General features: G+C 37.4%; 1 protein-coding gene across 3 annotated transcripts; it reads left to right on the forward strand.

Annotated features, from left to right (window-relative positions):
- Nucleotides 1–5,870: 5,870 nt before the first annotated feature.
- Nucleotides 5,871–53,298, forward strand: LOC105750187 (NACHT, LRR and PYD domains-containing protein 12). Of its 3 annotated transcripts, none has more exons than XM_031962044.1 (9): nucleotides 5,871–6,189; nucleotides 8,795–8,860; nucleotides 11,935–13,567; nucleotides 17,154–17,324; nucleotides 23,914–24,069; nucleotides 26,441–26,599; nucleotides 40,861–41,031; nucleotides 49,415–49,585; nucleotides 52,137–53,298. In XM_031962044.1, exons 1-9 carry the CDS (start codon nucleotides 5,922–5,924, stop codon nucleotides 52,300–52,302), a joined length of 2,961 nt encoding a protein of 986 aa, XP_031817904.1. In that variant the 5' UTR covers nucleotides 5,871–5,921; the 3' UTR covers nucleotides 52,303–53,298. The 3 variants fall into 3 exon arrangements, with proteins under 3 accessions (XP_031817904.1, XP_031817905.1, XP_031817906.1); XM_031962046.1 differs by lacking the exon at nucleotides 5,871–6,189 and adding an exon at nucleotides 6,249–7,196; XM_031962045.1 differs by lacking the exon at nucleotides 26,441–26,599.
- The last annotated feature ends 18,791 nt before the right edge of the window (nucleotides 53,299–72,089 follow it).

Raw genomic sequence — 72,089 nt, forward strand, 5'->3', positions numbered from 1 at the left:
CTGAAAAGGTGTACTTGAAGCTGAGACCACTGAGCACTTAAGGCTAATTATCTATTCCATGTGAGACAATGGCTCTATAAGCACATATTTAGATGATGGCTCTCCTCATGATTGGTGCTTGCTGAATGCTTGGTGGTGAGATAATTGTGGGCCAGAATTGGAGGGCAGAGGGAGAAAAGTCAGGCTCACTTGGCGGCTGAATGAGGAGGAGAGAGGCTGGAAACTCCGGACTTCAGCATCCAGGATACATCTTTGGCAAGCCATGTGGCAGCTTTCCTGCCTCCTTCACTTTTCCACTTAAAGACCAAGAACTTTGATTTATTCTGACTCTGACTGATCCTAAGGCCCTCCAGGGAGCTTGTCCGGACATTACATTTGGCACCCAACATGGACTAAGGGCCATAATTTTAGTGAAGAAGTCCCTGTGACCAGGAAATAGGATGAGTATTAAAATAGACAAACAGGGAACTTACTTTGTTAAGGGCTAAACTAGTAACTTTCTTTTTCTAGCTCAAATGGGGCAGATACTAGGAAAAGATCCTCCCCCACCCTCACCTCAAGGGAGATCTACAGAAAGCATACTCAGACTGATAAAGAGACAGGGTTTGATTATTACTGGGGAGCAGATTGATGGACTCCTGGATACATTAGAATGCATGTGCCCTTGGTTCTTCAAGAAAGAAGGAATAGAGCCAGAAATTTGGAAACTGTAGGAGATCAACTATGTGACTATTACATTGATAAAGGTCCTGATTCAATTTCTAAGGAAATATCCTATATATACAACATAATACAATTGGCCTTAAAGTATCTCTCAAGTTTTAGAAAAAAGAAAAGTTTTAAGAACAGACAGATAAGGAAGTGTGAGGAGAAAGAGGAAGAGACTGGGGAGGGTAATGAAATTATGGCTGAAAGGCATGGGGAGTTAAGTGGTGCTTCTCACTCTCACAGCCCAGCATCACCTCAGCCTACACCTGAGCAGGCTCTAGACCTCCCCCATCAACTTCACCTTCCTGGGTAGAGGGAGGAGTGGGAGGGGCAGCATCAGCCCCCTCGGAACTCCGCCCCCCATGACTCCATTGCAAAAGGCACTACTTAAAGCCCAGGAAGAAGGGCAAAATACAGCTGATCTGAGAATAGAAATGTATCCTGTGATTGAATAGCTTGACTCTTCAGGTCAAGAAAGGAGAAGATACACTTCTTTTAATCTAGAAATTATCAAAGATCCGAAAAAGGCTTGCATTCTTTACAGGTCTACATCATCTTATGTTAAAATGTTATTACAGAATTTGACTTATGAAGTCTTAACCCCTAATGACTGAAAATCTGTAGCAAGGACATGCTTAGAACCTGGACAAAACTTGTTGTGGCTTTCTGAATATACTGAGCTCTGTAGGACACAAGCCCAACAAAATAGTCCAAGTGGAGCTAATACTCCAATCACCTGTGACCAACTAATAGCTGTAGGTTCTTATGCAGACACAGATTAATTACCCCATAGCAGCATATGAGCAAATTGCTCCTCTCAAACCAAGGGGCTCCCTCCCAGGAAGTCAAGATAGAGGGGAAGCTGTCACAAAAAGAACACAAGATCCAAATGAATCTTTTGCTGATTTTGTGGGAAATCTGCAGACAGCTATCACACAAACTATTGGTGAAAATGCAGCAAAAGAGATTATGATAAGAGAATTTGCTAAAGAAAATGCTAATGAGGTTTGCAGAAAAATTATACTAGGACTACACAAAGATGCTCCTTTAGAGGAGATCAGCGCATCTTTGTCAAAAATCAAGAAGTTGATTGTATAAAAAGCTAAATTTAGAAGTTCTCTAAGGTTACCTGTGGCTCCCCCTTTCTTTTGTTTTTGGAGGAGCTTCTTACTGTCTCTGTTTCTCCTCTCTACTATTGCCTGTCCTTGAGGATTAAAAGGTATGCCAGTGCTATGTAAAATCTTATACTGTGCATGAAAGTGTGCAAAATGTTTAGAAGTATATGCAGATCCATTATCTGTTTACGGCACATGTTTATCCATTTATCTGCTTATGGCACACCCATAATTGCAAATGCTTGTACAAGGAATTCAGTGACCACTTGGGCTGTCTCTTTTGCTGCTGGTATTGCAAAAGTGAATCCTGAAAAGGTGTCTACTACAACATGGATAAAAGACAGGCGACCAAAAGATTTATAATGGGTCACATCCATTTGCCAAATTTCTTTGAGTCTGAAGAACACTTGGGGTTTTCCCTGGAGGGAGCGTAGGAGCGTGGAAAGGAAGGCAAGCTGTACAGGCTATTGCTCCTAGTTTCCTCTCTTGTTATCCCAAATTGCAAACGTAAAGCACGAGCAGTCTGATGATATTTAGAATGAGATTCTTGGGCTGCCTGAAATAAATGAATATTGGCAGGCATGGTTAGAAGGCTATCTGCCTTTGAATTACCATCAAAAATAGGACCTGGGTAGTGGACATGCAAGATATAAATCTTACCTGAATGCTTTCTTACCTGCTCTTGAAGTTCCTTAAAGAGCTGATATATCTTAGAAGCTACAAATTTTATTTGGGCTGTGAGATGCATAGGGCTGAAACTGAAAAGGTGCACTTGAATCAGACGGCAGAGCACTTAAGGCTAATTACCGATTTGATGTTAGATAATGATTCTATATACATATATTTAGATGAGATGGTGATGTGTTGGCTCTCCTCACCCTTGGTGCTTGCTGAATGTGTGGTAGTAAGGTAATCATAGGCAAGGATTGGAGGGCTGAGGGAGAGAGGTCAGAGTCACTCTGTTCCTGGACAAGGAGGAGAGAGACTTAAGGCTCTAAACTCCAGAGTCCAGGGATCATCTTTGGCAAGCCTCGGACAGCTTGCCTGCCTCCTTTGCTTCTCCCCCAAAAGATCAAGGATTTTGATTGATCCTTACTCTGACTGAACCTGAGGCCCTCCAGGAAGCTAGCCTAGATATTATAATTTGCTTTACTGGTTTTGCTTGTTTCACTCCTCATGAGTTCCTGTAAATCTTTCTAGGATTTCCTAAAATCAGTCTGTTTATCATATTTTTCAGAAAAATAATATTTCATTACTTTCAAATATCATAATAGAGGGATGCTCAGGGCAGGAGCTGATGGGAATGTTCTGAGCATAAACTATGGGCTAAAAAGAATCAGGTAGTTAAATTAATTGTAAGGGCAGGGAAAATGACTTTGATCTTTTCTTTTTTTCCTGTCTAAGAAATTAAATTGTCATATGTATTATGTATGCTCTTTTATGACCTATTTCCATTTGGCTCTTTTAGAATGATATAGAATTCAATTTTTTCCCCACATCTTTCATTTTTGTTTTGGTTGTTAAGTTATGATAAAGCTAATGATCACTAAATGACAGACTGTTTAATATTGTATAGCTTGTATTGTATAGCACCATTGTCAGCTACTTTCTTTGCCTGTCCTCTCACTAAAAAATCAAAGGAAAAAAAATAAGATACTTATTTTTGATGAGTATATTCAGAATTGAAATTTCAAATTGCCGTTTCCAAAATGTTTGTCATATGACTTTACTTCATTATTTCTTTGCATGCTTGACCTTCAAAAGCATAAATGAGAAGATGAAGTGAACATACAATGCAAGTACAGTAGACTAGTTGGAAAACATCAGCTACACACACTACCATAATGATATTACACGCAGAATAATGACTTTTCTGGTTCTGAACTCACCTCTAGTGATTAGAATAATTTCTCCAGGTATGAATTACAATCTAAAAACAAAAAAACAACAAAAACCTCTGGGGTTGACTGCCTCCTAGTGGGGATAGGACACAATATGCCATCCACACTCTCAGATGATAGGACTCGGTAAAGAGACTCTCAAAATCCTAGATAGGTGAATACCAAATCTAATAATCTCAGCTTCATCAGCAATAGTAAATTCTGTTTTTTAAAGCTAAAATTAAAATCTTGTCTATCATTAAGCTTAATGTACCTTCAATCTACAATTCTCTAAACATAGAGTTACTGATGACTTGTCAGGACTCTGGTAGAGGAAATTTTTTGTAATTACAATTTGGTTCCTTCCAACTTCAATCTGGTTAAACTTGTCTGTCAAAATGTCTTATTGGCGTGTGGCTGTTAAGAGTTGAGTAAATCAAGTGGACAAAGGATCCAAAGTGGATACCTGCTCTGGAAAGGCCTTGGCAATCCTCACAACTAATCAGAACTGGGATCAAGCCAGTGGAGTAGTAACTATGTTTCTAGCATAGACTGACAAACAAATTCAAAAAATAAACATTAATATGGGAGTTATTTTAGTATCAAAGGATCTTAGATTTAGAACTGGAAGGAACATCAAAATTCATAACTAATGATTTAACTGTAGTAAAATAATCCCATGTTAAACAGACAAGAGTTAAATTAATATCTACAAACAACACTGAGTGATTCATAACACTTATCTTCTGTGCAAAAGTCTGGCACCATTTCTTTGGAAGTAGAAAGGAGCTCTATAAGACTGTCATTTTATATTTTTATCTGTTTCATGTTTCATGTACCACAATGTCCAAAGCATTGGTCACATAGTGACCAACCTTCTGATATGATGGTTCTAAATGCGTAACTTTGGTCCTTGGCAACAGACTTCTTTCAATGTAGCTTAAAATAGATAATTCTTGTCCTTTGGACTTCAAAAAAGAGAACCAAGTTCCTGCCTTTCAGTTTGCTAGATTCACTTAAGTCAAAGTCCCCAGGGAGCTTATAACTAGGTCTTCACCGCCCCCCCCCCCCCCCACGTTGGTTTACTAGCAATTCTTGTTACATTAAATACTGAAGATTCCTTCCTTCAAAGGTCAATTCGAAGGCTAATCTCCCTCATTCTAGAAATATTATTTACAGCAGTTAGAGAAGTAGAATTAGAAGCATATCCATCATCAAAGAGAAAACAGGTTGATCTATATTTCAAGGAAGGAACTAACTGATCGTTGACACACAGATGCAGAGCTGAAAGGAAAGTGGGGGAGGGAGCAAGCATTTAGGAAGCGTCTCGTAATTTAATCCAATAAACATTTATTATAAGCCCGCTGAGTGACAGGTTTTGTGCAAAGTGCTTCACAAATATCATATGGAAAAAGGCAGGGACTGCGGAGGTCATTGAGTCTAACTCCTTTCCAGTATTTTACAAATGAGGAAACTGATGCTGAGGTCAAGTGAGTTACCGAAAGGAAACAGACAGTAATTGTCATAGGTGAAATGTGAATCCAGACCCTCTGATTACAAGGCAGTAAGTCAGCATAGATCGGAGGCTCTGTTGCAGAAAGGGAAGACGGGATATATACCTGGGCTGGCGCCGTGGCACGGGCTCCCCTCTCCAGTCCCCTTCTCACGGACCCGGACTCCTGAATCCCGCGGCTGAGAACGTCCGCGCCATTAGGAGATGGATAAAAAAAATAAAAAAAAAAAAAAAAAAAAAAAGCCCGGGTCCTGCGTCCAATCTGGCTGCTCTTTAAAGTTTGTTGGGTCTGAGCGTGAGGAAAAACCCCAGGCCCGCGGGCGGGACCCAGTCTTGCGGCTTCACTCCGTGCTCCGGCGGGCGGGGCTTCCTGAGTGCCAAAAGCACTGACCCCAGGATCGCAGCTCCTCCGCTTCCTCTTTACTCTAGACCCAAGTGCTCTGAGACTGGGTCGGACTTGGAGAGCTGCCCAAAAAGCCCGGGACGGGGAAAGGTGGGAAAAAGGATGGATGGTGTTTGAGGCAGCGGGCGCCGGGAGGACTAAAGGGGAAACCCGAAGTGAGCCCCGAGGCCATTCCTGCCACCGAAGAAGAAACAAATTGTAGGAGGTCGAATGATGTGACCTAGGTTCCCCACGGACACACATAACGTCCCCAAAGAGGGTCAGGCTGGAGCCGAGGCACAGAAAAGGGGCGAGGGGGCGGGATGGCCGAGGGTATCCGCTGCCGATTGGTTCGGTACTTGGAGCACCTGACGCAGGAGGAGCTGAAGAAATTCAAGCTGTATCTAAAGGATGAGCCCTCCGAGCGGTGCATCCCGCGGGGCAGAGTGGAGGGGGCGGATAGAACGGAACTGGCCGAGCTCCTGGTCAGTACTTTTGGGGAGCCGGACGCCTGGGAGCTGGCTCTGAGTATCTTGGAGAAGATGGGCCTGCGGGAGCTGTGGGAGCGAGCCAGGCAGGAAGGACTGCTGGGTAAGGACACGCCTGCGGACTCACCGCGACCAATGAGCTCTCCCAGGTCCCTGCACACTTGGACCCTTCCTTCCTTCTCTTTCCTTCCTTTGTCCCTCCCTCCCTTCTTGCTTCCTTTCCCGGGGATCTCTTCTAGGGCTTCTCCTACGCTAAAATTACCTTGCCTTCCTTCTGTATAGATTTTGTCTTTATAGGTAGTTTCCCTCTAAAGGATGTAATTTCTTCATTGCAGACACTAAGTATTTCATTTGATTTTTGTGTCTCCAGCACTTAGCTCAAAGCGTGGGATGTGATAGATACTTAGACTCATTGATTGCTGATGTTTGATTTCAGGATTAGAGGATCCTATTGGGAGACTTGACATAAGGCTGAGAAAGGGAAGAAGGGTCATCTCAATGTTTTTTTCCCCAACAATCAAGATGGAAGAAGTGGAATTCAGTTAACTGTTCCCTGTCAATATAGAGGATGAGCGTCTGGGCCAAGGGGAGAGAGTGCTGGCGGCATGAGAATGATCAGGAGGGGAGGGAAGAAATTAAAGAGAGGAAGAAGGTGGAAAATAGGAGAATAGAAGTAATGGAGATTTCAGGTGTGATTGAAGAAAGAAGAAAAGGGAGGTGTGGAGAAAGGAGAAGATGAAATTAAGTGGGTCAGGCTTTGACTAGATATTTTATCAGCAGAAGGAAAACATCCCATGTAGAGGATGATTTGATTGCTGTGTTTTATCAAAATCACCAGAGTCTTTGCTGAGTAGAGAGCAGGGATGGAAGTTCCTTTTTTTTTTTTTTTTTTTATGAATGATAATCTGCAAGAAGCAGATCTGGTGACATGCACCGCAGAAGGGATGAGAATTTTGTTTCATCAAATAACCCGAATGGGCCATGATCAAAAGATCACCCCATAGTCATTCAGAGAGTTTGAGGCTGACCCATGCCCTCTACATATGGATGCCCACTCCCTCTGGGACCTGATATTCAGGTACCCTGGATCAGGGAAGAAAGAAGAAATAGGTAAGAATAAGAATGGTCCAGTGAAGTTCTGAAATGGAGAAAATGAAGTAAGTAGGGTTTTTGAAACAGCAGAGTTTCGTCTCTCACTGGGTGTGTCGGACTAGTTTCAGCCTGTGTGGCATTGTAGCGCCCACAAAAGCAGAAACATTCAGAGTAAAAAAAAAAGCAAAAAGTAGTTTACTAAGATCACTCAAGACAGGGCATCTCTCAGCTGACAAAGTATTTGTCAGTAAAGAAGTGCAAAATATAACCTACAGAACACAAGATTAAATAGGTCCCTAAAAGCAGGAGTCCCACCCTTTGACTTTTTCTCCCATTGTTTGGGGGAGTCCAGGTTTATACTCCAAACTCAGAAATCTATCCCAGAAACACAAGAATAAGTTGCCTTTAAAAGATGTACTTAAATGCTAATTAAGAATTGAGGGAAATCAGAGGGAATATTCATTCTAGACAACTTAAAACCCAACAGCTTTTTAGCTATTGCTCTACTTGTTTTTGTAAAGTTTCAAGTCATAATTAGGGCATAAGTCCATATCCCTAGAAGAGGGTCTTCACTCAGTTTATCCCATACAGCCTTATCAGAAAACACTGAGGTCTAAACCACAAACTCTGTGTGCACTTAACTTCCTCTAAGGACTCTGGTGTGTGTGGATTTGTTTTGCCCACTTTTTATTAATCTTCAGGTAAAAAAAATGTTAAAATTCCCCATTTATTTACTTGGAATTCAGACAAGAACCAAGAAACAAGATCCTTTAGTTGCCTAACCTGAATAATAATACAAAAGATGCTCCCATTCCCTTGAGATTAGGTCCTACTTTCTTCATGAACTCTTCTATAACTCTCAGCCTGCAGGGATCTCTCTGTCCTCTAAACTCTACATGCCTTTAGTATGCCTAGCACACTGTCAGTGCTTAACAAATACTTGGTGATTACTTGGTTTACTGTTCTTTTCATGGGTGCATTTCTGATTTTTCAGGTTAAATCGTATCTTCTAAAGGGTACAGAATATGTTCCTCATTTGTGGTTGCCCATATTGGCCAATTCAATAAGCCCAAATGTCTGTTTTAAGGAAAAAACAAAAAATAAAGTAAAACGAGTGCTAGTGGCACAGCATAAGTTGAAGCTGAGGGATGTGATTATAAGCAGCAGTTTGCTTTTTTGTAGTATTATATAAAGGAAACATCTGAATTTTTTAAAATAAAATTTTAATGTTATTGTTAACATTTTGTAAACATGGAAATATCCCTGCTCTGGCATCTGATATTAAGATGCCTAGGGCCTAAGAAAGGTTAGGAGACAAGAAAAACCCTCCCTACAGGTAAATGTATGACCATGGGCAAAGAACCTTGGAGATAGGATCACCAACACCTGTCAGGTTGTTTTTGGTACCCAGCATTGATTGTCTCTAAGACAACTACAATAACCTTTGTCTATTCTATTTTCTTTTGTCCTAAATAGCCATCTCTGCAGAAGTATGTAAGTTATTAAACAGAAGAGGAAAGATATTTCCTTTAGAAACAAATTCATCAATTACTATTGTTTTTAAACTCTTGGTTTATTTCCTCTTGGGTTCATTGCCATATCCATTTCTATTATAGATCCTACAGAAGGGCCAAGACAACAAATAAATGCAAGAAACAGGAAAAAGCTCCAAGAAGGGAAAGGTATGTATATGATAGGACTGCCTGTGAGTAAAATTAGTCTCAGTTCCTTTTTGCCACGTTAATCTGGATCTTAAATTGTCCATTAATGGAGCCCCATCTGTAAAATGTAAAGGGATATATCAAAGGAACCTGGAATTCTTTCCTAACGTTTAATTAATTGAAGTCTTTTTGTGTTATGAGCCAGAACTTGAAACAAGGTACTAAGTGGAATTGAGGAGACAATGGTTATTTAGTTTAGTATGGTTCAGTATGTTTGATTTAACCTTATAACAAATAATGGTTTCATAGTGATATAATGATTGCTTTATACTCAGTGTAGAGCATATAAACTGGGACTCAGAAAGTCCTCAGCGGCAGAGGCAGAGAAGACAAAGGACTGGCAGCAGGAGCTTAAGCTCTCAGAACCAAGGGGAGAAATTCAATTCCATCTTTGATCTTCGGTGGCTGGCCTGGCCTCCTGCACTTCCCCCACTAAGACCAAGGCCAGACTAGAAGGCTCTCCAGAAAGCTGCCCAGCATCAGGCAAGGATTTGGTATTTAACACCTGGCTGCTCTTGTGGTGATTACTGAACTGAAAGGAAGGCTGCTTCCAGAGACCCCAAGAAAATCGAACCAGAGAACTTTACATTTTTGGACAAAACAGATAATATGTCTTTCAGGAGAACAAGATGGCAATATTCTGTTTAGTAAAAGAATTAAAGGGTCAGACTCATAATGTATAGTATCTAGAACCAATAAGAAGTGCTGGAGTTTATTGATGAGAAGAATGACATGATCAGTCATTAGTAAGGTCACTTATGTAGTAATATGATAGATGGAGAAGAAGAAGATTTGAGATGCTTATTTAATCAGGAGATTAATGTACAGGAGAGAGAAAGAATGTTGGACTAATTTAGATTCTTTCATTCTAGAAACTGGAAGGAAGGCTCCCAGAGTTCAAGGAATTTAAAATTGAGAATATTTGATCAGTTTCTCTTAAGTTCACTCTAGTTGTTAATAAATGCCTCTCCAAATGAGTGATTATATGGCAGCCCTGAAGTGTGAAATAAAGAAGAAAAAGGGAAACACACCTATTAAATTTCACTGTTGAAAGGAAATTTGCTAATGGAGATTTCATACACTTATGTAGAGAAAACATGGGAAACTGTAGATCTTCTAATCTGTGTCCGTATTGGGGTGATGGTTTGGCACATCCCCACATTACATTGTTGTGAAAGCGCCAAAGATGGCTTATTGACTTTACTTTTTTTTTTTTTTTTTTTTTTTTTTTAACAGGAAAATCCTCATATTCAATGTGTTTTGGAAATGTTTCTTTCTTTTGCAGGATTTTAATATAGGGATTGCTGGCAAAGAAAGGGTTATATGCACTGATGCTTTCTGATTTGTGCTTGGCTTTTTTTGGAGGAGATGAAAGAATGAAAATTTATTGCTCCATGACTTAATCAAAGTTGGCTAATAAAGAAAATATGAACAGTCATAGCTTTGCTGTCTGGGCACAAATAGACACTTTATCTAAGGGATTTGTCTTAAAGAAGGGGAAACTTTACTCATTTTCGAAGGAAAAGGAAAAGGAAAAGGAAAACTCAAGACACAATTAATATTTCCTGGATATGTAATACCTATCTGATAAATGCCAGAAGAATACCTGAGGGTTGTTTTCTCTAATATGGGGCCAAAAACCTCACACTTATTTGTCTTATTTGGATTTTGTTGGGGTTGTTTTTTTTTTCTCTTGGGATTCTGCATATCAAGACTAATTTAGATTTTGGAGGCAGGGAATATAATATAAACATAAAGGCCTGAGTTATTAATATTAGGGGGACCTGTGTATAGACATGTGTATATATTCTACAGTAAATAATTTTGCTTTATTTATATACCTTAGGGTAAGGAAGGATAGCTTTGTGGTTACACAGTTCCACCAAGCAAAATTTGATCCTTCACATATAAGAAAATAGAACTTTAGAAACCAGAAAAATGGAGAGGGCCCCAGCCATGTGAAAATTTAAAAGCAGGTAAATGTAAGAGATCATAAAGCAGTAGAACTGAAAATACTTGGCAATTTTTTAGATATGTAGGGTGAGGGACAGTGTATAGTGCAAGTGACACCAACGTAGCAAAACTACATGGCAAAAAGATTGAGTGATGTCCCCAAGAGGTGAGTTTTAGGAAAAAGTAATTAGTTCACTTTTGAATGTATTGGGTTTTAGATTCTGACGAAAATTCAAAAAATTCAATGTGAAGTGTACAATAGGCAATTGGTTATATGGTACTGGAGCTCAAAAAAAGACTAGAGTTAGATCTGGATATCATTTGTGTAAGCAGAATATTTGAACACTTTGGGAAAGGACTCATGCTTATCATGTCTCAAGTCAGTCAACAGGCATTTACTGAGTACTTACTGTATGCTTACTGTGCTTAAGGCTTAGAAGAATGAATAAAAGTAGAAAGATAGTCTCTGTCTTGTAACAATTGGAGTTCTCGTAGGGAAAGATGAAAAATGAAAAAAAAAAATCCAAAACTTAGGAGGAGATACCTACCATCAGGCATGGCAGAGAAAGTTCTGAATACAACCTAGAAGTTAATAAAAAAAAAATGGTTTTGGATATTTTTTTTGTCATTGTTCATATCCCTGACTCTTGAGAAACTACCTGTCATATAGAAGGCAATAAATTTTTGTGAAGTTGACTTGTGGATTTCAATGGCATAACATGGACTATGCAGTGGAGGGTAGGAAGCTCCTGAAGGGGAAGCTGGGAGAAAATAAGGATGGATAAATAAGGCCTTGAAATATGGTGTAAGCTTAGACATTGTCCTGTGAACAAGACAAAGACATTGAGGCTTCTGATGTGGTCTGTGTTTGTTTCAGAAAGATCACTTAAACTGAAGTGCAGGAGAGTTTTGGGGGCTTCCCTTGGACACCAGATTGAGGAAAGGGCAAACCCAGGGGGTACAACTTCACCTTTATGTGGATTCTGGGAACAGTAATGCCCTAGTCATGATCTCAGGGACATTTCCCAAAGACCCAGCAAATATAACCCTGAATATCTCTGTTTTCTTTGTTATGACTTTAGATGAAAGAAATAAGTACCGAGAACGAATGAAAGAGAAATTCCAGCTCATGAAGGAGAGGAACTCTCGTCCTGGGGAGCATGAGCTCTTTCACCACCGATTCACAGAGCTGCTGCTTCTTCGAGGTTATCGTTACAAGGAACAGAAACATCATGAGCTCCTTGTCCATGGAGGGAAACATGCTAAGGTCATGCAGGAGCGAGGGCAGCTTATAGAGACAGTATCTTTATTTGATCCTTTTAAGGAGACAGGTATCCAACCACGCACTGTTGTGCTGCAGGGGGCTGCTGGTATTGGGAAGACCACCCTGGCCAGCAAGGTGATATTGGACTGGGCAGAAGGAAACCTCTTCCAGGAGAGGTTCGACTATGTTTTCTATCTCACCTGCAGAGAACTGAACCCACTAGGAGAGAGAGAAATCAGTTTTGCTGATTTAATTGCCAATGACTGGCCTGGCCCCCAGGCTCCCATGGCAGAGATCATGTCCCAGCCAGAGAGACTTCTGTTCATCATTGATGGTTTAGATGAACTGAAATTCCCTTGTAACGAGCACAGATATGATCTATGCAAAGACTGGAAGCAGCAGAGGCCAGTGCCCATCCTACTCAGCAGCTTACTGAGGAAAACCTTGCTCCCTGAAGCCTGCTTGCTGCTCACAACAAGACTCACTGCTCTGGGGAAATTTAGTCCTTTGTTAGAGAGTCCACGTCATGTGGAGATCCTGGGCTTCTCGGTGCAGCAGAGGAAGGAATATTTCTGCAAATTTTTCAGAGATAAACATTTGGGTGGAAAAGCCTTTTATGTAGTAAAAGGCAATGACACACTATTCACTATGTGCTGTGTTCCCCTGATGAACTGGATTGTCTGCACTTGCCTGAAACAGCAGATGGAGAAAGGACAAGATCCTGTCCAGGCTTTGAAAACCACCACTGCCCTCTACATGTGTTATCTTTCCAATTTAATCATCCCTGATGACAAGAACTTCATCCCTCAGCACTTGAGGGGTCTGTGTCGCTTGGCTGCTGAGGGGATCTGGGACAGGAAACTGCTGTTTGAGGAAGAGGACCTCAGGAGGAATAACTTGGAGGTGGCTGATGTCTCTGCTTTCTTAGACATGAACATTTTCCAGAAAGACAGTGACTGTGAACACTGCTACAGCTTCATTCACTTGAGTTTCCAAGAGTTTTTTGCTGCCATGTTCTATGTGATGAGCACAGAGAAAGAAGGGATGAAGAGTTCTGATGCCTCCATCACAGGTGTCAGAGAACTTCTGGAGGAGTGTAGCGGGCTTAATGCCAGCTTTGTGGTTCTGGTGGTCCGCTTCCTGTTTGGCTTCCTAAATGTAGAGACAGCAAGGGAGCTGGAGAGAAAATTCAGATGCAGAATGTCACCGGAAATCAAGTCACAGTTACTGCAGTGGGCTCAGGGAGAATCCAAAATAAATGAACAAAACGATTTTTCTATGATTTATCTCCAAGAATTTTATTCTCACTTATGTGAGACTCAAAATGCTGAGTTTGTAACACAGGTGCTAGATAACATCCAGGAAATTAAAGTACATGTTTACAACCAGTATGAGGCCCTGAATGTAACTTTCTGCATTAAGCACTGTTATAGGGCAAGAAAAATATACTTGTGAGTATCTTCATTTCTTTCTTTCTTTTTTTTAACTTTACTATTTAAATTTTATTAGAGAAATTTTTACATGATTATCACATTTCTCAGAATGTCCTCTAAGTGTGTGTATTTATAGAAATATGCTAAAACTAATATCTGTAATGACACCATGTTACCATAAGTTGTCATACTTGTTTAAATCAAAAGTCTTGTGCACTCATGTATGTTTAATGGTGATCTGAGTCCCTGCAGCTGTTAATTTTAGCATAAGTACTTCATTTATCTCTTTTTCAAATTTTAGTAATACTGAACAATGATTCTATGGCATATCTACTCCCAAGAGATATTAGTCTATATAAAACACACATGGTGCCATATTTAGTGTGTTAATTTCTCAAAAAGAATGTTCTTGGAAATAAGTATAAGGAAAATAAGAGGTTTACAAAGTACAAATATCTTATCAAGTTATATTTTTATAAAATGACAACTAGGTATCTGCTACAAATCAAGGTTTTATAAATTGCTAGTTTACAAAGTAGACAGTTGTGAGTTTTGTCTAAATGTCATTTAACTTATGAAATTGGTGTAAATGATTCTATAAAATTTTCAACATAAGTTGCATATCATCAACCCTTGCATCCCAGTAAGGGTCCCCAAAGCCCCACATCATGAATTACAATCAAATACATTTTTCAGGAGACCTTATTTAGACAGTTAAAGCAAAGTAACTATAACCGAATACATTCTTTCAAGTACATTAAATTTAATTTTTCAGTTTTATTATTAGCAGTTAACTTTAATAGAATTTCTCATGTTGTAATATACTTTGCAGTCCAATTCTCCCCTTTGTTTTAAATATGTAGGTGCAATATACTTTGTTTATAGAATATTTCACTTCCTATAAAAACTGTTAATACATCCTGAAGGTGAATACCATATTTAAATTCAATCCTAACAACTAAAATTTCAAATAAAAAGACTTGAAAGCACTTTAATTATTGTTTAAATACTTGAGTATGATCCCTCCCTCATATAGAAATCTATTAAAGTAATTGGAAATAACTGATTCTATCACTGACTCCCCAAAAAGGAGCCCTGCCTTACAAAATATTAATAGGTTATGTTGTAAGTGGGTCCTTTTGGCTCCCTTTCAAAAAGAATATTTATTCTTCACTATCATATTCTAAATATGCACACTTTGAAAACATAACATCAAGTCTAAAATAAATTTTGATACAATATTGTTAAATTTTTCGATATGACAAGAATGTAGTATTTTTCTTCTGAATGTAATAGAATATACTTCACAGTAATTCTACTATATTATTGTACTTCATATGTTATTATTGAACATAAGTAAAACACCATCTAGAGAAGAAATAAGTAAGTTTGCCTTTGCATGTCATCTATCATCATTATGCAAATTCTAGAATTGTGTAGGTGTAATACTGTTTTACAATATGAATTCAAAATATTCCCAGCTATGTTTTAGTAGCCATATTAACTATGAATACATGTTTTATATATATTTAAAAGGGATTTACAAAAAATTCTTATCTTCTAAGTATCAAAGTGAACTTGGTTTCTAAAAATAATCATTTTAGAAATTGTCACTCTGGTTTTTCTTTCTTTGGGGACAGAGAATTTTGGGACCAAAGAGCCAGATGCTACTGGCTGTTTAAATTGCAATTGTAAAAGGGATCCCCAATAGATGATTTTTTTGTCTCTGCCAGGAAAAGATAAAACCTGGGCACTAATTCAAACCAGCATGTCATCAGTGGGTTTGTCACATAAATGGTGAAAAGGACACGACTGTTGTTTGCTGCACAGGCACAAAGAAGAACAAAGTGCAACAGACCCGGAATTTGTTTCTTTGTTCCCAAAATTCTCTGCCCCCAAAGAAAGAAAAGCCAGGGAGACATTCTGGGGTGAGATGAATTAAAGGGCACTGGGCCTCTGAAATACTGCAGAGTGAGGAGGAGGAGGAGAAGAAACTGGACAGGGAAGTAGTGCAGGGGGGTCATACAAATTTCCAGGTCTGTGTCCAGCAGTTTTCCCTTTTTGTCCAGGGTCAATCCCATCTCTGGTGTGTGTTACAGGTGGTCCCTTTTTTGGGAGCCTTCAGCTAGGGGAGTAAGTGATATTGTGGCATCACTTCTCTGCTTTGGAAGCTTTAAAAATGTTCCTGGTTGAGGGGGCCCGAGCAGGAAGAAGAGAAGGGAGGGAGAGTAGGACTCATTGTGTGGCTGTTAGTGCTAAGAGCTTGCTCTCCAGGTCCTTGGCTGGATTCTAAATAAGATATTCTCCCTTGCACTAGTGACTGTGGGAAGGATAAAGATGCTCCAGGAATGTGAGGATAAAATGAGGTCATATTTGTAAAGTGCTTTGTGAACCTTAAAGCCTTATATAAATGCTTTCTATCTATTTATTTATTTTAACAGCAAAGAGGAAAGAAGTAATTATCGTTGAAAAGCTTTTGGTGCAGGGATGCAGTTGCTGAGGATTCTGGGAGCTGGTTTGTAGGAGCTCCAGAGCTGGGAATAGAAGAGGAGCTTTTGTATAAAGCTAGAGAAGCTCTTGTCCTTCCTGAGCTTTCAAGTGGATAGGAAAGTTAGGGCCACTGGCTAAGAAAGAGCTGAATAGTCTCCTCATTCCTGTCTGTGAGTTTAAATGACTTAATGCTGGACACAGTATTTTGTCCCACAAATTTCTGAGGTAGGAGAAGTATGGAAGCATAATCACAGTTTGCAGTTGATTACTGAGGTATGGTATCAGGCTCTATGGACCAAAGAAGACCAAGTTATGAAAAGAATCTAAGGCAGAAATGGAGCAAGAATATAACTGAGTATATTGGTGTAATCAGGGAGAAGAGTGAGTATTATAAAGGCTTTGATAAATAACAGAACAAATCAGATTGGACCTAGGATAGCATCTCAGTTTTGTCTTTTACTATGTGAACTTGTGTGAATTAATCTTTTATCCCACTTTTCTTTCTTAGAGGATTGTTCCGGTGCTTCCATTACTGAAAAACTTGGTATACTTTTCATTGGTGATTAGGTTTTGATCTGCAGACTAAATCACCTTGTGTTGAATCTCAAGCTCTTTTTGCTCTTTACATCACATTATTCCATTCCTTTCTGCATTTTTTGAGTTGTGAATTGTATATTGCTATTCAAACTTAATTTTTTAAAAAATATTTCAATGTACTTGTCTTAGTCATTTGCAGAATTTGTTTGTTTGTTTGTTTGTTTGCAGTGGTTAAATTTAACATTTTCTTCATGGGGAGGATATTGGTTTTAGCATTGCCACCGAGCATTGGAGGGTTCCAGTAACAAAACTAGGAAGAAAAGGTGTTGAGGAGGAGGCAGGAGTTTGAGTGAAGGCCAAATGGAACTGCAGTGAGCCACTATTTGGGTTTGTCTAAGACATATCAGCCTTAGGAGTCCCAAGCTAATGTCACTTCTATTCTCCTTGAAAACTGCTACAATTTACAAGGAAGGGCCTTTTCACTTTTTCCCTTCAGAAAAACAGGAACACATATTAATATTGGGAGGTAACTTGATTGCCACTGATACCAATAGAAAATTTTCTCATTTTTCTCTAGTTTTTCTGAGTTTGGTTTACCTGCTGGCATTTGGCAAGAGCTTTTTTCCATGGTCAACAAGAATCCAAACCTGAAGGAGTTAATGCTGGGCAGCAAAGAATTTGATGATTCATGTATGGAAAACCTTTGTAAGGAACTAAACCATCCAAACTGTAAACTGGAAAAACTGACGTAAGTCTAAATTGGGCCATGTCTGGGGTAACCATGAGTGTGTGAGTAGGAAACATGAGGTAAAGAACTGAGGTGTGAAAAAGAAAGATCTTTGTAGGCAAAGAAAGGATAGAACTGAATCTAAATGAGTGGAAAAATAGGACAATGAAAAGTAGAGAAAAAAAAGAGGGAAAACGGATATACCCTTACTACTATTAATTGATATTAGAAATAGTAATTATAGCAACAACAACAACAAAAAGATAATGAAATTAAAGGTACAGTAATAGCAAAAAGAAAAAAAGACACTTGAAATTATCTCATTTATTAATGACATGACGATATCCTATGAAAACCTCAGAGTCATTGAAGAAACTAATAATAGAATCATACATTTGTAATTGGAAAGGAGAACAAGATGTTCTTCCTTTGATTTTACAGATCTATCCCTCTGATTTTACAGATGAAAGACTCAAGATTCACTGACATTAATTGACTAAAATCAATTGACTAAAATACAGTCAGAATTTAAACCAAGATTGGCTGACTCCAAATCCAGTGTTCTTACTGTAGCATTGGTAAGACACCAAGGCACAAACTTTATTCCTCTGCAAATTATTAGCAAATCATGTATTTTTGTAAAATATGAATACATATATACTTACATGTATGATTATGGGTATAAATATATATAGGAATGTATTATACATATGTATATACATATGATGTGTGTATATACATAGGATAAAATTATAAAGTATTCCGATTAAAATTTATTTATATATCAAAATACTGTAGATTTTTTTTAAAATCAAATCTACAAGTAACATCTCCTTTGTACCAAGCATTGTACATGGCATAGGAGAAGAAATGATCCATGCCTTTAAAGACTTTATGTTTTATCTGTATAAAATTTTCTTCTTTATACATAGAATAGAAGGATTTTGAGGGAACATATTGTTTCATTTTTGTGTTTGTATCCTTAGTATTTAACAATGTGCCTGGTATTTCCTGATTGATCAAAGTCCTTTGAGAATTAAAAAAAAAAACAGAAAACATGTGGTAATGAACTTATGCATATACAAATAAGATTTATATAGATATAATTTTTTATAGAAATAGAGATATAAATAATTAGAAGTTGAAAATGACAATGATCCCTTAATTTTTAAAGCTTAATATTATATCAGTGAAGTTATCATGGCAATATTTTATAGAATCAGAAAAAAGTAACAACAAAATTCATTTTATTAATCAAAATTTTCAGTTTCAGGAAATAATAGGAAAAATACAAATAAAGGCATTATAAGACATCAAATTCTATTGTAAATTATCAGATCGGCTTGGTAGTTGTTAAAATAGAGAAATAATTAAGGCCAGGGGATGAGATAAGAATAAACAGAAATCTTTGAAAATAACATTCCTCTTGTCAATGCTGAAAAATCACCTAGCATTTATCTTATAAATAAAAAGCTATAATCATAATAATAAGAAAATAACACTCCTCATTTGTGACTAAAGAAGGAACTAGAGATCATTATTGATCACAAAATAGAAAATTTTGATTATATCAAGTTAAAAGGCTTTTGTACAAACAAAACTAATGCACACAAGATTAGAAGGCAAGCAATAAACTGGGAAAACATTTTTATAGATGAAGGTTCTGTTAAAGGCCTCATTTCTAAAATATATAGAGAATTGACTCAAATGTATAAGAAATCAAGCCATTCTCCAATTGATAAAGGCTCAAAGGATATGAACAGACAATTTTCAGGTAAAGAAATTGAAATGATTTCTAGTCATATAAAGGTGTTCCAAACCATTATTGATCTAAAAATGTATATGAAGACAACTCTGAGATACCACTACACACCTATGAGATTGGCTAAGATGACAGGAAAAGTACTCATGAGTGTTGGAGGGGATGTGGGAAAAGTGGGACACTGATGCATTGTTGGAGTTGTGAACGAATCCAACCATTCTGGAGGGCAATTTGGAACTATGCTCAAAAGTTATCAAACTCTGCAAACACTTTGATCCAGCAGTTTTACTACTGGGCTTATATCCCAAAGAGATAATAAAGAAGGGAAAGGGACCCATATGTGCAAAACTGTTTGCGGCAGCCCTTTTTGTAATGGGTAGAAATTGGAATGGATGCCCATCAGTTGGAGAATGGTTGGGTAAATTGTGGTATATGAATGTTATGGAATATTATTGTTCTGTAAGAAATGACCAGCAGGATGAATACAGAGAGCCTTGGAGAGACTTACATGAACTGATGCAAAGTGAAATGAACAGAACTAGGAGATACACTTCAACAACGATATTATATGAGCATCAATTCTGACGGAAGTGGCTATCTTCAACAATGAGAGGATCCAAATCAGTTCCAATTGATCAGTAATGAACAGAACCAGCTATACCCAGTGAAAGAACACTGGGAAATGAGTATGCACCACAACATAGCATTTCCACTGTTTCTGTTACACTTTGCTTGCATTTTTGTTTTTCTTCTCAGGTTACTTTTATTTTCTTTCTGAATCCGATTTTCCTTTTTTCTTTCTTTTTTTTTTTAATTTTTAAAATAGCCTTTTATTTACAGGTTATATGTATGGGTAACTTTACAGCATTGACAGCTGCCAAACCTCTTGTTCCAATTTTTCCCCTCCTTCTCCCCACCCCCTCCCCCAGATGGCAGGATGACCAGTAGATGTTAAATATATTAAAATATAAATTAGATACACAATAAGTATACATGACCAAACCGTCACCTTACCGTACAAAAAGAAGCAGACTCTGAAATATTGCACAAATTAGCCTGTGAAGGAAATCCAAAATGCAGGTGGGCAAAAATATAGGGATTGGGAATTCAATGTAATGGTTTTCAGTCATCTCCCAGAATTCTTTCACTGGGCGTAGCTGGTTCAGTTCGTTACTGCTTCATTGGAACTGATTTGGTTCATCTCATTGCTGAGGATGGCCAGGTCCATCAGAATTGATCATCATATAGTATTGTTGTTGAGGTATATAATGATCTCTTGCCCCTGCTCATTTCACTCCGCATCAGTTCACGTAAGTCTCTCCAGGCCTTTCTGAAATCATCCTGTTGGTCATTTCTTACAGAACAATAATTGAATCTGATTTTTTTTTTGTGCAGCAAAATAACTGTATAAATATATGTAGATATATTGTATTTAACATATACTTTAACATATTTTACATGTATGGAACTACCTGCCATCTAGGGGAGGGGATTGAAGGAAGGAGGGGAAAAGTTGGAACAAAAGTTTTTGCAAGGGTCAATGTTGAAAAATTACCCATGCATATATTTTGTATATAAAAAGCTATTAAAAAAAGAAAAGAACATTCCTCTGTTGGATTAAGCTAAGAATATAACGTAATAATAAAAATTTCTCTTTTTGATCAGTCTAGACTTGAATAGTAGGGAAAAGAAACACCTAAAATTATCTCTATTTATTGATTATATGATGGTATCATATGAAAACCTCAGAGTCAATGAAGAAACTAATTAATAATAGAACCATACATTTGGAGTTGGAAAGGAGAATAAAACGTTCTTCCTCTCATTTTATAGATGAAAAACTCAAGACTCACTGATATTAATTGACTAAAATGCAGTCAGAATTTAAATCAAGGTTGGCTGACTCAAAATCCAATGTTCTTACTCTAGCATTGGTAAGACAGCAAGGCAGAAAATTTATGCCTCTGCAAATTGTCAGCAAATCATGTATTTTTGTAAAATAGAAATATGCACATGCTTATATGTATGATTACATATATAAACATATAGCACATATTACACTTATGTATATACATAGGATAAAACTATGAACTATTCTATTTAAAATATTTTTTAATTTATTTATATATGAAAATTTATTAAAAACACATAATTTAGATTTTTTTCTGTTTTTTTTTTTTTAAATGAAATCCACAAGCAACATCTCCTTTGTACCAAGTTCTATACATAGTGCAGGAGAAAAAACAATCCATGTCTTTAAAGACCTTATATTTTGTCTGTATAAAATTTTCTTCTTTATAGGTAGAATAGAAGGATTTTGAGGGAACAGACTGTTTCACTTTTGTTTTTGTATTCCTAGCATTTAACACAGTGCCTGGTACTTAATGAATGCTTATTGATTGATCAAAGTCCATTGACAATAAAAAAAAAAAGCAGAAAACAACTGGTAGTTAACTTACCCATATACAAATAAGATTCATATAAATATAATTTTTTTTTAAAGAAATAAGAGAGATATAAGTAATTACAAGTTGAAAATGACAATGATCCCTTAATTAATTTTTAAGGCTTAATATCATACCAATTAAGTTATCATGGAAATATTTTATAGAATCAGAAAAAAGTGACAACACAATTCATTTTGTTAATGAAAATTTTCAAGCTCAGGGGAAATGATAGGAAAAAAATACAAATAAAGGGCCTTATAAGACCTCAAATTTTATATATTTTTTTCAAATTCTATTATAAAGCATAAGATCTGCTTGGTGGTTGTTAAAACAGGAATAATTATGGACAGGGGATGAGATAAAGAATAAACAGAAATATGAAAATAACATTCCTCTGTTGCATTAAGCTAAGAATATAATGTAGTAAGGGAAAATTCTCTTTTTGATCAGTCTAGCCTGAATACTAGAAGGCAATTTGATAGGAATTCAGTTTAAATCTCGTACTACATACCATAGTAAGCTAAAAATGGATTGGTTTTCAGTCATTTCAGTCACGTCTGATTCTTTGAGAACCCTTTTGTGAACTTTGGGGTTTTTTTGATAAGGATACTGAAGTGCTTTGCCACTTCCTTTTCCAGCTTGTTTTATACATGAGTAAACTGAGGAAAACAGGGTTAAGTACTTCCCTAAAGTAACCCCGTTATTAAGTGTCTGTGACATGATTTAAACACAAAAAAGTCTTCTTGACTCTTGGTCCAGCATTCTATCCACCAAACTACCTAGCTATTTTCAAAATGGATTATATGATCTAAACATGATAATTTTAGCCATAACAATGATTAAATGAGAACAAGATCAATCACCTTCCTGAAATTTCTTAAATAAGAGAGAGAAAATAGACATAAGGAAAATCTAGTTCTCTTCTACTCTCTCCATCCTGCAGCCTCTGAAAAATTGGAGGACAACTTTGATTACATTTTATTAAAAAGTTTTTGCACAAACAAAACCAACAAAAACAAGATTAAAAGGGAAATACAAAGTTTGGAAAATTTTTTTACATTCAGTGATTCTGATAAATGTCTCATTTCTGAATTATATAAAGAACTGTTTCAAATTTGTAAGAATACAAATTATTCCCCAATTGATAAATGGTCGAAAGATATGAACAGATGATTTTCAGATAATGAAATTAAAATCTTCTATAGTCATATGAAAAGATGCTCCAAATCCCTATTGATTAGAGAAATGCAAATTAAACATCTCTGAGGTACCATCTCACATCTCTAAGGTTGATTAAGATGACAGGAAAAGATAATGATAAATATTGGAGGGGATGTGGGAAAACTGGGATACTAATGCATTGTTAGTGGAATTGTAAAATGATCTAACCATTTTGGAGAGCAATTTGGAACTGTGCCCAAAGGGCTATAAAATTGTGCATACCTTTGACCAAGCAGTGCCATTTCTGGGTCTGAATCCCAAGGAAATTATAAAGGAGGACAAAGAACCCACATGCAAAAATGTAGCAGCTCTTTTTGTGGTAGCAAAGAATTGGCAAGTGAGTAGATGCCTATTAATTAGGAAATGGCTCCACAAGTGGTATATGAAGATAATGGAATATTATTGTCTATAAAAAATGAGGAACAAGCTGATTTTAGAAAGGCCTGGAAAGAATTACATGAATGGATGCTGCATGCTATGCTCTCTATGGCACATAGGTAATTTTATGATCAAATATTATCCCAAATAAGAGATATCAGTATACTTTCTTCTCTTCATTTTGGAAGAGAGAGGACTTTGGATGTCTAATGTTGTGTATGCTGACAAACTTGTATCCCATGTTGGTTAGTTTTGTGGAAATATTTTCCCTGCTCTTTTATTCTTTGTAATGGCTGTAGAAGCAGGTGATGGGGAGATTTATTTAGAAATGAAAGTATTGTAAAAGCAAGGCTCACCAATAGACATTTTTCAAAATAAGAAGAATTATGTGTGTACATACAGCCTGTGTGTGCTACAGTGAGGAAATGCCAAAGACACTGATTATTCTTGTCAAGAAATAGGTATCCAAATGAATTCCTCTCTTCTTTCCCACATTATTATTCCTAATTATTCCCAGTCAGATTCAAGTGTTTCTCATTTTCTTGCCTTCTTTATGTCATGTAGTTGATCCGATATAGCACAGGCATGAGGTTCAGAATGGGAAGAATAGGCTCAGAGATTAAGATATTAGGAAGGGGAACTTTTTAAGGAAATTAAAGTGTTTAGGATTCAATGGGGATGTCAGAGGAGAGTGTCTATAAAGAACTGGTGGCTCTGACTCCTTCCCAGAAAAAGAAGAAAGAAGTAAATCCTGGAGGAAAAAAAAGATTCCTTTTTGATTGTGATCATATGTCTCCTACAGGTTGGCACACTTCAAGGTAACTTACTCCTCTTGTCAGCATCTCTTCTCTGCTCCCAGTCTGAAAAGCCTCGAGTTGAAAGGTGAAATTGTTAAGGATGATATGAAACTTCCACGTGAGACCTTGAGAAAAAAGAACTCTCAGCTGCAGGTACTAAGGTGAGTCTTCATAGACTTCCTCTCTTCAGAGCCTCCCAGGGATTAGGGACAGAAAGTGACAGTAAACAGTAAGAGCCACACGGACTTGGGGAGGGTGATTGCAGATTGCCTTTCTGAGGTCTGGGCAAGGCTTTAGCCATTATGGCTTCTCTAGGGATTTGGTGCAGTAGGCCCTTCTCTTCACCAGGCTCTAGGGCCAATTTGTTGAGTTGTGGTGTTTTTCTTCTTTAAAATATAATGGTTCTCTCTGGGAGCAGGTTTCTCGGGGAGGTTTTCTGGAGGCAGCCTTAGTTTCAGTTAAAGTAATAATCACTCCAAAATGCAGCCAGCTGATCAAATGCAAACATTTATTTTCTCCTTTCAAAATAGCCCGGTTAGTTTTTCTTAGAGGCCTATCTTTCTGCTTGGTTCCAAGAGCTCTTACAATTGTCTTTTGCCTCTGCTTTCTTCAGCCTCCAGCCAGCACAAAGGTGGAAGATGGAATGAATCTCTCTTGCCTCTGAGAGAGGGTTTCTGGCTCTCAATTTCCCAGAGTGCTCCTTCTGAGTCTTGTCTCCTTGCCTGGGGCTGGGCAGCTTTCTGGAGAGCCTTTCAGACCAGCCTTGGTCTCAGTGGGGGAAGTGCAGGAGGCCAACCACGACAGTGGGATGAATGAATCTGGTTGCATCTCCGAGAGAGGGCTTCTCTTGAACTGACTTGACTAGCTCACTGAAGCTTTATTTATGCTCCTTCTCCGAGAGTGGGATTATGGGTTTCCTCCCAGAGTGCTCTCTGGCCCTAAGAGCTTCTTGCTTATATGAGCTCTCTAAAAGTGTGAACACAAGCATTGTTTCTATCAGTTCTACTTAGTACCTTGTTTCAAGTTCTGGCCCATAACGTCTCCTTGTATGATCAGATCAATCATACTGAGCTAAATTAGATAACTATTGTCTCTATCAACTCTAATGACTTAACACTTTGTAAGTATTCGAACATCCAGTGAGTGCCAGCTTCCCTCCAATGTCCCACTTTGACTTCTCTGACCTTCCCTCAATCAGGCCCCAGGTATGGATAAAAGTTCCCCCTAATGTTGCTTTCACTCTATGTTTCTTGTGCTAGAGGAAATTCGTTCTGCTTTGAGAAGGATGAGTTGCACTGATAGGTAATAATGGAGGGAAATAACCACTGTTTTAGTGAATAAATATTACTTGTGAGCGTTACTTTGTGTGGAGGAAAGGTCTCCTTCCTGTTCTTTCCCTGCAGCTTCCTACCTTTACAACCTGCAAAATCAGGGCCTACTCAGCCCGTCATCTTCTGACCCGGATTGGGGGGAGCAGGGGCAGAGCTGTCATCACCATTGCTACTGGGGCTCCTGTCTCAGGGGAAGAGTTAGGAGAGGTCGGGGAGGTATTGAAGCCTCCTGGCCCTGGACTCAGTCTGTGAAGTGGCAGGGATGGCAAGGTCAGAGAGGTGTTAGTCATCTCCTTTGGCTGGAACAGAGAGAGTGAGTGAGCCAGGGTAAAACAGAGAAAGATTGTTCCCTCTACTATTGTGGATTCTGTCTCTCTCAGTGCTTGTTTGGCAAGGTGTGGTGTGTATTAGGAAAAGGGTGCAAAGCATTCAGACTGAAAGGACTAGGTACTGAAAGTATTTGAACTGTTTGCTGAGGCAATGGAAGTTAAGTGACTTGCCCAGGGTCACACAGCCAGGAAGTGTTAAGTGTCTGAGGTCAGATTTGAACTCAGGTCCTCCTGACTTCAGGGCTTGTGCTCTATCCACTGCACCACCTGACTGCCCTTATCCCTCAATATTTTCTTGGCTTCTTTGTCACAAAGTGATTTATATTGAATTTATTATACATACACACGTATAAAATCCAAATCATGTTAAACAAACTGCCAAGCCATCCTGTACTCAGTTGATTTTTTGAACCCTTTTAAATACATTTAAGTAAGTTTTCTTTGGAATCCAAGTGAAGCTCCCTGGTCTCTTACTTGAAGAACAGAATTTCTCTCCCTTTTAAATATTGGGCATTTGTCCCTCTCCAGTCCTATGACAATTCTTCTGTTTTTCTCCATTTTTCTAAATTTACCAGCAAGATGATGCACCTATTAATTTTTATTTTGAGGCTCTCCCCACCATAAAGTTATCTACATCAGTGAAACCAAAGGTCCGACTTCATCTCTGTCCCAATCCACTAGCCCTAGTACAGTTGTAGGGACTTATGGAAATCTGAGTGGAAAATGATGTGTACTTTATTAGGAAAGGAGGATTTTCAAAGAAACTGAATGTGTTCTATGCAACAGGATCTTTCCTACTGACAAATGGGGAGTGAATCAGTCTTGGAGAATGTAATTTGATCATGCCCTCTCTGGTTTTCTGTTTCCTTCAGAATATCTGATCTTACAGGTTTTGCTGTTAATGTTCTGGATTTTTTCTTTGCTGAGAACCTGAAAAGCTTATACCTGTTTGATACTGACATTCACGAGGATGCAGTAGAGCTTCTGCATAATGTCTTGGCAAAGCAGGATTGCAAGCTACAAACAATCAGGTGAGCCCCTGTGAGTTTTCTTTGGGGTAAGCATCTTAAGTTTGGTGGTCAGAGGAGGAAGTAGGGAGAGAAAGAGGAACACAAGTTTGAGGAAGGAGATTGGAAGATTCCTTCTTGAGGTGGGTTTAGGAACCAGTCTCACACATTGCCATTGCTGTAGGGATTGGTTCTTCTGAGTAATGACCAGAAAGTCTTTGCTTAGGGGTTTCTCACATTGTCTCTGAAGGACTCCATTGAAGAATCCCTTAGTTCTAGTCCTAGCAGATGGTAAACATTTCTCTTTCTATACCTTGCCCCTGCTTTGTTTCTGTTGTTTGTTTTCTTGTTTATTCATTTATCTTTGTCTATGTTAAAGGGCTCAGCTCTAGAGTCAGGAAGATGAACAAAACTTGGGGAGAGACAAGACAAAGCTTTGATGAAGAAAGACTGTCATAATCAATAAATAAATTCATAAAGGTGGCCCCTGCTTTATTCACTGAATCCACAGACTGGAAATGCAGAGGCCATGCTTGTTTCTCGGAGGCCTTAGGGACTGACCATGTTGACCATCCCTGAATAGGAATATTCTTACTATATCCCTGAAATGTAGGCATCTGCCTCCCCAGTAAAAGACCTACTGGGATGGGGAAGTCACTGCCTTATGAAGCATCTCATTTCTTGATTGAAAATTTGTCCTGATATTAGAACTAAAATCTGGCTCTCTTAAACATACTCAAACACCACTGGCTCATTTCTGAAGAGGTACATTTCCATATACAGAGCAGAGCATAAATGAGAATTCTGTATAGAGCAAGAGATTTCCATTTTATGAAAGCATATGTAATTAATACTAGGCATTGTTTTCAAAGCAACCTGGGTTGGTTCTTCTTTTAAAGTTTTCTTTTATTTTCTGCTCCATATTTACTTTTTTCTCTTCCTACCTCTTCTACCTTCCCTAGAGAAGGCTACTATTAAACATGAATATGTTTATATATACATATACACATGTATATATACACACACAAAGACATAACATATTCACAAATATATATATATATATATATATATATATATATATATACACACATATGCATATATGTAAGACCATATGATGGATGTTTCTGTTTGTCACTCATTTCTCTAGAGGTAGATAACATCTTCCTTTATAAGTCCAATTCTTTCCATGTTTTTCTAAATAAACTAGCTTATCGTTTCTTATTACCACAGTATTACATCACAATAATACCCTGTCTGAGAGATTATCTATGAAAATTTCTCCCCAAGTTTTGGCTTCCCTTCTTATCTTGGCTACATTGTTTTTATTTATACAAAGAATTTTAATGTAAAGTAATTGAAAATTTCCACCATTGCTCTTAGAGCCTTATAATAATGGTTTACAGTCTACTACCGCTGAATCTCCTATCTTTACATTTTTCCCCTTTAGTTTCTTTGAAATTTTTGATCTTTTGTTCTACCAAAAGAATATTGTTATTATTTTTTCTAACTTAGTAAAATAACTTTAGTAATTTAATTGGGATGGTATTGAATAAATATAACAGTTAGGTAAAGTTATCATTAAAAAAATTTTTTATTGGTTGTACCTACCCATGAACAATGACTGTTTCTCTAATATTTAAAAATGACTTGAATTATATACAAAGTGTTTTTATGTTTCTGCTCATGCAGTTTGTGTTTGGGATTATTTTATCAATAATATGTACATCTATATCAATAAAACATCAATTGTTTTCAATAGTCTAAAGCAATATTGAAAAAAATTGCTGATAATGTAATTTTTTAAAATTAATTATATTTTTGCGTTACCTTTATATTACACCATGATTACTACCCCTCCTTTTGTTTTTAATATAATATATTTTGCTCCAACCTTTTATTTTATCTCTATGTGTCTCTCTCATTTTTATTGTATTTCCTGAAAGCACCATATTGTTGAATTCGGATTTTTAATTCATTCTGCTATGCATTTCTACTTTATGAATATATTCATCCTGTCCACATTCTCTGTTATTATTAATTTGTTGTGTATTGCTCTCCATCCTATTTTTCCTCATTGTCATTCTCACCCTATTTAGCATATCCCTCATAGCTCATCTAATTTATTGTTATCTGCTACCTTGCCCTTTTATTCCTTAATCTATCCCTCTAAGATTCCCCCTTATTTTCTGCCCCTACCGTCTACTTTAATCTAGTTATCTTTCTAAAAGTTTCTCAGTTATTTCGTCTCTTAAGGCTTCTAAAATTTTATCCCTTACCCTATCTTCTTATCTTCTTATTTCTATCTAAAATTAAATCTTATTCCAGTTTTATTTGTTGTTTGCTATTTAACTCATTCCCATGAGAGAAAGGTTTTAGCTTGCCAGCCCTTTATTCCAACTTCCGTCATCTTTTTCAGTTCTTCCTTTCATTTGTATGAAAATTACAACTTTTTTATCTCTATATAATTTTATTCTTGTAGAATTACTCCATCATACACTCCATATTAGCCTAAGCCTTTCTGTCAAACTACTCACTTAATGAGTCATAAGAATACTGACAATATTTTCTCATATGAGAAGTAAAGAGTTTGATCTTTTTGAGTCCCTTATAATTCATCTTTAATGTGTACTCTATATTTGTCTTGGATCTTATACATTTAATTTTTTTGAAGTTCTGCTTTTTTTGTGACAAATACCTGAAAGTTTTTCGATTCATTAAATGTCCTTTTTCTTTTTTTAATTGAAGCTTTTATTTCCAAAAGATATGCATGAGGGGCTGCTAGGTGGTACAGTGGATAGAGCACCAGCCATTGAATTCAGAGAGACCTGAGTTCAAATTTGGCCTCAGACACTTAACACTTCCTAGCTGTGTGACACTGGACAAGTAGTCACTTAACTCCAATTGCCTCAGCAAAAAACAAAACAAAACAAAACAAACAAACAAACAAACAAAAAAACATATGCATGGATAATTTTTCAACATTCCACTTGCAAAACCTTGTGTTCTAATTCCTCTCCCCCTTTCCTTTTACCCTCCCTCCAGATGGCAATTAATCCATATATGTTAAACATGTTAAAAATACGTGTTAAATCCAATATATGCATTCATAGTTATACAGTGATCTTGCTTCACAACAAAAATCAAATCAGAAAGGGAAAAAATGGGAAAGAAAACAAAATGCAAACAAATAACAAGAAAAAGAGTGAAAATGTTAAGTTGTGATTCACATTCAATTCTCACAGTCTTCTCTCTGGGTGTAATGGCTCTCTTAATCCAAGATCATTGGAACTGCCCTGAATCATCTGAAAAGAGCCACATTCATTAGAATTGATCATTGTATGGTCTTGTTGTTGCCCTGTATAGTGATCTCCTGGTCCTGCTCATTTCACTCAGCAGCAGTTGGTTTATATCTCTCCAGGCCTCTCTAAAATTGTGATGGTCATTTTTTATAGAAACATAATATTCCATAATATTTGTATACCAAAACTTATTCAGCCATTCTCCAACTGATGGTCATCCACTCAGTTTCCTGTTTCTTGACACTACTAAAAGGGCTGCCAAAAATTATATGTTCTTTTTTAAAAAATTAGTTTTATATTTAACTTGGCTGGATAAATTACCCTTATATATAACCCCAGTTCTTTTGCTTTTTGAAATAGTGTTCCAAGACCTATGTGGCTTCAACATAGTAGCTGCTAAGTTTGTGCACAATCCTGATTATAGCTCCACAGTATTTAAATTTTTTTCTTGTTACTTATAATATTTTTTCCTTAACCTGGGTCCTTTGAAATATGGCTATGATATTCTTGTAAATTATCTCCCGAAATCTCTTTCAAGCTGTAATTTTTTTTCCTTTTTTTCCTATTTCTGCTTTACCGTCTTCTAAAACTTCAGGGAAATTTTCCTCAATAATTTCTTGTAATAATGTATCAAGTTTCTTTTTTAAAATCATTTCACTCAGGTAGTCCAACTATTTTTATATTGTCTCTCTTTAATTTATTTTTCAGCTCAGTGTTTTTTCTGGTGAAATATTTCACCTTCTGTTCTATTTTTTATTTTATCTTTATTACTTCCTGAGGTCTAATTATGTTATTAGCTTCCCTTGCCCATTTCTAGTTTTGAAGGCATTATTTTCTTTGTCAGATTTTTGATTCTCTATTTCCAGTTGGTTGACTTTCTTTTCATAATTTTCTTAAGTTTCTTGAATTGCTTTTTTTTTTTTTACTTGTTCTGTCTTGATTTTTAAAGAAATTTTAAAGTTTTTTCAAGAACTCTTTTTGTGCTTCTGATCGATCATTTGATGTTTCTTACTGAAAAAGGAGTGTCTTTTTCAGCTCCACTATCTTCCTTTGAATAGGAACCCAGATATTCTCTATCTCTCTATAGTAGCTGGCTTTGGTTCAGTTCTTTTCCCTTTGTTTACCTAATTTTTAATTTTACTTAATTTTATTCTTAGCAAAAAAACCCTTTTTTTTGGAGGGGTTATTTTTATATTTTATTTTAAATTTAAGTACAAAATAAGAAAACAGGAAAAAATATGTACACAGTGGTACATAAAAGAAGATTCTATATGAAGTTATAAATTTCTATTTCAAGAAAACTTATATAAATTTCTTCCTAGGTTTTCCTCTGTTCTCTGCTATGTTCTTTTTACTTTATTTTCCCCTCTCCCTTTACTAATGATGACCCCCCCCCCGAAAGTAATAATTAGGCATAGAAATATACATATATATATAAATATATACCCATTCACTTATTCATATATGTACATAGATATATACATATTACATAGCTATACACATACACACGCACATATATATACATTGATATCTGTAAACATACAAATGTCTACACACATACTCATATCCATAAATGTAAGCCTATACTATGCTTGTTTCCACTTGTCATTTATTTCTCTGGAAAAAGATAGCATCCTCTTTCATTAGTCCTAATCTTTCCATTTTTATCTAAATCAATCAATTCAACATTTCCTAGATCACAGCAATATTGCAACCAAATCACATTCTATCTGAAAAATTATCTATAAAATGTTTTTTCCCTTACTTTTCTGCATTCCTTCTGTTCTTGGCTACATAGGTTTTATTTATGTAAGAATATATTAATTTAAAATAAAATTATCTATTTTATACTTCAATAAGACTCATTTTATCATGTGGCTGGCTTAAGGTCTGATACTACTGAATCTGCTTCCTTTACATCTTTTTCCCTCCTTGTTTTTTTGAAGTTCCTTACCTTTCTTCTAACTGAACTTTGTTATTATATTGTCTCACTCAGTGCCATGATTAATAATTTAATTAGGATGGCATGATGAAAATAGCTTAGTTTAAAATGTCATTCAAAAATTATATTGATTTTATCTACACATGAATGATAAATATTTCTTAAATTATTTAGATCTAACTTTTGTATGAAGCATTTTATTTTTATATTCATTTTTTGGTAAATTAATAAATAATTACTTGTTATATATTTTCCTTCTTCCTATTTTTCTTCTCTATCCTTCTCACCTATTCCTAACCCTCCTCACTGCTCTCCTATTTTTCTTCTCTATCCTTCTCATCTATTCCTAATCCTCCTCACTGCTCTGCTTTATTTCTGCTTGCTACTTAGCCTTCTTATTCCTTACCCACCTTTCCAAGAATCCTTCCTTTGTCTTCTCTTCTCCACTTCCTTGCCCTCTTATTTCTTTCTAAATACAAAAACTTGTACACCCTAGTATATGTTTATGTTGTTGCCTTTTTAACCTCTTCCTGATGAGAATAAGGAATCAGTACTACTCACTTTCCTGCTTACTTTCTTATTTTGTATTTATTTTTCCTTCCTTTTTTGTCTCATTTGTATGTGTTATTTGTTCCTCTTTATCTCTCCCTACATAATTTTATATTTTAAAAAAGTATTCATATCATACTCAGCTCAGCCCAAGATTTTCTTTCATATTATCCAAATAAACATAATAGTCTTAAAAGAACTAATACGTTCTTTCATAAGTAAGAAGTCAATGATTTGACCTTATTGAGTCCCTTAATTGTTCTTTAGTGATTTCTTTATATTTCTCTTGGATGTTCTATGTCAGATTTTCCTTTAAATTCTGCTGTTTTGTTGGAAATATCTGAAAACTTTTCAGTTCATTTAATTTCCTTTTTAAAAAATTCAGAATCATACTTAAATTTGCTTTGTAATTTACCCTTTTGGTTTTAACCCCAGATTCTTTGCTCTATGAAATATAATTTTTTAAGACTTTTCCAGATTTTTCTGAAATTCACTTGCTAAACAATTCTTATAGCATGCAATCAAATACCACAGTTCCCCATTTTGTTCAGCCATTCCACATTTTATTCAGCCATTCTCCAATTGATGGGCATTCCCTCAATTTCCAATTCTTTACCACAACAAAAAGAGCTGCTATAAATAATTATGTATATGTGGCTTCTTTCCCCCTTTTTATGATCTCTTTGTGATACATCCCTAGTAGTGGGATTGTTGGATCAAAGAGAATGCAGAGTTTTGTTGCTCACTGGGTATTGTTCCAAATTGCTTTCCAGAATAGTTGGATCAGTTCACAATTCCAATAGTGCATCAGTGTCCTAATTTTCCCACATCCCCTCCAATATTTATCATTTACCTTTTCTATCATCTTAGCCAATATGATAGTTGTGAGGTGGTACCTTAGAGCCTACCTTCCATTTCTCTAATCAGTAATGATTTTGAGCTCTTATTCATATGACCAAAGATAGTTTTAATTTTTTCATCTGTCTGTTCATATCTTATGATATAATTTCATTGGGGAATGACTTGTATTCTTATAAATTTGTCTTAGTTCTCTACATATTTTGGAAATGAAACCTTTGCCAGAAAAACTGTAAAAATTGTTTCTCTTTTTGCTTTCCTTCTGCTCTTGGTTGCATTGGAATTTTTTGTGCAAAACTTTTTAAATTTAATGCAATGAAAATTATCCATTTCATATTTCATAATGTTTTCTATTTCTTCTTTGGTCATAAATTCCTCCCTTCCCCAAAAATCTATTAGGTAATCTACGTAGCCCTTACACATCTAATTTCCTTATAATATAGCTCTTTATGTCCAAATCATATCCATGTTGATTATCTTGGTATGATGTGGAATATATTGGTCTGTGTCTAGTCTCTGCCATAATATTTTCTGCTTTTCCCAGCAATTTTTGTCAAATTGTGAGTTCTCATCCCAGAAGTTGAGGTCTTTGGGCTTATCAAACAGTAGGTTACCATGATCATTGGCTATTCTATCTTGTGAACCTCATCTGTTCTACTGATCCAACACTACTTCTTTCTTTTCTTCTTTTTTGCTGAGGCAATTGGGGTAAAGTGGCTAGATTTGAACTCAGATCTTCCTGACTTGAGTGCTGGTACCCTGTCACTGAGCCTCTTAGCTGCCCCCACCAACACTCTATTTCTTAGCCAGTACCAAGTGGTTTTGAGGACCATTCCTTTATAATATAGTTTTAGATCTGGTATGACTAAAGCACATTCTTTGCTTTTTTCTTTTTTTTTCCATTAATTCCCTTGATTAATTTCCTTTTGTTCTTCCAGTTGAATTTTATTATTTTTTCTAGCTCTCTAAAGTACTTTTGTTTTTGCTGAAGCAACTGGGGTTAAGTAACTTGCCCAGGGTCATACAGCTAGGAAGTGTTAAGTTTCTGAGACCAGACTTGAACTCAGGTCCTCCTGATTTCAGGGCTAGTATTCTATCCACTGCACCACCTAGCTGCCCCTTTAAAATACTTATTTTGTAGATTGATGAGTATGACACTGAGAAGATTAATTTAAGTAGAATTGTTATTTTCTTGTATTATCTTGGTCTATTCTTGTGCAATTGATATTTTTCCAGTTGTTTAGATCTGATTTTGTTTGTGTGAAAAGTGGTTCATATTTGTGTTCATATGATTCATGAGTTTGTCTTAGCAGGTAGACTCCCAGATATTTTATATTGACTATATTTACTTTAAATAAAATTTCTCTTTGTATTTCTTGATTTTGGACTTTGTTAGTAATATATAGAAATGTTGATGATTTATATGAGTTTATTTTACGTCCTGCTACTTTGATAAAGTTAATTATTTCAAGTAAGTTTTAATTGATTCTCTAGGATTCTCTAAGAATATCACATTATTTGCAAAGTGATAGTTTTGTTTCCTTGTTACCTGTTATAAATTCCTTTAACATTCTTTTCTTCTCTTATTGCCAAAACTAACATTTCTAATAAAATGTTGAAGAACAGTGGTGACCATAGACATTCATGTTTCACTTTTGATCTGATTGGGAATGCTTCTAGGTTATACCCATTATATATAATGTTTGTTGATGATTTTACAGAGATTTTGCTGATCATTTTGAGCACAATTCCATTTATTCCTATGCTCTGTAGTGTTTTAATAGGAATGGGTACTTTATTTTGTCAAAACCTTTTTCTGTAACTATTGAAATAATCATATTAAATTTTTGTCTTGTTCTTTCAATATTTTCTCCTTAACTTGGACCTTTGAAAGTTTGCTATGATATTCTTGTAAATCTTCCTCTTGGGATGTCTTTTAAGTGGGGATAAGTGAAAGTTTTTCCTATTCCTGCTTTGTCTTTTTGTTCTAGAACTTTAGCAAAATTTTCCTTAATCATTTATTACAATACTGTATCAAGATTTTTTTTTAATTCATACTTTTCAGGCAAAGTATTCTGTAATATTCTCTCTAAAATGTTATTTTCTCTGTTGAGGTTTTCTTGGGGTCTCAGGAGGCAGCATTGGTTTCAGTTCAGTAATCACCACATGAATAAGCAGGGATTAAAGTCCAAATCCTTTATTGTCTCCTTCACTTGGGGCTCGGCTAGTTTTTCTGGAGGCCTTCTGGATCTTGGTTTCAGTGGGGAAGCGAAGGAGGACAGCCTGCCAACACTTCTCTGGTCTTCCCTCTGATCCCTTCGTTCTGATTCTGGCTCAGCTTGTCCCAGTTTATATGGTCTCTTATCAAAGGTGTGAATCTTTTAGAACTATAGTAAGTACTAAGTACATGTACTGAACTAGAGAACTGTTAGGCACCATGCTAAATATCCATTGTCTCTTTCAATTCAACTGACTTAGCACCTTGTAAGAATCCTTTGTTGTTGTCCCCTTGAGTCTGAGAGCTTAAGCTCCCATCTCCAGTCCTTTGCCTTTTCTGCCTCTCCATCTGAGGGCTTTCTGAGTCCCAGCTTATATACTCTACATTGAATATAAACCAATCATGATATCACTTGGCAACCATTATTTGTTATAAGATTGAATCAATTTACTGAACTTAGAGAACCATGATAAAGTAGATAACCATTGTCTCCTCAATTCCACTTAGTTAGTACCTTGTAAGCATCCTTGTTTCAAGTTCAGAGTTCTGGCCCACAACATCTCCTGCTTTCTTTTGTTTTAGAACATAGGGTGGTCACTCTCCCTGACTTCTCAAGTTGGTGAGAACCCCAAAAAAGGAAGTGATCACACCTTCCCTGACTCCTCAAAAAAGGGAGGAAAACACCATAAAGGAGGTGGTCACACCCTCCCTGACATCTCAGGAAGGGAGATGAAAACCCAAAGGAAATGGGAAATCAAATCAGATTAGCTTGTTTCTGAAGGATCTCACTTGAAACAGGTATATATAAACCCATGAACATGGGAGATATTACACATAATTACATAAATTACATAAGCACATAGTAACACAGATTAGTAGTAATGTAACAAATTACATGAATCAACATGAGGAATTATACATGTCCATAAGTCTTAGAAATAGTCCAAAAGGAATCTATTGTCTATTACTTCATGTGTGTAAGGAATCCAATAATTACTGCAAGTTTTGAAATCCTGCATCGATATCATCATTTCAGAGAATCCAATGATTCCTGCTGGTTATGAAGTTCTGTAACAGTCTCATCATCAGCCATGCTTTTTCACTGTCAGATGTTTCTTAGGTCTTCGCCTTTGTTTTAAGGTTTTTCTCTTTTTCTGTCTCTCTCTAATGGACAAGACAAATACGGCTCTTTGGCACCCATTTGATTCCTTCTCCATCTGTAGAGATACAGGCAAACCCTTTCTTCCAATTAGTTAACCTGTCTGGTCCCTTCCATTTACCACTTTCTGAATCTCTCCTCATCACCTGGCAATTATATTGTAGCTGCTCGCACTGGACACTGCTCTTCTTTTGGGTTAAAAAGCCTGCATTCTCCCCAATTATAATCCCTTTCTCCCATCTGATTGTTTTTGGCTGATTGATCATGTATTAATCCTGAACTTCTAAAGACTCTCTGGGTGTAATCTCAGCTGCCATCATGCTCCACCTATTTTTTGTTTGAGGTCTTGGGGCTGAGTCCAGCCTCTCATTTCCCTGGGTCAGTCTACATTCTGAGGCCCAGTGGAAGCCCTTGAGGCATTTTGGACATAGGGTTTTAGGTCTTCTCTCACTCTGTCTTCTCATTCTGTCTCTATGTTTACATTGAGTTTCAGATGCCCAACTTTACCACATTGCAAGCATCAACGAGTTTCTCTGGAAGTCCCTTTCCAAGAGGGACCTTGTCTTCCCATATTTTCCTTCATAGTCTGGGTATAATAAGCATTTGTACCCACTGTGGCACAGTGTCTTATGATCTCCTCTAAAGGAGCATCTTTGTGTAGTCCCCATATAATTCTCCTACAAACCTCATTAGCATTTTCCTTAGCCAGTTGTCTGATCATTATTTCCATAGTTGCATTTTTTCCAGTCGTTCTTATGACAGCTGTTTGCAAACGTCCCACAAATTTCTAGGTATACCAAAGTTGTTTTTGTATTTAAGGCTTTCCATATCCCTTTTAGCACTGATCATTTACATTTTTAAAAAATCTTTACTAATTTTCTGGATGTAAATTGAAGCTCAGAGTTTCAATTTCAATTTCTCTTATTAATGATTTGGAGTAATTGGATCAAACAAAATTATTGTTTCTTTTGTTTTCTTCTAAAAACAGCTTGTTCTTATACTTGAACAATTAGGGGAAGGCTTGCAGTTTTCCAGCAGTCCCCTAACTATCATAGATTAGTAGTCCATGGCTCTGATCCCACTGGTATAGTGAATTCTTGGCAAAATCCCCTTCTGCCAATGCAGATCACCTGCTCTGTAACTAATAGTCTTAGGCAGGGTTTTGATAAATTGGCTATCAGACATTTATCAGAGCTGGCACAAATAGCTTTTCCCCAGGTGACAGCTTCTTTTTTCTTTCTAGTTACTGTCACTTGTTATGTAAAAAGCACAGTTTAGTTTATATTAAATTTTAATTATCTCTTTCATCATATTATCTACAAATGCTTCTATACATTGGAATATGGTTTGTCCAAACCTAATGTGATACAGGGCAGAGGCACCTGTTGGGTCTTTGCATTATCTTTGTTTTCAGTTCTGTTTCCCATTTTTTGATGCTTTCCAATCTGAAGGTCTTTTTCCTTGGACCTTATTGATCCTATTTCTTATCCTCTCTTGGCCACATTTTAGTATAGACTCTCTTCATCTGTTACCTGGATTGTTGCAACAGACTCTTCATTATTCTCTCTGCTTTTAGTCCCTCTCCAGTCTGTCACACGTTTGCCAAAATGTGACCCCTACAACACAGATTAATACTGGAAAACCCCATACTTGTTATTATAGCAAAAGTTTTTCTGCCCTCCTTCCCTTTCATTCTTTGTGTCCGGTTTTGTCACTTTGCATCTTTTAACCACTGGTAGAAGTCAGAATTTGTGACTTCCTCTTCAGATCTTGCATCATCTTTGTTTTCTGTTTGAAGCACTTTCTCCCTCCCTCCAAGGAACCATTCATTTTTTCTCCTTTAGCCTGTGAAGTAGCAAGGCCTTCTCCAAGCACTTTGCCTCCTCCACTAGAAACACAGTCAGTCTACATCTTACTCTGTAGCTAACTCTTGGCTTTTGTAGCTATACTTTCTATATCATTGGAAATTTCACCCCTGCTCTCCATGTTTCCTGGAACTGAGATCTTCAGTTCTCTGTCACTTTATACTTAACGTATATAGATCATTCATTTGCCAGGGCAAACTGTATAGTAGGTATGCCTCTTTTGAATATGGAAGACTAAATTTCTTGGACTCAAGTAATGGTTTAACTTTCAGGAGTCATTCTTGTACTTTTCTGGGTTTTACTCAACTTTTTTTTTTTTACATTCAGTGAAGTCTTAGGATTTATTTGTGTTGCTGTCTTATATGCTAATCTGTCACTTGTAGTTTCTTTCCAAAGTTTTAATGCAGTAAAGGCTACCTTCAATTGTTCTTGATTTGTGTGTGAGAGAGAAAGTATTATGTATAATTGGACTTTCAGGCACCTCCCACTTCTTGCCCTGTTGTCTAGACTTCAAACACTTTCTATAAACATCTACTCTCATCAATTGTGAATGTATATTCACACAGTGCTTCTTTAGTGAAATGCAAAAACTCTTGAATATTATTAGTTAAAAAGCTGTTCTGGAGTTGATTCTGGATCTTTTCTTTCAATATTGTTAATTAATTAATTGTTACCTAATCACAAGAGACCTACTTATTTATTTTTTCTCAGCATATCATATATTTGATAAAGTATAACCCAGGAAATATAATTGGAATGGAAGAGAGGTAACAGTAGCTGTGGGAAAAATGCATTTTGTCATTCATAATTTACTATTTTTAAGTTTTGGCTTTACAACATATACATTTCCCAAAATAACTCTATAATTCCCATTCCCTTCTCACAATCATGGCATATTTTATTAATTTTAATTTTGTTTTCTATCTCTAATGAACACCAAAAAAGAGAATGTTTCCATGTACAAAATAAAGCAAAAATTATTTATAAAAATTCAAATTCTTATATTTTTTAAGAGCCTGCAATAAATTCAACATGTTATTTTCAAATTGTCTTATATATGTTTTTCTCTGAACTTTCTTTTCTTCCTTTCTCTATATTAAAAAAAAATGTTTCAATGACCTTTATTTTTGTCTTTGATGTCCTTGTTCTAGCAGTTTATCCCTAGGTCAAAGGGTATAAATATTTTAATCACTTGTTAGCATAATTCCAAATTGGCTTTCCATAACAATCATAACAATTCCCTCAATAGAAAATTGGTAAGCCTGCCTTTCTACAGTTCCCCAGCATTCACTTTCCATATCTTTTGTCATTTTTGCTAATTTGTCTCAAGATTATTTTACTTTGCATTTCTCTTATTAATAGTGATGTGTATCAGTCTTTTTTGTGTTTATTAATTCCTTTTTGGAGAGCTTTTTGTTTATCTCCTTTCACCACTTCTTCATTGAACTTTATACATTGACATGTTTACATATACATACATATTTTGTCTTTTGATGTTGTCACTAATCTCCCCTATTTACATTTGTTTGAGGTTCATGATCTGATTCTTTCCTTCTGCACCTCCTACTCTTCTTCCTTTTCTTCTTTTTCTACACCTTCTTACTCCTTTTTTCTTTCTCATGATCCTCCACCTCTTTTTTATCCTCTTCCTCCAGTATGACCATTCTATATGTACATTTTTGAGCTAATTGTGGTATGTGTTAGTCTAAACCTAATTTCTGCAAAGTGCTTTGCAGTTTTTTCAGTAATTTTTTTGTATAAGGAATTCATTCTTTTTTTTTTTTCTATTAAATAACTTTTTATTGACAGAACCTATGCCAGGGTAATTTTTTACAACATTATCCCTTACACTCACTTCTGTTCCGATTTTCCCCCTCCCTCCCTCCACCCTCTCCCCAAAGATGGCAAGCAGTCCTATACATGCTAAATAGATTACAGTAGATCTTGGATACAATATATGTGTGCAGAACAGTTTTCTTGTTGCTCAGGGAGAATTGGATTTAGAAGGTATAAATAACCTGGTAAGAAGAACAAAAATGCAAGCAGTTTACATACATTTTAAGGAATTCATTCTTGAATAATTTATGTTCTCATGTCTATTGAAGAATTAATTATTTAGTTTTTTATGATTCTTTAATCTGATTTGTAGGTATACTTTTCAATTTTTTTTTGAATTTTAAAACTATAAAATTTTAAAACTAAATCGTTTTGATGATCCTTGCCTTATACTACAGTTTGAGGTCTAAAAATACTGTTTTCTAAAAGAGATTGATCATTTATAAAAAAACTACATAAAAACTAGTGTGTTTTTAATCATTACCCAAAGGAAGGCAGGAAATGAATTAATCATGGAAAATTGAATTGACCCCTTTCCCTCTTATGTTTTCTCTTTCAGTTTGGTGGCTTGTCTAAATTACTGTACAGTTTGCTATAAGCTCTTCTCTGTTCTTGGTAGCAGTAAGAACCTGAAGAACTTAGATCTCAGTGATAAAATCTTTGAGGATGAGGAAATAGAAAGTCTGTGCAAGACTGTGGAAAACCAAGTTTGGAAATTGGAGACGCTGAGGTGAGTTCCCAGCCTTTTCTGTCTCTAGACTTTCTGCTTAGTACCAGGGACAGAAGTGTAAGAGGAAGAGAGAACAGTAGAAACCAGGGAATAGAAACATGAAACTGCTTTCCTGCTCCAGTTCAGCGTTCACAGTCTTACACTCTCTCCTTGTGCTCTAAGCAGTAATATAACAAGGAAAGGTAGGTTTCCTGCCTTTCTCTCTAGTAGCTGATCATCACATTCATGTGCATAGCTTCCAAATCTGTGTTATCAGTCCTAGTCTCTGAATGTCCTGTAAGTTGTCAAACTCAACGTGTTGTCAGGTTAATCTAGATTCGGAATTTGCATTGGGCAGGCACAAACTTCAAGGAGACCAGTACAAGTTCATGACTGGTCTGAACCTTGGTTCAAACAGGACATAAGGGAAGAGGAAACTTTTAATAGAGAAACAGTACACAATGTAACAGGCGCTGTTATCACAGTAATCACAGACAGACAAACGTGTAGCATACATCGTCATCTATTCAAGAAACATCAACTCCTGGTTCTTTAAGCTGGAGGAGTCCCCAATCTTGCAGCTGTTCAGAATGAAACCCAAAGGGGAAAACAAATCTCACTTAAGGTATTTGTTCCTGTGTGAAGTCTACCCCTTGTGGGATTTATCTATAAACTTGCTATATAAATTTGGCCCTGTGCCAAGTTTATTATATGACATATGATCCCGTGGACAGAACATCTCCCAGATATGGAGGGCTTCCACTAAAGGTAACCACCAAAGTTCACTCATTCCTTTAAGCCAGCTAGTTTCACTAAGGTTTCTGGTGGTAAAACACCTACCAAGGCTCAGAGAAAATTCTTAAGTCAAGCACAAGGAAAAGTGTCCAGCTTTTCTTGTGCCTCCCAGTGTCAAATAATCAAATAATTGCAGTTTCTCAGTACAAGTAGTTCTCAGTACAAGGTTATGCAGAGGGATCTGGTTAACATTCATTGAGGTTCCTTATAATTACAGAAAATACTCCAAGAACATGGTCAAGACTTAATTAAGATTTGTTACACATGTCTAAACAGAATTGGTTAACTTTTCAGCAAAACTCTCATCTCTTCCTCACTTCCCTATGGCTTTTGAGTCACTCAGGTTTGCAACTTCAGTGTTCCCCTTGATTTTTTATTTTCTTTCTCTCTCTCAATTATATATATAATTTTCTTATCTCTGTACATACAATCACCTTTCTAGTTCAGAGCCTCATAACCTTTACTTCCCCTATTGCAGTAGGCTACTAATTAGTTTCTATATTTCAGATCTTTCCTCTCTCTAATCCATCCTCCCCACAGTGGCCCCAGTGATATCCTTGAGCACCAATCTGACTGTGACATTCCTGTATTCTGTAAATTCTAGTTGCTCCCTGTTACCTCCATAGCAAACATGAAATCCTTTGGTGTTTAAAGCCCTTTATAATCTGGGCTACACTTACCTCTCCAACCTCATTGAACTTTATTCCCCTCCCCCTATTTTCTATGATCCAGCCAGAATGACTTTTCTGTTGTTCACATCCTGCAGTTCATCGCCTGTCTCTGTGCCTTTACACTGGCTTACCATGATTGCAGAGACTGGAACTCTGAAAAGAAGTACTGGAATTCAGAACAGCAAAGTACTTAAGGCTAAGTACCTACTCCATGCGATGTAATGGTTCTATAAACATACTTAGATGATGTGGTGATGTGATGGCTCTCCTCACCATTGGTACCTGCTGAATGTGTTGTGATGAGGTCATCCTAGGGAAGGATTGGAGGGCTGAGGGAGGAGGACAGATTCTCTCTGCTGTAGCAGGCTCAGCAGGGAAGACTTCAGGCTCCAGACTTCAGAGTCCAAGATCCATCTTTGAAGGGCCACATGGCAGCTTGCCTGCCTCCTTCATTTCTCCTTTTAAGGACCAAGGACTTTGACTGATCCTGACTCTGACTGATCCTGAGGCTCTTCAGAGACGTAGCCTGGACCTGACATCACTATACCTAGAATTGCATCCCCTTTAACTCCTTTCTCTCATGATATTAGTGTCCTTTAAGATTCGTTTTCACTTCCTTCATTATGAAACCTTTCCTAATTTCTGAGCTTTTAGAGCCCTCCTCACAGAAATTCACTTTTATCTATCTATCTTTTATCTTTTTATCTATCTATTTGTCTCTATCTATCTATATATTATCTCCCCTGATAGAATGAAAACTACTTGAAGGCAGGGAATATTCCACTTGTATCTTTGTATCTCTAGTAGTTAGTGTTCTGACTGGTACTTAATAGGGATTATTAATAGATATTTAATTCTAATAGCAATGTATTCTAATAACTAATAGAATACGTTCTTAATGACGTTAATAGAAATATATTCTAATAAGAGGAAACTAAGCGATATTAAAAGAGAGTTAGAGAGAAGAAATAATTAGGAATAATTGGTCAATTCAAAAATATCTTGAGCATTGTTAGCTAGGAATAACAACTAACATTAATCACTGATCTTTTCCTTTTATTGTGTTCTTTAAAATACATAATCAGAATTGTCTTCATTATTAATCTTTCCATTTTATGTGTTCGAGAAAATACATGCCAAGAAAGCAAATCAGAGTGAAGGGAATGTGTAGTGATGTTGGAAGAGTACATATAATTTTTATTTAATTTTTGTTTGCTTTTATATCACATACATTTCCCACTATTTCTCCTCTTCTTCATTGCAGAAAGCTCTCCTTTTTAACACAGAATTTTAAAAGAGAAAGACTTTTGAAAGCAAAGCTAATATATCAACCAAGTCTAATATCATATGTGTTTGTGTGTATATATATATATATATATATATATATATATATATATATATCATTCCATAACCCCAAAATAGGGAATCTTCAAAGAGAAGGATTTTATATGGATGGTAAAGTGCTCTAGATATTCTTCTTTATGGAGGCCAGTTGTTTCAGTTATATCAAATAAAAAACATTACAGAGCATCTATAAACACCGAAAGGAATTTGACCTAATCATCCACATAGGAAAAACTAAATGAATAAAAAAATATCTGTTGACAAGAGTTATGGCTTTCATTTGAATAGAACTATGGAACTCATTCAATTTGTGTGTATCTTGAACAAACAGTGCACATGGATATTCAGTTGGGCTCCTAATTGAACAGGAGGAGGTAAATGAACTGGATTGCCTTCAGGAACTTTCAGTGCTTTGCTGACTCAAAGATTTTCATGGACACAAAGTCACATCTTTTCTACACTACTATTGTATAGATATTACTGTATAACTGTGAGAAATGGAATATACAGTCTCCAAAGAATTAAAAGTGAGTGTCATACAAATGGCAGTGCAGGAGCTTAATATGGTTATATATGAGTATGTTTTGTAAAATATAACCAATGAGACACTTTGAAAAATAGGAATAAAGGATATGTCATCAAGGAGTTTTATACTAGGATGAACTGGCTTCTTGATCAATTTGATGAAAGGATAGCTTGAGTGCCATCATCCAGGGCCATCTCCAGTCATCCTGATCTATTTCAGGCCTCTGGATCCAGGTGGCTCTGGAGGGGAAAGTGAAGCAGGTGACCTTGCACAGCCCTCCTGCACTTAAATCCAACTCACCTGCATGTCATGGCATCAGCTCCCTGGTGTACTGGTCCTCTTCAAGAATTAAGGACAAACAATAACAACAGCGTAAATACGCTAGTATTTCCTTGGCAATGCCAGAAAGTGAGGAAGTCCTCCAGCATGTTGGGTGGATGCTCTGTGGTCAGTGTATGAGAAACAAGGGGAAGAGGCCACAGAATGGATAAGTAGTAACGGGGTTTAATCTGCATCATAAAAAGGACCTCCAAAATACATGAAATCACAAATTCATTTGTGCATTTGAGAGTCTTTTTATCTTTAGAATTGTTTTCTGTCAATTTTTTTCCAAAAGAAAATGTTTTCTTCCCCAGTGATAATGAGAAGTAACACCTTTGGAGTCTAATATCAATAGGCTTTTGCTTTGTTACATAAGAAAGTGGAAAGAGGTACTAAAAATAAAATGTAAGGACTAAAAACCCAATATCCAGAGGTAGTAGAGGTACTTCTAGCCTGAACTAAAGTAAAATACCTTCAGGGCAATGAGGAAACTGACTCTTACTTTCTCTAAAATGGGGAAATGGAAGATGTTATGAAGGATGGGTGCATATTTCTACTTCAACTCTGTGTTTATTTAGAATATCCTTGATGGGAACATGAAATAGGAGAAGTTTTTTGCAGATGATAGCCTCCAGCATATTACAAACAGAATTCCACAATTGACAATTTAGTTTCCTAAATGTCTACCTTATGAAGGACTTTGTGCTTGGTACTGGGGATACATAGAAAAAAGTGAAATAGTCCTCATCTTTTTAATTAATTAATTTATTTATTTGGATTATAGTAACTTTTTATTGACAGAATCCATGCCAGGGTAATTTTTTTACAACATTATCCCTTGCACTCACTTCTGTTCCGATTTCTCCCTCCCACCCTCCACCCCCTCCCCTAGATGGCAAGCAGTCCTATATATGTTGAATATGTCCTAGTATATCCTAGATACAATGTATGTGTGAAGATCCAAACAGTTTTCTTGTTGCACAGGGAGAATTGGATTCAGAAGGTAAAAATAACCCGGGAAGAAAAACAAAAATGCAAACAGTTTACATTCATTTCCCAGTGTTTTTTCTTTGGGTGTAGCTGCTTCTGTCCATCATTTATCAATTGAAACTGAATTAGGTCTCTTTGTCAGAGAAATCCACTTACATCAGATTACATCTTCATACAGTATCGTTGTTGAATAGTCCTAATTTTTAAAGATATTATATTCTATGAGGGATAGACAATCTGTATACCTCTAAGTAAATATGAAGTATGTATAAAGTCATTTTAAGAGGCAAGTCCCCTTAATCATTAGGATGGTCAGAAATGCCCTCTTCATGAAATTTTCCTTTGGGCCTTAGTGCTTGTGCTTTACTTTGAAAGAAATACAAATCTCTAAAAGGCAGCCAATTAATCAACAATTTTAATCACTGCAGATACAAAGAAAAGAAAAATAATGGTCTCTGCCATCAGAAAACTTACATCTTAATGAAAGAAGCAGTAAACAAAAGAGTACATGAAAGAAAAAATTAAAGAGCAGTTAAACTTAGAGGAAAAGTATTCATTGATAAGGGTTGCAGTGGAGCCTTATTTTAGGTGATGTTGTGCCAAAGTTCCCTTTTAATGGGGTGACCAGTTCCTCCAATTGTCCTATTTCGTAATTCTGCCTTAGGTTATAACCTTCCCCCCTTAATGTTTGAGATAAAGGTTTTATAGACATTCCTTAATGTTTGACAAGATAAAGGTTTAAAACCATTTCAGATGTCATTAGAATATCAGTAATGTCATTGTTCTTGTTATTCCATAAAAAGCTTGCTGCCCCAATACTTGGGGCTAGACTCTTTGAGATGATAGTCTTGTCTAGCCCTAGGATCAACATGGATCCTTTGGTCCCAGTATTTCTCTCCATTTAATAAATTATTGAATTGGTCTCTAATCTCTGTCTTGCTCAATTTCTTCGGCATTACAATGTTTGATCTGAATCTTGATGAAGTTAGAAGATGGAGGTAAAGAGGGATAGCATGGGAAGAAGGAGTGAAAAAGCAGTCAGGAAATAGGATTCAAGTATAGATAATACAGCAAGGCCTGATCATTACAGCATCATAGAGTATAAGAAAGGGAGAAAGGGAGGAAAAGTAGGATGGATGAAGGACAGGGTTAAGGATTGTAAAGCAGAGGGAAAGATGGAATAGTAAATGATCATAATCAGATCAAGGAATTTCTGAGTCCATGAACATGGCAGTGGAACCAACATTTCTGAGTGAAAAATCAAGGTGTGATTGATTGTATACAATAATAGTAATATTGTACAATGAAGAATTGTAAATGACTTTACTGTTCTAAGCAATTCAGTGATCCAGGATAATTAATAGGATTTGTGATGAAAAGTACTGTCTCCAGAGAAAGAACTAATGTCAGAATAGAGACTCAAGTATATTATTTTTCACTTCATCCTTTCTTTCAAGTCTTCTTGCACACAATGAATTATGTGAAATGTTCTACATGATTGAACATATATAACATATATCTCAGAATCCTTACTGGCTCAGGAGAGAGAGGGAAGGATAGAAATCTAAACTCAAAACGTTTATTTCCTTCTGAGGCAATTAGAGTTAAGTAACTTGCCCAGGGTCACACAACCAGGAAATGTTAAGTGACTGAGGTCACATTTGAACTCAGGTCCTCTTGATGTCAGGGCTAGTGTTGTATCTACTACACCAACTAAACTTAAAAAAAAAAAAAAGGTTAAAAATTATTTTTATACAGAATTGGAAGAGAATGAAGTATTTTTAATTGTTCATATCCTTTGATTGTGTATTTATTGAAGAATGGTTTTTATTCTTAAATTTAAATTGGTTTCTTATATAAGTTAGATATTTGATCTTTCTCAGAGAAATCTAATCCAAAGATTCTTTCCTCCCATTTACTTGCTTTCCCTTTTACACATAATTTTAACTACATTGGTTCTCATTTTGCAAATTCTTTAATTTGTATTGTATTGTATTGTATTGTATTTTTTTTTTTCTGAGGCAATTAGGGTTAAGTGAGTTATCTAGGGTCACACATCTATAAAGTGTTAATATCTGAGACCAAATTTGAACTCAGGTCCTCCTGACTTCAGGGCTGGTACTCTATCCACTATGCCACCTAGTTGTCCCTCTTTAATTTTATTTACTCAAAATCATTTAAATATTTATGATCCTTTCTATTCCTTGTTTGGTCATTAATTCTTTGAAAAGGGCCATTAAAGAAATGGGATTAAAAAAAAAATTCTGAACTTAACATCAAGTAGAATTAATTTTAATTCTTTTTAAAATAATATTTCATTCTTTTATAGAATGATAATATATTATTCTACAAAAAAATTATGAATTTAGAAAAGACTTTAAAAAAATCCTGTAAAGTTTTATATGAACTAATGCTGAATAAAGCAAGCAGAACCAGGAAAACATTGTACTGTACACCTTAACAACAAGGGTTCTGTGATGATCAGCTATGATCTACTTGGTTCTTCTCAGCAATTTAGTGATCCAAGGCAATCCCAGTAAACTTTGGATGGAAAGAGAAAGGCATGTGGATATTGCATATTGAGCAATATACACTATTTTCACTTTTATTTTCAATGTGTTTTTTTTAACCCAACTTGACTCATATGGATATATGTAAAAAATGAATGTACAAGTTAATTTTTTTAAATTTAAAAATAGTATTTTATTTTTCCAAATATATGTAAAGATATTTTTCAACATTCATTTTTATAGAACTTTGAATTATAAAATTTTCTCCTTCTCTCCCTAACCTCTACCCCACCCCAAGATAGCAAGCAATCTAATAATAATATAGGTTAAATATGTGTAATCCTTTTAAATATCTTTCCATTTTTGTCACGTTGTGCAAGAAAAATCAGACCAAAAGAAAAAAAAGCATGAGAAACCCAACAAAAAAGTTAAAAATTCTATGCTTCGATGCACATTCAGTCTTCATAGGTTTTTCTTTGAATATGCTTGGTATTTTGCATCTGAAGTCTATTGAGAATCGCTGCATTGTTGGGAAGAGCCAATTCCATCACAGTTGATCATCACATAATCTTGTTTTTATTATGTACCAATGTCTTCTGGTTCTGTTTCATTTTATTCAGCATCAAGTTCTTCCAGACTTTTCTTAAATCAGCATGCTCATTATTTCTTAAAAAGCAAAAATATTCCATTTCCTTCATATACCATAGTTTATTCAGTCATTCCTCAACTGATGGGCATCCACTCAATTTCCATGGATTTTTATTCTATAAGGTCAAACACTAACAAAAGAATTATTCATGAGATTATTGATCATTATGATGTAGACCTTAATTTTATTTTTAAATAAATAAAATCAATCTAGCTTTCAAAATTTCTTGTGTATGCTTATTTCTGACCTTCCTTCTATTCTGTTCTCCATTAAAGAAAAAAGATTCTTTATTGACTTTTTTTTTCTTTTCTCATTCACTATCTTATTTTTATTCCTCATTTACCTACCTTTCCTGCTCCCCTTTTGGGGAAACAACACAAGTCCTTACAACACATATACAGGATTAAGCAAAGCAAATTCTAGCATTTGTCACACACACACACACACATGCACACATGTTCTGAGGCTGTGGTTCTAAAGAAGCTGTGTGTTTGATTCCCTTCCCACATGCAAAAAAAAAAAAAAAAAAAAAAAAGAAATAAATGGCTCCTGGAGAAACGAGTTTGTCATTTTCCCCTTGATCATCCTTCTCTTTTAGGATGTCTCAGTGTGGCCTCACTATTGATCATCTTCGGAGTCTCCTACCTTTTTTCTGTAGCATTAAGAACCTAAAAATGTTGGACCTGAGTGAAAATCTTTTTGGTGAAAATGGAATTAATCTATTGTGTGAAGCCTTGGAAAAGCAGAATTGTAACCTACAAATATTAAAGTAAGTGCCCCAATATTGTTTCTATAATGTTTCCCGGGCTTTAGAGTAAAAAGGAAGTAGAAAGAGCAATTGTTAGAAAAATAAATTTATTTAATTTTTAATGAAAAAATTTCACTTTACCTCTCTCTGTCACTCCCCCCACTCTACCAATTTGGGAAAAAAGAAAGAAGAAAAATTAAACTTTTAAAAACAAATATATATGTCAAGCAGAACAAATTCCCATGTTAGCCTAGTTCCCACTCAAAAAAATATATATGTCTCAATGAGATTGCTGAACCCATCATCTTCTTTGTTAGAGGTGGCTAGTAGGCTTCCTCACGACTGTTCTGGATCTGAAGTGGGTCATTGTGCTAACCTTTGAAAGATATTTTCTGTTATAATTGTCTTTGTTCTGGTTGTCATATAAACTGTTCACTGGTTCTGCTCATTTCACTCTGAATCAGTTCATAAAAGTTTTCCTGGGTTTTTCTGAAACCATCCCTTGCACCAGTTTTGATGTAGCATTTAGTAATATTCCAGCACATTAATGTTCCCGAACTTGTGGGGCCGTTCTTTATTTGATTAGGCCCCTCTTAGTTTCCAGCTCTTTCCTGGAACCACAAGCCGGGCCAGGAGAGGGACACTCAGTCAGTGAGTCTGACTTGCTGGTACCAGAGGGATCCTGAGACATCTTCATTCCCTCTGGACGTTCTAGTTAGAGCAGAGCTCTTCATGCTCACAGCTGCCTTTAGTCCATCCCTTCCTCTGGAACCTGTTTCCCCAGCCCCCTGTTCCCTTTCTTCCCATAAAGGAGAGGTGTTGGGGCCTTGTGGGAGGCGGCTGCCCAGCCCTGGAAGGGAGACAGAGAGGGAGCTGCCGAGGATCCCACAGGAGGGCTTCCTTGGGGAGACATGGTCTTCTCCTCCTGATCCAGTCTGGAGGGGCCCAACACCTCCCAGGGGGCCCAACACCTTCCAGGGGGCCCCAACACCTTCCAGGGGGCCCAATACCTCCCAGGGGGCCCCAAACTTCCCAGGAGGCCCAAAACCTCAGGGGGCCCAACACCTTCCGGGGGACCCAATACCTCCCAGGGGGCCCCAACACCTTCCAGGGGGCGCCAACACCTTCCAGAGGGACCCAACACCTCCCAGGAGGCCCCAACACCTCCCAGGGGGGCCCAACACCTTCCAGGGGACCCAACACCTCCCAGGTGGCCCAACATCTCTCCGGGAGCCCAACACCTCCCGGGGGACCCAACACCTCCCAGGGGGCCCACACTGATGCAGTTGGGGATATTTAACAGACACATTCACATGTAACACAGCCTGGACAATGTGAACCTGTCGTTTTCTGAGTCAGTATTTGGCTGTCAGGGATTCATTCCTGTGTGAGCAAGATATCCCTGGTCAGCTCCACCCTGTACCAACCAGGCTCCTCTGCTACTTATAAGCTCCTTGGAAAGACAAGTTAATAAAGAGAAAAAGATTAAATGTATTTTTATTTCTCCCACTGCCTCCCCAGCAGGAGAACCATAAAAATAAAAGCAAAAAGTGAAACCTTCCCATTGCATGGCCTGCAAATCCTGGAATTCAGCTAATTTGTCCCTGGTCAGGAGGCCACTAGGTGGTGCCATGGACAGAACATGAGGCTTGGAGTCAGCAAGAGACCTGAGTTAGATGCTTATCAGCTGTGGGACCTAAGTCACTGAACCTCTGTGTGCCTCAGTTTTCCCACCTGTAAAGTGGGGAGAGCAATAGCACCTACTTCACAGAGTTGCTTTGAGAATTAAATGGGATTATTTCTATATATAAAATGCCTAACACAGTGCCTGGCGCATAGTAGGTGCTTAAAAATGGCTTCTTTCCTTCCATCCTTGTTTCCCTCCTGCTGTATCCTGATTATCCATCCTAGGTATGTCCTTTAGTTCTTAATGTCCTTTTTGAGACCAGCCCCTTCTCCTCTGCTGAGAGTACACAGTGAGGAACCACTCCTGGTGTGACCAGGTCAGAGAGTAGGAGAACTAACCCCTCTCTCCTTTTGTATCCTGTGCTTCTCCCATGATCCCAAATTTCTCATTGGCCATTTTGCCTTGATTTCTCATACCGCTGATTCATGGTGACTTGCACAACCAGAAGTTTTTCATAAGAACTCTTGTGCAGCCAGGGTTCCTACCCTTCTCGTACTTAGGGGCTGGTTTTTCTTTAAAACCTGGCATAGGACCAACCGTCTGTCATGATTGAGAAGGGAGATTGTGGCCAGCCTGTGCTGGACCTGATTCTGATGATGTCCCTGCAGACCAGGTCTTCTCCTGACGGTCACTGAGCCGGTCATGAGGAGGGAAGTGGAAGGACTAAGCTTAAACCTCTGTCAGATATAGCAGATGTGCTGCCAAAAACCATCCTACAGTAGCTTTTGTATACACACACCCTCACCCTCACACACTTTTATGTCATAGAAACTATAAAAGGGAACAAAATATGGGAGACAGGAGGGACTTGACAGAGGACACAGACATCATGGCTATTTTAAAAAACTCAGATAAAGATACAACAAAATATTTGTGTTTTCACAGCTTGTGGCATCAAACCCTAAAAAAGACAATGACCAGCCTAAATTCAAGAAAATCTTTTCGCATCACTTGGAACGATTATCATACGGCTACGAAAGAGCTCTTCAACTGGGATGCTGAAGACACACTAGCTCTGGATTGCTCCAATGGGTACATCTTTTTATACTAGTTACTTTAGCTTTACCAGCATTAATTTTCTTATCCTTAATATGAGATGGTCTCTAAGGAAATCCTCCTACCCAGACCATGGGCTGCCTGGAATTGGAAACCTCCTGCATTTCAGAGTCCTCCCTACTGTGATTAATATCTAATATCTAAAAAGTCTCTTCTACTGACCTTTCCCTTATTGAACAAAGAAGAAACACAAAGGACCACTCTTGCCACTGAAGAGTAGAGAAAATCCAACATCCCCAGTCACAGGTGCCTGAGATTGGAGGCCTCCACTGCAGAGACCTCTGGAGTAACATTCTGAAGGACCTTCCTGCCTTTGGTCTGATCTGTACAATATTCTGATCAATAGTTGCCCCTCTAGTCTTATGGCAACAGATTCCTGCCTCCCACTCCCATTATTCCTGTCTTTCAGATTCATTCTGCTGAGTTGGATCCCTCTTCCTAGGAGAGACTTCATTTTCAGCCCCTCCCAGGATGCCTCCTGGCCCTGCCCCATTCAGTTTCTGTCCACCTCTGCCCTTTCTTTATGCATCAGCCTCTGGGATGTGATACCAAATTCTTTGTCTCAGATATCTTCCTTTCGTGGTCTCTGTTTTCCAGCCCTCACAGAAAATGGACTTTCTTCCTAAAGATATTTCATTCCCCAACTTCCTCTCCAGTGCTGGATGGTCCTTCTCTCCCACTCTGTAGCTCCCAGAGTTGCTGTTTTTCTGACCTTCCCTCAGAAGCCTCCCTCCTTGAGGGTCACCTCCCCCATGTAACCCACTGCCTTGTGGGGGGGTCACCTGTAAGTCTCTTGGAAAACCAAAGGGAGACCAAGACTTCAGGGGACTTGGCAAGGCCAGTTTCACAGCTGATAACCCCTATCTAAGCTCTTTCAGATTATTTACTGAAAATATAACAGTCAACATGACCAAAGTGAGTTTTGTGACCAGATACTTTTAAAAATGAAAACAAATTGTGGCAGCTCTTTTTCTAGTGGCAAGAAACTGGAAACGGAAGGGATGCCCATAAGTTGGAGAATGGCTGAACAAGTTATTGTATATGAATGTTATGGAGTATTATGTTCTGTAAGAAATGTTCAGCAGGATGATTTCAGAGAGGCCTGGTGAGACTGACATGAACTGATGCTGAGTGAAACGTGCAGAACCAGAAGATAATTGTACACAGCAACATAAAGACTATACGACGATCAATTCTGATGGACGTGGCTCTCTTCAACAATGAGATGATTCAGGCAAGTTCCAAAGATCTTGTGATGAAGAGAGCCATCTACAGCCAGAAAGAAGACTGGGGGATCTGAGGGTGGATCACAGCATAGCATTTTCATTTTTTATGTTGTTATTTGCTTGAATTTTGTTTTCTTTCTCATTTTTTTCCTTTTTGATCTAATTTTTCTCATGCAACAAGATAATTGTATAAATATATGTGCCTATATTGGATTTAACATATAATATGTATAACATATATTGGATTACTTGCCATCTAGGGGAAGGGGTTGGGGGAAGGACAGGAAATTTTGGAGCACAACGTTTTACAAGGGTCAGTGTTGAAAAATTATCCATATATATATTGTGAAAATAAAAAGCTTTAATAAAAAAAAGGTAGAAGAAAAACCAATCTGGCTCCCAGTCTTCTCCACCATATCCCCTCTAATTGCCTGACCTTCTAGCTCATCACCACCCTTAATGCCTTGATCTCCAGCTCTTCTCCTCAGTCAGCCCCAGAGGTGTCCGAAACTCAGACATCACCATTATCCCAAACTCTTCCCTCCAGAACTCTGAATTTCACTTTTGAGCACCATCTTCTATTCCCTCTCTCACTATTCTTAAACCTGCTCTTTGCCCTCACAACCAGCTCCAGTGGGGAAGGGACAAGATTGTGGGATTTGGAGTCCAAGAAGCTGGGTCCAAATTCCTGCCTTGCTCCTCACCCTAGTGGCCACAGGTGAGTCGGTCCATCTCTCTGAGTTTCAGCTGTTCATCTGTAAAATGAGAGCATCAGATGTACCCTGAGGTACCTCAGCTCCTGGGACATCTTTGCATTTCCTGTCTATCTCTCCTGCCCTGGTCTCACTTCAAACACAGCCTCAGACACATGGCAGTTGTGTCACCTGAGGAAGCCACTTAACCTGAATCTGCTACAGTTTCCTCATTTATGAAATGGAGATAATAGCACCTATCTCCTGGGATTGTTATGGGGACAAAAGTGAAATATTTGGGATTTTCAAATCTTAACATGTTACATTAATGTGTAAAATGTAATGCATAGGATTACAAAAGAAACCAATTCTATTGAAATAATTGACAAAATATTTTTTAAAACTTCAGAAACCCTACAGTAAAAATTTCTGTTCCAAACATAGAATTCTGGGATTTGGTACAGATAAGGAAACTTGATGCCACGTAAAGGTGAAGGATGCTCAGAAGCTCAGAGACAAGGGTTGGACTAGAAAATAGGTTCTCAAATTTCTGTATCTTTTCCTATATTCAATTGTGTTCTATCTTGCAGCCTGTTATAAGATAAAAAGATGGAAGAGGTAAAGAAAGATGAATATAGATAGACCTAGAGAGAAAATGATAGGAATTATGTGAGGTTAATTAGGGAGGCCTACCAGAAGTGGGTTGATATTGATTGGAGTGGGACAGAAAAGAAGGAATGGGTAAGAGAGAAGGAAGAAGATATTCCTAATGTGTGGATTAGAGGGCTTCAATGTGAGAGTGAGGGGAAGTTTTCAAATCAGATTAAAAGTATAACTTATAGAAAATAGAGATAGGACCAAAACTAGGTAAAGTGGTTGAATAAAGTTCATAAAGATAAATTCACATTTTTCCTAAGTACTTCACTTGGCCCCATTCCTATGAACTCATTGCAAAATCCTTCAAGTGCATGGAGTTGTAAAAGGCTGAAATTCTGAATAGGTCCACTAGAATCAAACAACTGAGAATTTAAGGCTAATTACTCATTGGACAATACTCTTTTAGCATATGCTTGGAAAATGGCCCTTCTCACGATTCTGTGCTGGCTTGACCTTTTGGTATAGACAGATAATTGTAGGAGGGATTAGGGGGTAGAGTAAGACAAGCTAGAGTCACTTTTGACGGTGGACAAGGAGAAGGGAGGATGTGGAGAGCTTGTGTCCATCCCCTTCTCTTCTCCCCCTAAAGACCAAGAATAAAGACCAAGGACTTTTGTTTATCCTGACTCTGGCTGATTCTAAGGCATCCAGGGTGCTAACCCGGACTTTAAATGGGGTGGGAAAAAAACAACTTATATAACAGAAATGTATTTTATTTGTATGTAAAAAATTAGTTTTCTTAAATTAAAATCTATTTTGTTCTAACTCACCACCAACTGAATAACAAAAACAAAACTCTTGTAATAAATATGCATAATCAACAAAACAATTTCTAAAAATCTATTTTAATCTACTCCCTAATTCCTACTAATTCTTGGATAGAAAGTAGGTAGTATGATTCATCATGAGTTTTCTGGAGAAATGGTAGTTTTTTGTGTTTGTTAGAATTCTTAAATCATCTGAAATTATTGGAGAATCCCCTGATTTTATTGTAGATTCAACTCAAACATGACCTTCTGTAGAAAATCTTTTCTTATTCATCCCAAGATGCTAATGCCCTCTCTGTAAGGTATCTTTCTTCTAATCTTTAGACATTTTTACATACCTAATTATAGACATGCTATATGCTACATGAGATTGCGAATTCCATGAGGATAGGTATTGTTTTTGCTTTTTCTGTCGAACTCGAATTTGGCATGTGGCCTGACCTATAATAAGTACTGTACCCTGGTTCTCCTTGTTTCACTCAGCATCAGTTCATGTAAATTTTTCCAGGCCTTTCTAAAATCAGTTTGTTCATATTTTATAGAACATTAATATTCCATTACTTTCACATACCATACCTTATTCAGCCATTCCCCAACTGATGAGCAGTTATTCACTTTTTCATTCTGTACCAATTCAAAAAGAGCCATGAAAACATTTTTTCACATGTGGGCCCTCCTTTATGATTTCCTTGGGATACAGACCCAGTAATGGCACTGCTAGATCAAAGGGAATGTAGAGTTTTATGACCCTGTGGGCATAATTTCAAATTGCTCTCCTGAATGGCTGGATCTTTTCACAACTCTACCAACAATGCAGTAGTGTCCCAGTTTTCCCATATCTTCTCCAACATGTATCATCTTTTCCTGTCATCTTAGTCAATCTGAGAGATATGAAGTGGTACCTCAAAGCTGTTTTAATTTGTATTTCTCTAATCAATAGTGATTTAGAGAATCTTTTCACATGACTTTAATTTCAACTTCTGGAAATTGTCTATTCATATCCTTTGACCTATCAATTGGGTAATAATTTGTATTCTTATAAATTTGACATAGTTCCTTATATATATTAGAAAAGAGACCTTTGTCAGAAACATTGGCTATATGTGGGGAGCCTGCACTAATCTACAGGTGATAAGGCCACATTCCTAAGACTGCCTTAACCTTGAGTAGGCAGACATCTAGGCATCTTCTAATCATATTGTGGAGCTTCCTATGAGACCAAAGACACCTGGTCAACTCATCCTTTGGCGGGAAACCAATCCTTTGTCTAGCCCCCCCCCCCCCCCAATGAGTTTACGCAATCCCTACTTCCTTTCCTTTTGCTATAAAATACCTGTACTATTGCACTCATTAAAACGAAGCTTGATCAGGTGTCTTGTCTTGTCTCCATTCTTCACTGTCCCCTGTCTCTTGCTCTTTGTCCTTTTTCTTCCAGGAGCCACACTCTGCCTTGTGGGCTGAGGCAGCTGTAAAAATTTATTCCCAACTATATACTTCCCTTTTAATTTTGTTTTTCTTGGTTTTGTTGTACAGAAACTTTTAAATTTAAATATAATCAAACTTATCCATTTTGCATTTCATAATGCTCTCACGTTCTTTGGTTATAAATTCCTAATTTCTCTAAAGATCTGATAGGTAAATTAACCCTTGTTCTTCTAATTTGCTTATATTATCACCCATTATGCCCAAATGATGTAGCGATTTTGACTTTACTTTGTGGTATGGGAAGTGAGATGTACTTCTATGTCAAGTTTCTGGCATATTATTTTCTAGTTTTCCCAGAATTTTTGGGAAATAGTGAGTTGTTATCCCAGAAGCTAGAATTTTTGGGTTTGACAGATACTAGATTACTATGGTCATTGATTATTGTGCCATGTGTATCTAACCTATTGCACTGATCTGCCACTGTTTCTTAACCATATCTTAACCACGATCATATAGTTTTGATGATTACTTCTTTATAATATCATTTTATATCTGGTACTGCTAGGTAACCTTCTTTGTATTTTTTTCGCTAATTCCCTTGATATTAATTTTTTGTTCATATATATATATATATATTTTTTTTGGCTGAGGCAATTGGGGTTAAGTGACTTACCCAGGGTCACACAGGTAGGAAGGGTTAAATGTCTAAAATCAGATTTGAACTCAGGATCTTCTGATTTCAGAGTTGGTGCTCTCTCTAATGGGCTACCTTGCTGCCCCCTCTATAAAATATTTATTTAGCAGTTTGATTAATAAGGCACTGAACAAGTAGACCAATTTAGGTAGAATTGTCACTATTTTAGCTCGGTTTATTCATAAGCAATTGGTATGTTTCCATCTGTTTAGATCTCACTTTATTTGTGAGAAGTGTTTTGGAATTGTATTCATATATTTCCTGGGTTTGTCTTGGCAGGTAGACACCCAAATATTTTATTTTGTCTACAGCTATTTTAAATATAATTTCTCTTTCTATGTCTTGCTGCTGGGCTTTGTCAGCAATACATAGAAATGCTGATGATTTGTGTGAGTTTATTTTATATCTCATTAAAGCAGTTAATTGTTTCAAGTAAGTTTTTGGGTGATTTTCCAGGAATCTTTAAATATATCATATCATTTGCAAAGAGTGATAATTTTATCTCCTTGTTGCCTATTCTAATTCCTTTAATTTCTTTTTTCTTTTCTTATTGCTAAAGCCAACATTTCAAATACAATATTGGATAATAGTGGTGATAATGGATTGATAGAGGTAGATTAAATGAAAGACATGTCTCTCTAAATGCAAGAAAACAGTGAATAGGAAAAAGGTTTAAGATAAAAGTGAATGTGTTTTCCATGGAGCAGATTTTCCAGAAATAGTGGACAGAATGGTACACTGGGAAAAATTATATCGAGGGGATTGATGGTAATAAGGGAGCAATTCCTAGTTAGTGGGGGATAAAGAACATGGTTTGATCAAGGAATAACTGTGGGTGAGAATCAATGAAATGGGAAAGGTGTAATAGGAAGAAAGTTTGGTAAATAGATTATTATAGTTATTATAGTCCCTAGAGGTTCAGTCTGTGGAGATGATTCCCAGAACATCAATTTGATCAGTGTAGCTGGAGAGATAGGGAATAATTTCCCCTCTGTGGCACTGCACTTTAAATTAAATATGTGATCTAACTTGTATAGGACTGCTTGCCATCTGGGGGAGGGGGTGAAGGAAGGGAGAGGGTGAAGGAAGGGAGGGGAGAAGTTGAAACAGAAGTGAGTGCAAGAGATAATGTTGTAAAAACAAAACAAAACAAACAAAAAAAAAACTACCCAGGCATGGGCTCTGCCAATAAAAAGCTAAAAATAAATAAATAAATAAATGAATTAAATATGTGATTGTAAGGCCTTGTTAGTGAAACTTGCATTCAAATTGTTTGAGCTCACAATTTTATATTTTCTCCCTTTCCAGACATATGTTCTGTTTGTTTCTAATTTTATTCAAATTACCATCTGTATTTAAAAGCATTTTGAGATATATAGAGAAAATCTTAAGCAATATTTTCAAAGATGGGAATCTTATTTAAAGCATATTTGTTGATTTCCTTTGGTTTGTGCATTAACCCTGGAAGATATATGATGTCACCTGAACTTCCGATAACTTAAAATAATGTTTTAACACTATCCTAAAAGGTATAAAAATCCTGGCTCTCAGATTAATAAATGGAAATTGCAAAGCATGTCTTCTACCTGGTCTTGGATATTCATTCACACTCTTGGTATTCACTGGAGCTAGACTCCAACACTCCTACACTTTCTCAGAGTCATTCCATGTAATAAATAATATTTATTATGGAGAGGAAAAAATTTGGAAAAGGAAAAAATGTTGAGGTTAAGAAGGGGGGACCCCAAAAATCCCAGACCGATGTCAAAAGGATTCTCAAAAGAATTTGCAGGCTTGAATCCATCTCCTAGTCAATGGGCAAAGTTTATTGAAAGCAATGTGACACCATTACTGAGCAGACTGAATTCTTTTTTTTTATTTTTTATTTTTTATTTAATAGCCTTTTATTTACAGGTTATCTGCATGGGTAACTTTACAGCATTAACAATTGCCAAACCTCTTGTTCCAATTTTTCATCTCTTACCCCCCACTCCCTCCCCCAGATGGCAGGATGACCAGTAGATGTTAAATATATTAAAATATAAATTAGATACACAATAAGTATACATGACCAAACCATTATTTTGCTGTACAAAAAGAATCAGACTCTGAAATATTGTACAATTAGCTTGTGAAGGAAATAAAAAATGCAGGTGGGCATAAATATAGGGAAGAGCAGACTGAATTCTAAGCAAAGGTTAGAATCCAGCAAAGAGACTGAAGCAAGGAGATACTTATACACTTTTCATAGAGATGCTAATTTTATGACCCAGTGTGAGGGTGGGAAGTAGTCTCCAGATGAATTAAGAGTGGTCTTCAGATAGATTGAGTGTGCTCAGTTTCCTGAGGCAGATTCCAAAGCCAGAAGACCAAGGACTCATTAGTACAGAAGCCCCAAGGTCAGGGGACCCCAAAATCACATTACATCGTTCCCCCCTCAAGCAGTCTTCCCCAAATTCTTTTGGGACAAAGGGATGGAGGTCTCATCTTCTGGAGCTGCTTCAGGCTGACAGGGGGCAGAGAACTATAGGGACAGGGGCCAGTGGGGGTCCTGACTGGACAGGGGAGGCAAGATGGCAGTAGCAGCATTCAGTGAGGTGCAGAATGTCAGAACAGTAATAAGGTGATTTCAGGTTGAACAAGTTGTTGGAATTTCATGACTTGGAGTCTGGAAGAAACTTCTCACAAGTATATTAAAAATATAAGAACCAAATATGAGCAAAAGAAAAAGAAAAGTGGAGTTAGTAGGGACAATAGCTAGGAACCCCACCCGGGGAAGCCTGGGGGTGTGGGGGTATGATGAGGCAATCATGAATGTCTCCCTCCAGACAGCTTTTCCTAGGATAATAACAAGGAATGTTTTCCCCCAAATACCCACTTTTGTCTCCTTGAAGGGATGGGGGCAGTGTCTGAAGCAGTGGGTTTATACAGAGGGAAAGGAGCACTCAGATGACCCGGGGTACAAGAACCATGATGTCTGAAGGTGACAACAAAAACCAAAAAGCAGTTTGAAACCTCTGAGCGGGGTTATCAGTGTAGAATCCATCTCCCAGTCCTTCCCTAAGAATGTACCCCTTCTCCAAACAAGCTTCAGGAATGGGGGCTTAGCAGCCCTTTCACAAACTGGGCATATTTGACAGATCTATTTAATTGTTCCTCCTGGCTTGTGACCAATGAAAAAAGGTGTAAGGGATAGAAGAGCATTTTTTTTTTTTAAGTGAGCATGAAGAAGCTTCAAGAGTGTAGAAGCAATAAGAACTAGTTTGCCAGAATAATTTTGGAATGGATATCTTCCAGTTATTATCTTTTTGGCAAGAAGACAAAGGAAAGTCAGGTTATTTCCCTGGGGGGTAGCTAATACAAATGGGGTGACATACAGAGGGGTATGGTGACATTTGGGGAAGGGGCAAAATAATGCATCAGGTCGAATATAGGGGTTGCCTTGAGAATGCCGAGGGAACACCCAACAATCTTGAATAACCCACTACCCACAGGGTTTCCCTGGAGTCCTATTGGCAGGGAGTGACACTTGAGAGGATTAGAAGCTGGCTTGAGAGGGTTTAAAACCACCCAGAAGGAGAAGGGAATGTCCCCTTCCCAGATGGGGAAGTAAAGGTGCCATGGTCAGGGATAAAAGGGGCAGCAGCACAGGCAGCCCAACCTGCAAACCTGCTTCCCTTGCATATTTAATAGGAGAACTTTTTGCTGTCCAAAGTCCCCTTTCTTTTCATATAATTCCATAAGCGTGCAAACTATGAAAAGCCTACCTGGAATCTGTATAAATGTTCCCTCCCCTTCCCCAGTTCCAGAGCTCTAGTTAGGGCAATGACTTAGGCCACTAAAGCTGGGGAGGCATGAGGGGCTCGCCCAGGGATTCTTTGGTCCCAGACAGGGCAATCTCCTTCCTCCCCCATTTCAGAGGGAATTTGGGAGGGCTTTGGAAAAGCACAAAAAGTTCACCTGGAGGAATGAGGAGGAAAAATTAGGTCCTCAACTTCACCATTTAATCACAACCCAAAAAGGGAGCAAGACAGGAGGGAATAATCAGAAAGGAGTGTTCAAATAACAGGGAACCCAACTGGCAGGGCAGAGAGGAGGTCTCCCTAGAAGGGAAGTTCTAAGTTTCCCTTCAATCCCCATTATCCTATGGAGGGAGGGGTGAGATCAGGGTCCCAGAGCAAGATAGAAACGAGGTCCCATATACCTGCCACATCCAGAGTTACCTGGGGTTCAGCATTGTGATGGAGCAAGGGGGAGCCTGAACGAGCCCCAAACCCCTGCCAGAGGTCGGGGCATTGGGGGGCAGCTTGTCCCCTGTGGGCAGTCTGTCTTTCAGTGCCCTTCCTGACTGCACTTGGGGTAAGGATCTGGGAGTTTCCTCTAAGGACAGTTTGAAGCACAGTGGCCCTGGCCATGACATTTAAACAAGAACCCCCATTGTTTCTGGATATGGCAGCTGCTAAAAACTGAGCCTGTATTTTTGTTTCTTGCTCTGGTCCTGCAGTCTGCTCCTCTGCAGCTGTTTCAGTATTAAGGACCATACCTAGGTGAAGGGGCGGGTCAGTTCTCCAAGAGCCATGTAAAGTTGAAAGAGTTGCAAAGCAGCCTTCGCAGATGTTTCTTTGTGGACTGGGAATGAAATAAACTGGAGGCAGAGGGAAGAGGAGAGAGATCTGAACTTCCCATTTTCCTCACTTTACCTTTTTCCAACATTGAGCTTTCAGATGCCCTACTTTACCACATTGAAACTACTAACAAGTCTTTCTGGAAGTCCCTTCCCAAAAGGGACCCTGTCTTTCCATGTTTAGATCTTGAGAAATCTGCATCATATTCTAGGCATAAATGGTATTTGTGCCCACTGTGGCAGAGCGTCTTATGATTTCATGTAAAGGAACATCCTTGTGTAGTCCTAGTAAACTGCTGTAAGGGCAGTGTCCAGTGCGAGCAGCAACACTATCTTTAGATAATGTCCAGGTAATGAGGAGAGATCCAGAAAATGGTGAATGGAAGGAACCAGATAGGCTAACTGCTTGGGGAAGAGGGCTTGCTTGTATTTCTACAGATGGAGAAAGAATCAGATGGGTGCCAATAAGCCGTATTCCCCTTGTCCATCGGAGAAAGACAGAAAAAGACCCTCAAAACAAAGATAAAGACCCAAGAAACATCTGGTGGTTCCATCTCTGACTACATGTGCCACTGAAAGAGCATGATTGTTAACTGAATGTGTGTACCAATTTACTCATGAATATCAAAAATTGTGAATGAGATTGTTGCAGGACTTCAAAATCTCCAGTAATCATTGGATTTCCTGACACATGATGAGACAGATGCAGGACTTCAAAATTTGCAGGAATCATTGGATTCCCTGACATATGAAGTAATGGAAAATTGGTTTTGGACTACCTTTTGGCTGCTGAAGGAAGTGTACGTGTGATTGTTATTTATATACCCTCCTTCTAGGATTTATGGAAATCTTTTATAATCTCATGCTGATTCATATTGTTTGTTAGCTTACTACGTGCTTGTGTAATACCTCCCATGCTGATGGATTTGTGTATACCTATTTCAACTAAAACAAAAGAAAGAGGGAGCTATAGAGGGCCGCAGATAGTGGAGGAACTCTGGGTAAGGTATACCTTATATACATTATAAAGGGTATATAGACCCTTCAGCCCAGAGGAAACCTGCTGACAATGTCTGGTTTTGCTACCTACCTCCCTTTGGTGTTTTTATCTCCCTTCCTGAGAAGTCAGGGAGTGTGTGACCACCTTTGTTTTACTTGAAGCAAGGGATACTTACAGCATGGTGCTTATAGTTAGCACTTACTCAGTGTGATTGATGAGAAAATGGTTCTCTAGTTCACACATACTTAGTGTGCTGTAATGCTGTAATCATACTGAAGTATTAAAGGGCTCAAAGGGCTGGAAAGGAGACTTCATCTTTGACCATCCTGGTGGCTCTCCTGCCTCCTTCACTCCTCCACTAAGACCAAGACTGGTCCCAAGATCCTCCAGAGAGCCAGTTGTAACACTACATTTTGGCGCCCGAACAGTGATCTCCAGAAGGACACTACATTTCATTCTCTATTATTTTTTTTATTTATTTATTTATTTTCATTCTCTATTATTAAAGACTGCAAGAGCTGTTTATAACAGCTGAGTTTGGGAAGTTTGAGATCTCAAGGGTAACTTCTGAAGCTTCCTCTGAATATCTGGGACAGGCTGATTAATAAAAATGCATGTTGAGGACAGTGGTCCCCTCTGGAGAAGTGGGTTTCAATTAGAAATGTGATTAAAGTACTTGCAAAGGAGTCTGAGGACTGGCTGGACCAATAGGATAACCAGGAGAGAACAGCGACAGAAAAACCAAGAAAGGATATACAAAAGAAGGTGACTGACATTGTGAAAGACTTCAGAGAGGATGAGGATTGAGAAAAGGCTAGTAAATTTGTCAATTAAAAAATCCCTGGTAATCGTAGAGAGAGCATCTTTAGTTAATGACCAAAGAAAGAAAATATCCAGCTTATTAATTTCCTTCCAAAAATAAGGCACTTAGAAATGAACACAGTACACCAGATATGGTCTAACCAGGGCAGAACAGGATCTAATTGGGTGATCTAATTGGGTGATAGAGCTCTTGATGTGAAAGCAAGGTTCTTAACCTCTGTTGCGTCATGGGCCCCATTGATGGTCTAAGGAATTTATGGATCCCTGATCAGTATAATATTTTAGTGCACAAAGTAAAAAGTTTAGGATTACAAAGGAAACCAATTATATTAAGTTTCTCACAATTTTTTTAATTCCTTGGACTCCAGGGTAAGAACTCCTGTTCCACAGCATTATAGAATTTTAGGACTGGAAGCATTTAATCCAAATATTCATTTGACAGATAAGAAAACCAATGCCAAGATAGGTTAAGAGGCCTGGTCAAGGATGCTCAAAAACTTGGGATCAGTTCTAATCTGAACTATATTACAGGGTAAAAAGATAGAAGGGAAAGAAGAAAGATTAATAATATCTGGACAAACTTAGAGGCTATTTGGGGGGGATGTAAATCAGGGAAGCCTTCCTGGAGGGGGTGAATGTTGAGTGGGGCAGAGAAGGAAAAGAAGGGAAAGAATTGTTAAGAAAGAGGAAAGTCCTCCAAATAGGAGCATAAGGTCTGAAGAGTATGAGTCATGGAGTTTCACTGTTGAGAGTAAGGGAAAGTTTTCAGAGTGGAGCAGAAACATAAGGCTACAGAATATAGAGAAAAAGGTAAGACTGGATTAAGAGGCTAAACAAAATCCATATTGGTAAATTCTGATTTTTCCTAAGTATATGGGAACCTCATTCCTCCAAAATGAGATAAAACCCAACTCTGGATTGTAGAGGGTCACACTCAGTGGGGAAACTCTGGCGATATAAGACCCTTCAGCCCAGAGGGAACCTGCTGACAAGGTCTGGTTCAGTTCTTCATCTCCACTAAGGGCTCTCGGCCTTCCTGAAAAGTCAGGGGGTAGTGACTGTAATATTCTCTCTAAAATGTAATGTTCTCTGCTGAGGTTTTTGCTGGGTTCTGGAGGCAGCCTTCGTTTCAGTTCAGTAATCACCCCAAGTGCAGCCAGGGGTTAAAGTCCAAATCCTTTATTGTCTCTTTCAAAGTCTCATCTCCTTCACATGGGATTCGGCTAGTTTTTCTGGAAGCTTATCTCTCTCCTTGGTTCCAAGAGCTTGAGCTCCTGCCTCCTTCTCTGGCTTATGAATCTCCCCGAATCCAAAGGTTTGTGCTTCTGCCTCCAGCCACCACAAAGGTGAATGATGGAATGAATCTGTCTCAGCCTCCAAGAGCTTCTAGTGCACTTGTCTCTGAATCTCTGAATCTCCCTGGCTGAGGCTTCCAACTTATATGCCCCACACTAGTAAACAGCAATCATTATATCTCTAGGAAACCATTATTTCTTGTAGGATTAAATCAATGCTAAACGAGATTTAACCATTGTCTCCTCAATTCCACTTAGAACCTTGTTTCAAGTTCTGGCCCATAACATCTCCTTGTAGGATTAAATCCATCATACTGAATCACGCTAAATTAGATAATTATTGTCTCTATCAATTCCACTGACTTAGTATAAAGAATCCTTTGTTTCAAGTTCAGAGTTCTGGCCTGTAACAGGCGACAACCTGTGCTGAGATTGAAGAAGAGTGATACCAGGTGGCAAACTATGTGCAATAGCAAGTAGTAAATGTGGTCCCACGTGAGCAGTAAGTACTTGGCGCGTGCCCAGTGTTATTTTTGTTACATTATAAAAAGGGGAAAATCACTGGAATAAACAAACTCTATTTTTCCACCATCCTCTGGAGTCCCTCCTCATCACTTTTCCATTAAGAGTATATTTTAGTCCCCTCCCTCCCCCTCTGGCGCAGGGCTCTAGAAAGCAGGACAGAACACTGGGCTATACCAGCTACACAGACACAGAGACAGGCACAGATAGTGGGGAATCCCTGCGCACTCCTCTCTTTTCCCCAGTCCCTTCCAAAAATTACCTTTTCCTGCTCAGGTAGCTCTATACAAACTCCAGCATTCATGATCTGAATGGAATTTTGAGAGTGTAATTTAGGGGTAACTGTGATTATCCACAGGGATGCCATCCTCCCAGGACAAGAATAAGCCCTAAACGCTTCCTCAAGAACCTGTCATACTAGAAACTGGGAATTTCTCTAAATCTTTCTTGAATCTATGTGTCACATCATAGAAAAGTCTCACTTGGTAACAACTGAGCTCATATAACCCCCAGGATTTTCTGCAGTTTAGAAAACAAATAGAGGACACCTCTTTTGTCTCTTTCTAGAGATTCCAACTTCCAATCCTCTTCTGCCTGAGTTTTTCTTGATCTAGACAAAAGAGGCCTTCTCATCTTTATCTAACCTCATCCACCTGCTCTCTAGCCTAATCAGAATTCCTCTTTCTAGGATGCTCTTAACTGCTAAAGAGAAGAAAGGCAGTATAATTCAGTGGAAAGGGTACTGGTTTGGACAGCTTTAGATTTCAATTCAGATTCTGCCACTGTCACTTTTCGGTGTGATTTTTAGGAGAGCAATTTAAACCACTCTGTGCTTTCAGTATCTTCAACCCTCAAACGAAGGGGCTGGAGTAAATAGCAAGTAAAAAGTCCCTTCAGACTTTTAATCCATGGTTCTATGATGCTCTCTTAGACTTGAGGGGAAAGGGGAAAGACTTAAGAGCCACGGAATAAAATATCTTCTAAAAGATCAGTCTCCCCATATTTTTAGTTGTTACTGCCTCAAGGCAATAGAACTTGGAAAGGGTACTGCACATCTTACTGCTTTTTCTCCATGCACTGACCCCTGTGCCTCTAGTTCAGAGAATGTATATTTATACAGGAGCTAGAAAATTAGAACTGGAATCTGGGGTTCAAATCTGCCCTCAGATATTTTAGTTGTGCAATCCCGTTCAGTCACTCACTCAACCTTATTCTGCTTCAGTTTCTATTTGCAGGTTGTCTTCCTTATTAGGGTTCTAAGTGGCACAAGAGCTAGAAAATTAGAAGTGGAACCAGGAATTCAAATCTGCCCTCAGATATTTATTAGCTTTGCAACCCTGATCAATCACTCAACCTTTTCCTGCTTCAGTTTCTTTATCTGTAAAATGGGAATAATAACACCTATCTCTTAGGGAAAGAGACATTTGTAAACCTCAAAGCATTATTAGCTACATATTGAGGGCAGGGGCTACTTTTGCTTTTCCTTTTATCATCTCTACTTAGTACAATGCCTAGCACCTGATAAGCTCTTAATAACTGTTGTTAACTGATTCACTAGAACAATATTTTGTGATCCTGAGATCCATATTTTAGAAAGAACACTGAAAATCTTGACTGCATACAGAAAAAGGCAGGCAAGATTGGGAGCTGACTCTTGAGATTGACATTTGATGTTCTGTGTTGCCTTCCATATCACCTTCTACTTTGGGGGCACATTCATTTTTTATCTTTTTTTCTGACATATGCTCTGAAAAGCCCTATTGTTCTGTAGCAGCTTGCAAGAGTTCTGTACTTAACATTCAAATTTAATTATTTATTTGTTTGTTTGTTTTGCTGAGACAATTGGAGTTAAGTGACTTGCCCAAGGTCACACAGCTAGGACGCGTTAAGTGTCTGAGGCCAGATTTGAACTCAGGTCCTCCTGACTTCAGGGCTGGTGCTCTAAATGCCCCTTCACATTCCAATTTATACATGAAATGCAAGAAGAAGGAAATAGAATTCGGAAGTTCTATGAATTTATGTGTTAATATATAAAACTGTGCCACACACTCCATCATATAGTTGTGGATACTTGATGCAATTAAGAAGCTCACCAAAAAGTCACAAAATAGAATTCTTTCTACCAAAAGTGGAAAATCTATTCTATCAATTGTGATCCAGCTAAGAAACCTCATAGCCCACAGATTCTTCATTTTTGATCAATAAATTTTAAAAACAATGTGTTTCAGGATAATCAATTATAATTATAATCCCATATATTTTATATATGAGGCAACTATGTAGCAAAGAAGATAGAATGCTGGACCTGAAACAGGAAGACCTGCCTTGTAATCAGTCTCAGACTCAGATATATAATTTTGAAGAAATCTCTTTACCTGTTTATCAGTTTCTTCATCTGCAAAATAAGGATGATAATAAAAGCATCTAGCTTCTAGGATTGTTGTAAGGATAGAATGAGATTATATTTGTAAAGAGCTTTCAAAACTTTAGAATTCTTCATCAATGCTAGTTATTACTGTTAAGTTTATGTATTTAAAACACCATCCTGAGAAGGCTTTCACAGGCTTCATGAGACTATCAAAGGGGACCATGACAAAGAAAATTTTGAGATTGCTTTCCATAGTGCATGTCTGTAAAGAGCAAAATGCTTAAGCAAGAATAGCTTCTGACCAGAGCTTTACAATTTGTCTGTCCTGCAGCACTCAGACCATTATTTCACATGAAATAGGTGCTCAACTAATATTTGTAGAGTTGACTGAGAGTCACCTTGTTACATGAAAATAAATGGAAGGATCTGAGATTATTTAGATTAGAACAGAGCACGATTAAGTGAGATATACTCACCATTTTCAAATATTTGAAGGGTTCTCATGAGGAGGAAGGAACAGGCTATTAGACCTTTCCCTCCAGGGCTGAACCAGAGGAAAGTTTATATTCAATGTAAAGTAAAATTTCTTAATAATTAGAGGAAGGTGCAGACTCGGAGGCACAGACTCTGAAAGAAATTTCCTTCCTCCTAATGCTCACAAAGTGACAGTAAAAGTCCACCCCAAAACTCACTCCATAGAGATTAAAGGCCTGGGTGGGAGAACCCTGGGTGAAACAGGCTGGGGGCTTGACACCTTTGGCACAATAAGAACCCTTAATTCAATATCTCTGGGAATATGAGCCCATAACAAGAAGAGAAGAGGGTAGAACAAGTAAAATTATCCCAAGTTATTCTAAATAATCAGAAAAATGATCCCTATTAGAGAGAAGGCCTGAACTCTGGTGGGGAGGGAGGAAAGAATGCAATATGTGACTGTGTTTTTCTTGACTGGCCCTGTTTAAAATCTGAATCTATTAGGCAAAGGTGGGATGGGGTGGGATTCTTGATCAACCTGCCTAAAGATTCAGTCTCTAGAGGGGTCTTTCAGTCTATATGGAGGCCTGAGTTACTGAGAAAAGAAAGTTTATTGTATCACATCCCTTAAAAGGCTAGTATCTATACTTTCCCACTCCAGCTTCCCAACCCCAGTATCCACCTGCCCCAAGAAAATTGCCATGGCCTACCTTCTTTGAGGAGGCAGCCAGGTATCCGTGCTGCCTTCTTTTCAAAGGGTATGTATATATAACTCCCCGCTCCCTGCTATGGGACCTCTTGAGAAGAAAAGCAGATAAGGGAGATCTAAAGAACCTCTAAGGAGAACCTGATCCACCCCTTAAGAAACACCTAGAGGAATAACTGATACTCCGTTTAACAATTAGATTGTGAGGGGCAATAACACACTGGAAAGATCAGTGACCTTGGATCCCAAGGAGTTGCTTTAAAAAAAAAAAAATTATCTCTACTACTAGTTATCTGGCTGAACTTAAAAGGTTGTTTTCTTTGGGATTCAGTTTCCTTTGCAAAATGTAAATAATAATATTTATACTATCTGTCCCATAAGGTAAGTTAATATCATTTCTATTTATTTTGAGCATAACATGCTACCAACTAACACAAATTGAAAAAAGTACAGTTTTACTGAAACAACTTTAGTTATGGTTTAATTAATGACTGCACTAAAACATCCCAACCCCTTTAAAAAGAAAAACCCAAACCAAAGAACCAAAAAAAGTATGATTGTTTGTCTCTGACAAGGAAAATGCCTTGATAGACATTTAAGTGGAAGAGAGATTCCTTAAAAATAGATTATGGTGGAGACACCGTGTGGTACAGCTGAAAAAGCATGAACATTGAGCAAATGTAAGGTGAATTATCATGTAGCAAGAGTTGAGGATCAGAGGTCAATCAAAGAACTAAAGTGCTACCCAAGAAATGGTCAAAGACTGAGAGATGGCCTTCAGCATCCTGGATAGCATATGTACAAGAACAACAAACTACATGAGACAGTATCTATAGATCGCAGCCTTTACTGATGGAAGGAATATCTATTTAGATACAATCACAAATCTATTGAGATAATGACAGCATTGTCTTAACATTTCATACCCAAAATCCACCAGAGTGAACATAAAGGTTGGTAATGAGGCAACATCATATGGGGAAAAATCAGTGGGCTTTGAATCTGACGAACTGGATTCAAGTCTTGACTCTCTTACATTTTGCTATGAATGATGGATAAATCACTTAATTCTCTCAGCAAGTGACTCATTTTCTTTTTTTGAAAATTTGATTTGTTTTCCAAACAGAAGTATATTTAATAAGACAATAATTGGGACAGTATTGGAAATGCCATGTGAAAATTGAAATATACCACTTCACTACCTCCCTTCCCTTACTTCCCCCCAAAAACCTATAATTCATAGAGTACAAGAAAAACAAATTATATATACTAGAAATTTATTTTCACTTGGGAAAATGTATTTATTTTTTATTTAAAAATCTTTTCCCTCTTTCTTCTTCCTTGAGAACCAAAAACAAAATCCTTGTAGCAAATATGCATAGTAATATGAATTAATTTACTCACTGAGTATTACCTTTTTGGCAGAAAGTTGGTAGTAGGTTTCATTACGAATCTGATGGTGAAATATTTAGTTATTGTGTTCATTAGAGTCCCTAAGTCTTCTGAAGTTGTTTGGGAATCTCCTCACTCCATTTAAGATTCAATTCAAACACTATCTTCCTCAGAATGACATTTTTAAAATATGTCATTTTTTTCTTTACATGTAATTTACTTTACCTCATCATTTCTTTGCATGCTTGACCTTCAAAAAAATAAATGAGAAGATGGAGTGAAGATACAATGCAGGTACAATAGACTAATTGGAAAACATCAACTATACACATTACCATAATGATATTACCATGCAGAATAATTACTTTTCTGGTTCTGAAGTCACCTCTAGTGATTAGAGTAGTTTCTCCATATATGAATTACAACTCAAAAACAACTCTGGGGTTGATTGCCTTCTAGTGGGGATAGGACATAACATACCATCCACACTCTCATATGTAGGACTAGGGAAGGAGATTCTCAAAATCCTAGATAGGTGAATACCAAATCTAATTATAATGGGCCAGAACTCTGAAACAAGGATTCTTGTTTAGAATCATTTCAATGTGGCAAAGTAGGGCATCTGAAAGTTCAATGTAGGCATAGAGATAGAGTGAAAGGACAGGGTGAGAGAATAAGACCCAAAACTCTGTGTTCAAAATGCAATAAGGGCTTCCCCTGGGCCTCAGAATGTACACTGACCCAGGAAAATGAGAGGTGGGGCTTAGCTCCAAGACCTCAAATAAAAAACAGGTGGGGCATGATGGCAGCTGAGGTTACACCCAGAGAATATTTAGAAGTTCAGGACTCTGATATGATCAATCAGCAGAGAAGCAATCAGATGGCAAAAAGGGATTGCATGATTAATCAGACAAAAAGCAATCAGATGGGAGAAAGGGATTACAACTGGGGAAAATACAGGCTTTTTAACCCAACATCAGGGCAGTGTCCAGCGCAAGCAGCTTCAATATAATTGCCAGGAGAGATCCAGAAAGTGATAAATGGAAGGTACCAGATAGGTTAACTGCCTGGGAGAAAGGATTTACTTGTATCTCTACAGATGGAGAAAGAATCAGATG

The sequence above is a fragment of the Sarcophilus harrisii genome, chromosome 3 (assembly GCF_902635505.1).
Source record: "Sarcophilus harrisii chromosome 3, mSarHar1.11, whole genome shotgun sequence".
NCBI classification, from domain to species: domain Eukaryota; kingdom Metazoa; phylum Chordata; class Mammalia; order Dasyuromorphia; family Dasyuridae; genus Sarcophilus; species Sarcophilus harrisii.

Coding starts and splice junctions, on each gene's coding strand:
- LOC105750187 (XM_031962044.1), top strand. CDS start 5,922: ATGGCCGAGGGTATCCGCTGCCGATTGGTTCGGTACTTGGAGCACCTG. Junction 8,861..11,934: donor AAAGCTCCAAGAAGGGAAAG/GTATGTATATGA, acceptor TTATGACTTTAG/ATGAAAGAAATAAGTACCGA. Junction 13,568..17,153: donor AGGGCAAGAAAAATATACTT/GTGAGTATCTTC, acceptor ATTTTTCTCTAG/TTTTTCTGAGTTTGGTTTAC.